This window comes from Papaver somniferum, chromosome 11 (genome assembly GCF_003573695.1).
Source record: "Papaver somniferum cultivar HN1 chromosome 11, ASM357369v1, whole genome shotgun sequence".
NCBI classification, from domain to species: Eukaryota; Viridiplantae; Streptophyta; class Magnoliopsida; order Ranunculales; family Papaveraceae; genus Papaver; species Papaver somniferum.
This window is the reverse complement of record NC_039368.1, coordinates 8,464,223-8,536,311: the sequence shown is the minus strand read 5'-3', so window position 1 is coordinate 8,536,311 and position 72,089 is coordinate 8,464,223. Positions and strand designations below refer to the sequence as shown.

At 34.8% G+C, this 72,089-nt stretch overlaps 2 protein-coding genes, 1 long non-coding RNA gene, 1 other non-coding gene and 1 pseudogene across 6 annotated transcripts; 2 read left to right on the top strand and 3 right to left on the bottom strand.

The window, feature by feature from the left end:
* Positions 1-12,963: 12,963 nt before the first annotated feature.
* LOC113320426 lies at positions 12,964-13,255 on the top strand. The gene is made up of 2 exons (XR_003346092.1): positions 12,964-13,119; positions 13,152-13,255. It is a non-coding gene; the product is annotated as an uncharacterized LOC113320426 (long non-coding RNA).
* A 3,269-nt stretch (positions 13,256-16,524) lies between these two features.
* On the bottom strand, positions 16,525-19,023 carry LOC113320851 (aluminum-activated malate transporter 2-like). The gene is made up of 6 exons (XM_026568747.1): positions 18,701-19,023; positions 18,452-18,592; positions 18,060-18,332; positions 17,868-17,968; positions 17,291-17,434; positions 16,525-17,029 (listed from the first exon to the last, which is right to left on the bottom strand). The coding sequence occupies exons 1-6, from the start codon at positions 18,987-18,989 to the stop codon at positions 16,574-16,576; spliced, it is 1,404 nt and encodes a 467-aa protein (XP_026424532.1). The 5' UTR covers positions 18,990-19,023; the 3' UTR covers positions 16,525-16,573.
* A 10,287-nt stretch (positions 19,024-29,310) lies between these two features.
* On the bottom strand, positions 29,311-29,393 carry TRNAL-UAA. The gene has a single exon. It is a non-coding gene; the product is annotated as a tRNA-Leu (tRNA).
* A 99-nt stretch (positions 29,394-29,492) lies between these two features.
* LOC113322315 (splicing factor U2af small subunit B-like) lies at positions 29,493-32,005 on the top strand. 3 transcript variants are annotated; one of them, XM_026570386.1, is made up of 5 exons: positions 29,493-29,822; positions 29,918-30,086; positions 30,217-30,343; positions 30,515-30,957; positions 31,694-32,005. In XM_026570386.1, the coding sequence occupies exons 1-4, from the start codon at positions 29,586-29,588 to the stop codon at positions 30,951-30,953; spliced, it is 972 nt and encodes a 323-aa protein (XP_026426171.1). In that variant the 5' UTR covers positions 29,493-29,585; the 3' UTR covers positions 30,954-30,957; positions 31,694-32,005. The 3 variants fall into 3 exon arrangements, with proteins under 3 accessions (XP_026426171.1, XP_026426170.1, XP_026426169.1); XM_026570385.1 differs by having other exon boundaries at positions 31,091-32,005; XM_026570384.1 differs by having other exon boundaries at positions 30,515-32,005.
* A 464-nt stretch (positions 32,006-32,469) lies between these two features.
* Positions 32,470-34,248, bottom strand: LOC113324049 (annotated as a pseudogene).
* Between the last annotated feature and the right edge of the window lie 37,841 nt (positions 34,249-72,089).

The following is a 72,089-nucleotide window of genomic DNA, read 5'->3' as shown; positions in this document are numbered from 1 at the left end:
GGAGCCATCATGCTTGTTGTTTGCTAGATTTTATAGGTTTGATTTGGTCGAGTCAGCCTTGTTTGTGATTGTGTAGAATTCCCTTGCAATTAAGAATGTCGAACTGGTATGATAGAAGCCAATACAATGATTATCGACCTGAATTTGAATATGGACATCATCCTTTCTATGACCATGTTGGGAATAGTGGTTGGGAACGCCATCCTTTGGAAGGATATGGGTCATACCATGGTGATCCCAATTACTAGCTCTTCGTCTCTAGAGGATACAATCAAACTATTGAAAAGTAGTCCTTTTTATGATCCCTCTGTTCCCATTCCTCCTTTAGAAGAGTCCCTCAGGGAGTTAGCTGAGTCGACACATAAGTTAGCTGAGATGAATAGTGTAATTATAGACGAAAGAACTACAATAATGAGTGAACTTTCTATAGAGTAATCCCTCAAGCTGATGGCTGAGACGAACGAAAGACTTTCTCGAAATAATCTTACTTTCCAATATAGTGTTTCCAATAATACCCTTAAAAATGAGGATAGTTATTTGCATAATCAAGATGACGAGGTTAGAATTGGTAACACTACTTGTTTTGATGAGGTTCGAACATTTTCATGTTATTATAATGATGATTATGATGAGGATAGTATCGATGAAGAACATGAAATATGTAGGCATAGTGATCAGGAAATGGTTACTCCAATTGAGCTTTACAATGATAATATTATTTCTAGTTCAAATCCAAATAATTTTAATAATTATTCACCTATTCAAAAGGACGAGGATTTGACTAGAGACACCCTCGTTTTAGACGATGTAGTATTTCCTGTTTACAAAGACGATAATGATTTAGAGGAACGAGTTTATTCTGAGAATAATGTTTTAGAGTCTAGCGATTTAGAAACAATAGTCTTAGACGAAGAAGATGAACTCGTAGAGCTTTTAAATATGAGTGAGGATGCATCACCTGAGTATAACCTAACAGAAGCAATTGACCATTTTCAGGATTCCAATGATCTAGAAATTAGGGAAATTGTAGTTAGTCTACCTAGAGACACACAAAACTCTAAGTTTGGGGGTGATTATCATTCTCCATGTGCTTTACCTTTAACTCTTAGAAAGTTCCCTCGTGTAGGACTTGACATTTATGCCTCAACCATATTACAAGATTATCTTCATACATGTTTTCTCGAACCTAATGATGTCCATAGAGAAGCTCAGTTGTTAGAAACCCATCCTCTGGTTGATGTGGTTAACCCAGGCTATGATACCAAGATTGACTTTGTTTTCCCACCAAAAAATTTTCTTCCAATTTTGGGAACATATGATTTTCAGATGTGTCGGATATTAAGTTTTAAGACTAAACCTAATTACTTTAGGATATTAGGGTCGACACATTTTCTTAAGAATGACCATTATTATGGTCAACTTTGTGAGTCAAATCTAATTGACTTAGAGGATCCCCAATTATTCAGGTTGTTGTTATGTGCTTCTAAGTTCTTAGTTGAGTTTTTCCAGACTCTAATACCTGAACCGGATCTTAGCTTTGAGGAAATCCAACCGATGAAAACCTTTTATTTAGACCCTTTTATAGAGCCTGAACCTGAACCACAACTAGATGTAGTTGTCTTAAGCAAGGGTATGTTCGGTATCTTCTTGGTCTGTTGCAGTTTCCTCTTCTTGTGGGTAACACTTTTTGATCCAGATGACCCACAATTATTCCGACCACTACTATATGATTCTACGTGGTGACTAATCCTTGCTTATTCTGGCTGAAGACTTTAAACTTAGCACTTCTTGGGAGGTAACCCAATATTCATGCGACACGGTAATATATTTCCTTATCTCTTTTGCTTCATTGGTAAAAGTTTCTCCTTGTTCATGCTTTTAATTTCATCTTTAGAACATTGAGGACAATGTTAGATTTAAGTTTGGGGGTATGGGAGAAAGTTCTTAGTTGCAATAAATAAGCTCCAGAGACTAGAAATTTATGCTTATTAAGGTTGGCACTAACTAATCTAAGTGGATGGAAGCATTTTGGTTGTAGAATTTGAGGAACCAATCTGATTAGATGGAAACATATAAAGAGTCTATTCATAAAAGCACATAGCTCAGGTGTTAGAAAAAGAAAACATGGTAGTTTCGCCATATCCTCGTGATGGAAACATCGAAAGAATCCTGATCACTTCTTTTTATTTTTCTTTTTACCATTGCTAGGGTGAAATAAAGTGACTGAGATAAAAAAAAAATTGAGACCATACCACCAGACCAACCGGAATAAATTCAATAAAGTCGACCACTGGTGCCCTTGTATATGCCAGTTGTGTTGACCTAGAGTTAGGTTTATCAACCACTGGTTCCCTTGTATATGCCAGTGTGTTGATACTAGTCCAGACCAGTATCTCAGTCCATTAGGATAGGTTCACCTTAGTCAACATCATCCATATTTTTCTCTACATTCATCTTCTTAATCTATCCATGTGATTGGTTGACTCCGGTTTATGATGTCCAGAAACTATCTGAGTAGAGCTCTGTCACTTTATATGAATTTTAGTATGCTTGAGTGCAAACTCGTGTACATCAATTGGAATTTCGCATCAGGGTACTTCCTCCTGTAGTCAATAAGTATGCCAACCAAGGAGATTCTTTAGTGCCTTCCAAGGTTCTGCATAGATAGCTAGGGTCTGGAGTAATGGTTTTGTGGGCACACCTCTGGTAAACCCTCCCGAGATTAACTCGGTTTTATTTATTTTTTATTAGTTTTGCTCGAGGACTAGCAAATAATAAGTTTGGGGGTATTTGATAGACGCATTCATGTGTCTAATTTGTCCTCAATGTTTCTTATTGTTGGTACTCGTTTTCGTCCTTATTATGGTGTTTTGTGTATTTTTAGGTATTTTTGGAAAATAAATATTGTTGGAAAAATCGGCTCGAAAAATCACTCGGAACACCCCCGGAGGACACTTGCTATACGGATCCCAGATTTGGCACCCCAAAACAGGCAGCTGTTATTCGCACCCCACATCTGGTTAGGGGACACCACCTTCTTCGTTTGAACTTAAAAATTGGCGGGAAAAAAAGAGCAGCTCTCTGGTGAATTTTTCGATCGAAATTTGAAGGATTTCTGGGTAGACTAAAGGGCTGAAACTTAATGGGTAGTTGTGATATGTCCTAACAAAGCTGGTATGGGTGTTTGTTTCGATCAAAATTGGCTGGAAAATCCGTGACAAGAAAACAGGTCATCCCGTGCATGAGAAGAATAATTCACGAGTTTTTGAAGATTTATGCGTGTCCTGCTCGTGTATGATGACTCTAGCAACACTCTGGACCGTGTAGAAGGAAAATAAGGAAGGTTGGACAGCTGCAGATGCTCGGATGAAGAAAAAATATCCGGAAAATATTTCTTTAACTGCCGAGTTTAATGAAGAATATTGAGAATTTTGGCGTAATTAAATGGGGCTAAGGAGTATAAATATGTTGAGGGGATCATAGAGAATCGGGGTGAGAGATTGAGAGAAGTTTAGAGCACCACAGAGTCAAAAAAATCGAATTTGCAGAGAGACCACCTGCTGCTGCTGCTGCCATTGAAGAACACTGAAGAACACGAAGAACGGACCTGCACCAGCAGTCGTTTTCCTACAGTAATAACGACTCACACCTGTGGGTCGTATATCAGGCAGACTTATTTGCTACAGCGGTTGCGACACACCAGCGACAGTCTTATTTTGTCACTGAGGGTCGTAGTTCTCTGGTTTGTAACAAATATAATTGTTACAACCCCGGTTTTATTGTATTTCTCATATTCTCATCATTTGTAAACCATTTTTGAGCATCAATGAAATTCTTTGAGAGGTTTTCCAACATGATGAGCGGCTAATTCTCTCGTAACCAAGGCAATGGATGAAGCTATTCACACATGAACAATGGGTAACTATTTCATTTTCTCTAATATTTAATTATAATTCACTCAATCACTGTTTTTGCAGAGTTCTTAAAAGTTTACATAATTTTCTTCATTAGTTGTGATTCAATTAGATAGGTTATGCTTTGGTTAGATAATCTATGCTTAAGGGATACAATTAAATTTTGAGAATATGTTTGATTATTTGTGGGTTAAGAAATAAAGGATTAAAAGGATAATCATATTTATGAAATATTTGACATCATTCATGTGTAATAGGGGATTCTAGTGTCTTGGTTACCTCTCGCCCACTTTGTTAATATTTTTATATATAATTTTATTAAATCTTTAAATTTAATCTTCACAAGTCCGAGAGTTTGAACCTCATTACTACAACAACAATCAAAAACAATATCATTTTGGCGCCGCCAACGCGAATTTTTGCTTAGGTAGAATTTTTAGGGTTTATTTTATTTCATTTGTTCTTTTTACGTTTCTTTGGGTGTGTCTTTGTATTACAGGTTTGAAGTTGGATACTAAAGACTTGGAATCAAAGCTTAAAGCTAAAAGAGAAGGAAAAAGACAAAGCAAAAAAAAAGAAAAGAAAAAAGAGCGAAAGAAGAAAAAAAAAAGAGAAAGAGAGAGAATTTTTTTTTTCAGAGACCTTCCATTTTTTGTAATTATTATTTTATTTTATTTTTTATTTCTTTTCTTTTGCACTTTATTTGGACTTGGACAATTATTTTATTTTTTTTAAACCCTAAGGAAGGGTACATTAAATATAAAACTGTTTGCAGGGAAGGACGACGATTACAATATCGTTTCGGCCCCTCGGGTTCGCACATGACATAGGAGTCGTGGTCCGAGTCGACTTCAGCGGTTCTGCGCCCGTCTGGTACGGGAGATAACTATTGCTTTCCCCATCTCAAGATAGATACATGATGGGGTGATGCCGAGTTCTTGTTAACAAGAGGTAGGATGAGCAAGATGCTCACAAACCATTCTGGCATGCCAGTCTTTCAGTTATTTTTCTTCATCCTCATGGTGATCAAGAGATGATTTTCCATAATCATTTGGAGTAGTCAAGATTGCTGCAGACGTGCAAGCATTTCTGACGTGCCCGGGCTCTCCGCACTGATAACAGGTTTTACTAGAGATTGAAACTTGAGTGGGAACTTCCTTACTCAAGATCACTGCATTGTGTTTGAAGAACTTAAAAAAAAAATCAAAAGCAAAAAAAAGAGATCTTCTTCTACAGACTTTCTTTTGTGGCATTCCTTAAACGAACTGTTTAATAATCTTTTAAGACAGCGTAGCTTCTTACTTTTAATTGGACGTTTCTTGTTTTTAACCTTTGTAGAGGATTTTATTTTTTCTTGTCGATTCTTTACGATCAATCAAGGTATTGGAAATTTTGAATGAGTCAAGAGTATCCTGTGAGACAGTAAGTGTTGAGGAAAATAAACTCTGAAGAATATTTAAGAAATTCTGGTGTACGTTATCAGAGATTGCACTCTTGTCCATATAGTCAGACTGCTTCAAACACGGACTTATTAAGTCTTAGCATGTTTGCCTGCTCAGATACCAATTGAAAATACCGGGGGTACCAAAATACACCACCAACTTTTTCTTAGGCAATCTGTATGGACAAACTCAACAAAATTCCGAGAGTTCGACCAATCAAGGAATAATATCTAGAGTTATATCTCTCTCTTTCTCTCTCGCAATCAGAACGTTTACAGAATCAAGTCCGTGAACCTAATTACAAACAGATAACTTGGATGGTACCAAAGACCAATTTTCAAGAATCAATCAAGTCGTATCAAACAAATAAGGTCGGATCTTTTATTATGATTGCTTAACGTACAACCTGTGATATTTAAATTATAAAGATAAACAATATAATGCAGAAAAATAAATAACACATACACCAGAAATTTTGTTAACGAGGAAACCGCAAATGCAGAAAAACCCCTGAACCTAGTCCAGATTTAAACACCAAACTATATTAAACAGTTACAGACACTAGCCTACTACCAATTAATTTCGGTCTGGAATGTAGTTGAGCCCGAACTCAGTCTCACACTGATTCAGGTACAGTCGCGCTCCTTACACCTCTTGAATCCCAGCAGGACTCCGCGCAATTGATTCCCTTAGCTGACGCCATACCAACTAAGAGTTTCTTCAACTCAATTGAAGACTTTAAACCAATCTGCCTCCCGCATATTAAGCTTATACAAGTGATTTCCTTTTTACGATCAAAACGTATGATCAAGGTGATGTAAATCGATAGCAATAGACAAAGTCTAGCTAACCTCAATATCCAGGCTTATGCAACCCGGAGTGAAGCCTAGATTATTATTCATCTCATAAGTATAAAACTTGTGAAATCATAAAGTTTGAGACGAAGAGAACTTTGTGATTTCTATCTATATTGTTCAAGTGATAAATCAACAATCGAACAAGATCATGTACTCGAGTTATCAAGGTAAAATATAAGTGGACCTGGCTTCACGAATCCTATGAAGTCTTTGTAGTCGCTAAACCCTAAAAGGGTTTAAGGAGAGGAAGAATCTATATACAACTAGGACACACCAAAAATTAGTGTCGGGTTTAAAGATCCTAGTTGCTTGGAATTCCCCTTTTATAGGCATTCAAAACATAGGTTTCTTTAGGTTTAAGATAAGATAGCTTTGGAACCAAGCAAACAATATTCGTTGTTAGATGAATCTTTGAATCTGATTTACATAAACAAGATATAAAGACATTATTATAAATACTTAAGACATTAACCTCGAATCACACTCATGTGATCAAATAAGTCTATGGTGTTTTTTGAGATTCAATCAAATGTTAGTTATCTCGTAGAAATAATTCTATTGCATTTGAAAATAATCGACATAGTTATAAAATGTACACGGTACAGATACCATTGCCATTCGTGAGTCAGATCAGTCATAGTACATTTACCAGTTTGTACATTGAAAAAGCGGGGGTACAACAACCACACCCAATATTTTGCTTAGCAATCTGTATGGACAAACTCTAATATAATTTCAAGAGAATCAACTAGACTCAATCTTAATAAAGTATATCAAAGAGTTATATTATCTCGATCTCTCGATTTAATCCTTGCTCAATCAAATAGAAATATGCGAGTCCGATTAAATATATGAGATAGAACTTGGATGGTAACAAAGACCAATATCCAAGTGTCAATCAATTTAAATCAACAACCAAAGGTTGGATATTCTAATTGATTGAACCTAATGCACAACCTGTGATATTTCAATTATAAAGATAAACAATATAATGCGAAAATATAAATAACACAGACGCCAGAATTTTGTTAACGAGGAAACGGCAAATGCAGAAAAACCCCGGGACCTAGTCCAGATTGAACACACATTGTATTAAGTCGCTACAGACACTAGCCTACTACCAACTAACTTTGGTATGGCTGTAGTTGAACCCCAATCAATCTCACTGATCCAAGGTACAGTTTCGCTCCTTACGTCTCTGATCCCAGCAGGGTACTACGCACTTGATTCCCTTAGATGATCTCACCCATAACTAAGAGTTGTTACGACCCAAAGTCGAAGACTTGAAATAAAAAAATCTGTACCACACATAAAAGTCTACAGTAATAGATAAATCCGTCTCCCACAGAAATACTTACAAGTTTTGTTCCGTCTTTTGATAAATTAAGGTGAATAGGAACCAATTGATAACCCGGACTTATTCCCGAAGAACAGCCTAGAATTATCAATCACCTCACAATAATATTAATCGACGCGGCGAAAGAAGATATTGTGGAATCACAAACGATGAGACGAAGATGTTTGTGACTGCTTTTATATCTTGCCTATCGGAGATATCAATCTCAAGTCAATCTCTGAGATTGTACTCGTACGATAGAAACAACAAGATCAGATCACACAACTACGAGAAAGTAGTATCGGTCTGGCTTCACAATCCCAATGAAGTATTTAAGTCGTTAACCTGGTTTTTAAGAAGAAACCATAGTTTAAAGGAGAATGGACTCTAGCTAATACAACTAGTATCACACGTAAGGTGTGTGGATTAGTTTTCCCAGTTGCTAGAGTTCTCCCTTATATAGTCTTTCAAATCAGGGTTTGCAATCAATGTTAGCTTGGTAACAAAGTATTCAATATTCACCGTTAGATGAAAACCTGATTAGATTCAAGCTAATATCTTTCAACTGTTAGATCAAAAACCTATCTTGTTACACACAAATGAAATGCACGTTTCTAGGTTTGTGTAACCGTACCCAAACATGTACATTTGTTGGTTCAACAATAGTTAACCAAATGGTTAGCCATATGAGCACTTTCATATCAACCATATTCTTCTTCACCATAACTAGTTCAAATGACTCAAATGAACTAGTTAGAGAGTTGTTCAATTGCAAGGAAATCTTATATAACTACACAAGACACAGTTGAAGCAAAAACGATTTGATTCCCTCGAATCGGTTCATGAACTTTATAGCCACGGTTTGCAAATTGCATTCATTAGTTTATATAAATATAAGTTAAAAAACAATCGTATTTAGATATAACCAACTCAAGTTCGCGGACTTAAGTTCCCGGAAGGAGTTCTCAAACTCCAGCAGATTTTCTCGGGTCGAGAACTTCCGCCAATTCGCAGACTGGGTCCGCGGACTGAGTTCACGACTCTTGTTCCGGTTCTCTTGATCAATAAAGTCCGCAAACTTCGGTTCAAGGAATAAGGACTTATACATATATGTGTTTCCACAAAAATGCTTATATCCATCATTGGTTATGTAATTTAAACTCTCATTTCAATCATTGAAACATTCTTAGAGGACGTTATATAGTTGTTATTCACAAACCATTTTTCGTCAAAGAAAATTTCAAAGTGATTGAAACATAACATGACTTTCGTCACTAGGTAAAGATGAACTTGGTTAAAGCGAAAGATTACCAACACATATTTCGAGAAATAGATAGGCGAGATAAACTCGGCTCGAAATAGAAAATGTGTATAATCAAAGTCTATATAGCAAAACGACTTTTGTCTCAAGATAGGAGATAGAGTAGATAGACTTTTGAGTGATAGATAAGTTCAAGTCTCCACATACCTTTTTTCGACGAAGTTCCACCAGTTCCTTGAGTAGTTCTTCGTCTTGTATGATGATCCGCCATGGAGTTCTTGAGCTCAACTACACTTTCTATCCTATCCCGAGACTCAGTTATAGTAGACTAGAAATCAAGACTTATAGTTTTGATCACTAACATTGACAAACATGCATAAGATAGCAACGCATGCGAGTTCGACCGAGCAATGCTCTAACATACATTATTAAGCATCACCACGTATAGGTACGCGTACCGGTATGGATACCTTAAGACTACGACCTGGTTCTGGAGTCCACATAACTATTTTAGTATGCGTACTGGTATGGATACACAAACTCAGTTCTGGAACGCATAACTTTTCTGGTATGTGTACCGGTATGGATACCAAACCGGTTCCTGAACTCAGATACTTTTGGGTTTGTATCCGATTATGCGTACCGATCCAGTTCACGAGTCAAACAGATTTTCACCTAGTGTGCATAAGATTGCATACCACAAATATGCAAGTCAATATATAGATACTCAATTACGTGTACGAGTACATGTAATACAGTTTCAGACTTATGACAGTTTTCTCAGTTTGTAAGACTGATAACACTGTCTTGTATCTGAATCTACTATATTTATATATTTCTCTTTAAATAGATTCGAAGCATTCTCGAATAACATCAATGACACATATCATTGTTCCAGACTATTTTCGAATGATAAAACTTGAATCATGATTTTGATTACGAACAATAAATTTTCCTTAACCGAAATTCATCAAGTATGAAAAAATTTTCATTAAGCTTAGTTATTATTTTTCGAGAACTAATTATCAAGATAAACTTGACTCAAAATTCTTATATGCGCATGATAGTCTAGGTAATTACGCGACACTGTCTCAAAGATAGAGAAGTGAATATAACTTGAGAAATAGGTGGTTTAGTCTTCACTTATCTTTTGTTGATGAATTTATCCAAAAGCTTTGTTGATGAATTTATCCAAAAGCTTTGTTGATCTTCGCCTTCAAACGGTAGAACGCAATGATGACTTGTTCGTCTCTCAACAACCTATATCCTAGACGGAGACTTTAACTTAAATGTAGACTAGAAATCAAGATATTAACACTTGTGATTTTGACCGAGCAATGCTCTAACACAATCACCAGATTTATAGTAGCTCCACCAATTCTTGACTAGCATCCTAATCTTACAGACTTAGTCATCATTTTAGAGTTCCAAAGAGACCAAATTGTATCAAAGGGCCTAATTAGTTTTGAAACAAAACTTATTTGATTGACTGCACAAAGTTGTGGTTGGACCAAATCCAACACCATGATTTTACTTTACGAACATGTACATTCAAATAACATGATTTAAAGTTTTTTAAACACTAAGATCTACAAAATCTAAAGTAACGACAATCAAAGTAATAACAATCTTCTGATAGGTTTTTAGGTGTCTGAATCAAGACAAATCGGCCAAAATCGGCATTGGAATCTTTGTAACAACGACTCTAGTTGATGAACTTGTGAATGGTGTTGATGTTGATCTTTTTAGTGTATTTGTTTCTTTAGTTTGAGCCGTTGATGTTCTTGTTGCAACTAGATTTGATTTGATGTTCTTGTTGCAACTAGTCCTGATTTTTTTTCCATGTTCATCCACTTGGTTATGTCTTCAACTAAGTGAAGAAAAGAAAAAATAACAACCCAAACCATAAAATCACAAAGCTAAGGTTATATAAATTTTAAACAATACTCAATAAAAACCGATTATCACTATCATTATGTAGGGAACCCAAACAATTAAGATGATGGTGGTGATGCCCAAGATAAAGATGTCATTGTTGCTCATAAAACAATTGTCGATTCCTTCTTCCCACAAGAACAGAAATCAGTCCTACATAATCATTCACACATTTAAGACACGAAACCAAAAAAAACAAACAGGACGAACAGTAACCTAAAAACCCCCATAAAGTATCTAAAATCTGGATTAAAAAAAAGCAAACAAATAAAGTATAGAGAAGAAGATTGGTGAAGATTGATCTTTTCAGATCAACTCCAGAGGAGCCAATTAATAAATCAATACAGTTTAGCTTGTAGAGTGAGTACTAATAGTACGTACAATAATTATGATTGGCCGACTGTTTAAAGAGGCCTTCTATAGGGTGACTCTTTGGATTTTGTATGTCACACTTGTTGTCCTCAAAATTAAGGTGCAGAAGAAAAAATTAATTTTTCAAAATCGTTCGATTCTCGATCGTTTTCCTTCGATCTTTTTAAATAAGAGAGCTATTAATCACTGTATTTCTCGTAAATTGAAAGAAATTTCGGGAATAATCACCTATCCTGATTGAAATTTCCATAAAAATAAAAATGTTCTTAAAATTTTTAATTTTACAAAATAGTTCAATTTTAGGTCGTTTTATTCCGAAATTCTTACATATTAGTTGATGATCAATTTAATGTATATGGATTTAAAGGAATTTACATAACTTAGATCTTACACGAATCTTTTTGGTTCCAAAACTACCCAGAAAAACGGGTCAGAAACGGGCGAAGAGGAAGAGCTCCATGGGTATGTTCGCAACATATATAAAAGTTACTCATTGTTGTGACTTATATCTCCGTTGCGAATATTTAGGGACAAAAATAAATGTTGCATATTAGTAGTAACTGTCCAAACAGTGAAACCAACAAATATGTCTTTTCGTTATTTTTGGCCTTTTCGGTCGGCCCCTACTACTGAGCAGTAATAGACTCTCTAGTCTATTACGCGAATAATACTATAGCACATCTGGATACCAAATCAGAAAACATTTTGATTCATAAGAAATTTTTTTATTTTTAAACGTGTAGAAATACAATTTCCAGATGTGCATCCAAACATGCCAGCTATAAATGTGGGATGCAAAGACAGATACATGGTCAAACAGTCTCTCAACTTGTCAAGACAGTCAAATCCGTTAGCTAATCAAGGCAAAATGAAATTTTACTAGAATTAGGATGGGTGAAGTTCTTATTTACTTATACTACTGAGGTCACAACTCGATCATACCTTATATTATCACAGTTCAATTTCCTAGAAAAGAACAAGACATACACACTTTTTTGATTTGATCACACTTCAATACTTTACGGAATCTGCTTCAACTGTTTACCTCAGACAAGTGACAATCATAAAATTCTGTTTGGGACATTGAATCGGCCCGATTTATTTATATTTTATTACGCGTGGCAATTATTTTTGGAAACGTGTCACATACACATAAATGAGGTGTCATCTCTCTCAGGTTCCACGGCCTTGTAATAAAAAGAACCAGGCTATACGGTGAGTTCCTACCACTTCGGCGAAACATGACGTGTTACGATAAACATGGGAGTCTTGCGAGCTAAGATGTTGTATACCGGCCGGGAATTGTGTGTCAAGAAAACTCTGTTGTGCTACGGTTTCTAAACCCTACGGTCAAGCTATATATATATATATATATATATATATGTGTGTGTGTAAACTCTGTCAATTTCTTTAGTCATAAGTTTTGATATATCACATTCATGAAGCGAAGAAATCAGCTTTCAGATGAATATCACAGAAAGGCAGTGAAGTCGTCAACCCATCAGGTAAAGCTGGTAGTGCATCTTGTTAAATTATGTTTAAATTCAAAACTGAGTCAGTTTTGTTGGCAATTCTTTGGAGAGTTTTTTACTCCATACCAAGCCATCTCCGGTGAGTTACAGGCGTTCACTCCGTCAATCCAAAACAAAGGATTCAGAGAATATCAGGCGGCAACTGGCAAGGGTCATGTCATAATTTCTTCAATTTTGTTTTGGTATGGCCTTGTAAAGATCTGCCAAAAGCACGTGCGAAGAAGAAGGATTTAGTCCCACATCGCTCAAAACTGAAAACTACGCTTCATATTTAGATCTCAAGATTAGAGAAATGAACGTCGAGCTTGGTCGCGCGAGCTTGTAACCCAAGTGGGGACATTAAGATGGTTGGACACTGGTCGGGTTTCACCCGGTAGGTGCTGTTGCGCACACTACGTTGACTCGCCCGCTCCAAGTTGGGAGTTGGTCACATTGTCCGGGCGTAGGCTTGGGCTGTGTTGATCACTATAGTGGAGGGCACTGCGTCAGGCTGGTTTCACAGAGCAACGAACACCTCCCGCTCTTGACAGTGGAAGGATTACGAGTCAATGTGCCCCAGTTCCAACTCAGCCTGGTGAGCCGAGTCAGTTGAACAACCACCTTTTTTATTTTATTTTTTGGTTCTTTTTGTAGTTCCACAATCAGTCTTATTTTTGCTGAATCTGCTCATATGAGTTTTTGTATACAAACTCTGCAGTGTTGTTTGTTTTGATATTAGCACATCAAGTGGTCGTGCCGGAGTGGTTATGCATTACGAGAAATCATGTCGGCTTTGCCCGCGCAGGTTCGAATCCTGCCGACCATGATCCTGTTTTTTCCCGCACACTCAGGTTCTGAAATGCTTAAATTTGTCAGGGATCCCATCCAAATGAATTTTTTGAAGCGTTATTGCTCACTACTTAAAAGTACTCACTCACAGCTTCGAAAGGACAAAGATACTCACAAAAACCCCAAGAGAGAAACTTAGTGTTCATGCAATTATCCAAGATTGAACCTAATAGACCTTTCCTTCAAAAAACAATCTACTAGACCAGCTAATCTGGTCCGCAATACAAATTGTTGCTTATCATCTATAAGATCATAAAATGGCATGCTATAAGTTGGATTCAGATTGTAATTCTACCTTAACACTAAAGTAAAGGATTCACAAGTGATATTGTTACTGCATATGTAACAAATTTCACCTCAGTTTCACATTAACTGGCTCTTACATGTTCATCTATATTTTGTCAATCCACCATAGCTGAGGTTGCATAAGCAATAATCAAACCACGAGTTGAATCATTTTCGGCAGGATGTGGTGGTTTTATGTTTCCACTGCGAAGCAATCTTCTTGTTGGTTGCTCTGGTGACATGGTATCTGCACCTTTCAACTTTGCCATGCAAGCAAGCACCTTTACTGACTCTGCAATGTTTTCTGTACATTCAATAATCTCAAGTAGTAAAGAAGTGACCGAGGCTGCTGGCATGATATCCTCTAAGATGTTAGTGTTATCCAGTGTAATGGCTTCTAAGGCTCTGTGCAGACCCTCAGCAGCAGTTTTAGCGTTCACGATATGTGTGGAAACTGTAAACGGGTATGTCATATCCTTAATTGCCGTGGACTTGATGCTAAAGGGTCTCAACCTGCAGGAACTTATGGTGGATCTGAGAGTTTGATGCAAAGGGGACGTATTACATGAACTGGAGTGGAACCAAATAGCTAAAATTATGCTTTATTTTAATATTTGTAAACTTAAATTATATTAGTTAATGTAATTGGTTCATGTAATCAGTACTAATTTATCTATAAATGAAATTATAACTTAATTTGGGACATTCGTTAACGATTAAAACTTAAAAAAATACATCAATATCTCGCTCGAGGAGTATGTGTAATTTTCATTACCCAAAGAGAGATATAAAAAATATTTAAGATTGTGTAATCATCTTCATAAGTAAAAATTAGTTTTTTTCCATCTTCGCCATTCCTCTCGATCTTGCAATGCAACATCATCATTTATCTCATCCTTAAGTCCATATGGACCAACAAGCTGAACCAAAGCTATGAATTCTCCAACTTATTTTTTTATATCATGAATCTGGGAAAACAACCAAGTCGCATTGCGGTTGTTGGGGTTACCGATATCATTGCATAAGTTATGAAAGATTCTATGTGTTAGAGCACAGCTCGGTCGAACTCGCAAGCGTTGCTATTTCAAGCTTGTTTGTAAAGAATGGGTATAGGGTAAACACTATCAGCTAATTTCATTCTCTGTCCCTTCCTATGGTGTTGATGTGATAGTGTGACTGCATGTGGAGGATGACTTTTAATTAAGTCTTAATGAGTTCTATAGTTTCAATTTAAGATTGAAGTGGGGTGTAGAAGTAAACACTCTTGATGGAACTCACCTATCTGAATGAGGAAGTGGGTCGCTTCCAATGAGAACGGAGCCGATTCTCTAAAGCATTTTGAGAAACAGGATATGTCCAGGGACATAATGGACAAAACGGCACAGACTTAGCAACACTTGGAAGATATCATGCATGGATGTTATTAGAATTACACCAAACGCTAGCAATTCAAGACATAGTTCACTGTCTAGCTAGTAGTTCCGGTAACTTCTCTCTAAGCAAGGTTCAAGACCTCATGGACACCTTTTCCTAAATGGTATTTTCCGTACTCTGATTTTTCGTTTTTTACCGAGAATTCATTCATGTGGGGGATTGTTGGAGAAAATGAGTTATTTAATAAATGATTTTTTGGTCTTGGTGTGGTTTGATCTCATGACCTAAGGGTCTAAGGATACTCACTCATTTTTGAGTGAATGAAATGGAACCTTTAGTCCCACATTGTGGAAAACTAAAGAGGTGCTCCACTATATTACCATGTTCTCATGGATATGTTGTAAAACAATGTGGGTGGATCGGGTGATGCCCATGCGCGTGTAACAAGCACCAAGTCCGCGTCTGCTTGAAATTATTTTTTGCAAGTTTTTAACTTGATAAATAATTTATTTAAGAGTTTTATTTATGGAAAAATTCCTTTTTCTTGTGGTTAATTGTTTTACAAGAAACAAAACTCGTTTTATAAGAAAAAACCTAAACCTAAGTTAATTTTCCTATAAATACAACTCGAAAATCTCTTTTCAAAACACACAAGCAGCGACCATCTCTAGGTCTACTTTTCTTCATCTTCTTGCTATTATTTTCGACCCATGCCCATGTGCGTGTACCAAGCACCAAGTCCGTGTCTGCTTGAAATTATTTTTTTGCAAGTTTTTAACTTGATAAATAATTTATTTAAGAGTTTTATTTATGGAAAAATTCCTTTTTCTTGTGGTTAATTGTTTTACAAGAAGCAAAACTCTTTTTATAAGAAAAAACCTAAACCTAACTTGATTTGCAAGTTAATTTTCCTATAAATACAACTCGAAAATCTCTTTTCAAAACACACAAGCAGCGACCATCTCTAGGTCTACTTTTCTTCATCTTCTTGCTATTATTTTCGTGCGGCGTTTTACTTCCATCCCCGTTGCTGAGTTTAAAAGTGGGTAACTTGTATTGTGCTAATACAAGTTATATCGGGCAATCTTATCCTGGACACATCTTCGCACGTTAGGGTTTAGCATTACTTTAGAGTATACCAGCGAACTAATGTGTTAAGGACAGCTTGTTGAACCTGTGATTCTGCCCTCATCAATTTGTTCGTGGTAGAGTTGTTTGATACGGTTCTTTATATTTATTGTTTGATACATCTGACGTTTCTTCTATTGTTGCAAGACTCCAACAGTTCTACGGTGGCACCATTGATTTTTCCAAATTGTTACTAGCAAATTTTCTATTGGGTTCAAGTAAAAAACAGATTGATATTGTTACTGATCTGGTAACAAATTTCACCTCAGTTTCGCGCTAACTAGCTCATACATATTCATCTATATTTTGTCACTCCACCATAGCTGAAGTTGCATAAACAGTAATTAAAGCATGAACTGAATCATTTTCCACATGATGTGGCTTTATGTTTCCTCTGCGAAGCAATCTTCTTGTTTGTTTCTCTGGCGACATTGCCACATCCGCACCTTTAAACTTTGCTAAGCAAGCAAGCTCCTTTACTGACTCTGCAATGTTTTCTGTACATTCAATAGTCTCAAGTAGTAGAGAAATGACCGAGGCTGCTGGCATGACATCCTCCAAGATGTTAGTGTTTTCCAATGTAATGGTTTCTAAGGCAGTGTGCAGATCATCAGCAGCATTTCTTGCGCTCATGATATGTGTGGAAACTATAAATGGGTATGTCATTTTCTTAACTGCCGTGGAAATCTCCTGCAAAGCTTTGCCTGATTCAAGACATATTTCCATGCATGACAGTGTAATTATCTTCTTGAACTCTGATGGTTCCTGCACACGGGTATCACAAATCTGTTAAGGAGATATACAAGGGTTGTAAATTTGGACTTGAACCTAAGTAAGGTTATAAATGAATGCCGGTCTACCCTCGGGAATTATACATTGCCTTACAGCAAATATATGACAAGGGTCCTCGAAAATTTGAAATGATGCAAGTAGTAGGCAGTAGACTCATATACACCAAAGAACCAACTATATTAACAGTACAAATCAAGATATGATTGTGAGAAATAGACATTTGCCAGAACATACTTTTATTTCAGAGGTGATGCCGTTGCTTATTGCTTCCAACCTGTATGCACATTGCCTAGTCATTGCGCCTACTTTTAAATACTGTTTCCATGGGTGGCGAAATCTGAATTTTCCATGAGGTGGCTCCCATCTAGCAAAATTTGCCTACAGAACAAAATACATCAAAAAAATTTGTTCAGAACCCAAGGTTCATTTCAGAATGTAGATATTGATTAGTGAATCGAGCAAATATCCATTTAAAAAAAATGAATATATTCGATTCTGGTAATGTTGACAAACAAAACAAAGTTCTCAATAAGAAACAAACAAAGCAACAGAGGGAATCTGAATCTGAATGCACTTTACAAAATTCATATTTAACTATGAGGTTATATTTTTGGTACAGTTTTCACATGGAAAATATTATAGTTATTTAGATTTTCGTCCATTATTAGGTGTCCGGTACGTGTAATCCATTAGATTTATTGCAGATTACGTGGTCAAACCATTTGAAAGGATGGGGATATCAAAGTTTGTTATACTTGAATGGTAAAAAAAAATGTATCCAGAGATGCACACTTAAAGAGATATTCCTCACCATTGCTTCTTCAGCTGTCTTAGAATTCAAAACACTTCTGTATCCATGAAGCCATGACATATCTGTTTCCTCCTTTGTTCCGAAATATAGTTCTCCAAATCCTGTAGAATCGTTATTGCTGATAATTAAGATAAACGAATGAACAAACTAATAAATGCATTTGTTAGCTAGTTATCAAGATAATCAACAAACCTTTTAAGAAATCAGCTTGCTTTTCTATGTTGCGAGCAATCAGTTTGTGAAAGTCAGCACCAGCCCATACAGGGAACAGAAAGATGGACATGATCACACACGTTAAACAACCCAAAAGAATAGTTAAGACCCTTTGGTGAGCGAGTTTTAAGATCTCAGCTTCTTGATAGCCAGATACTGATACTAAACAAAATGTTAGTATAAATATCAGTACCCCGTAATCATATCGTGCTTTGACCCCCGGAAAGAAACGGGCAAATGATGCTACAGCCGCTGCCAAAAACAAAAAATAGAAATCAATAAGTGAAAGAAAAAGATTATAACATACAAATTCATGAAAGCATTGGCCACACAATGACCAAAGTTTGTTTTGCTTTTTCAGGTGACTACACCTAGTAGGAAGACAAAGAACCAACGAACTGCAGGCTCCCCTTTATCTCCAGCTAGAGTTGCCAAGTGATGAACCCCAAATCCTAAGGCACCAGCAAAAAATGTTGCTAATGCTCGATTAAATCCTTTACCCAACGTAGCCCCTGAAAAAATATACATTATTGTTTTTAATTATCAAGCCAATACACTGAAACAATCATTTGCTGTTTCTCAAAACGATATTATGCTATACAGAGTTCTGTTAGACTTACCAACACTATATTCAAAGACGACTACCACTGTTATGATAGCCCACATTGTAGAGGAGCCAAAACCTCCATAGATGGGTCTAATGTAGTATAGGAGAGAAACCAGTGAGAGTGTTAATCCCACCTTGATAGAATGAACAATTCTTCTCGGGTCATCCTTTCCTAGCTTCTCTACCTTGTGTGCAAATTCAACTATACTGTCTATCAATCTCTCAGTTAATGCCTTAAGCCACCACCACCTGCGTCTCAAAAACCCACCACTCTTGCTGACAGCTGTTTCATCAATATCCATTGATTAACAAGAGTATGGCTAACGCTCTGTACAAAATAGATAGATTAATGCTCGATAGGTAGAGCGACTAGAGTTGAAAGGGATGAGAGGAATGCGAATATGGGTGATAAGAGATCTGAGAGTCATGAATTTATAGGAAGGAAATATATAAAAGTATTACTAAACAATGTTGTATTTGACACATGGTAATCTCAAAACCTTAATTTTTATAACCAAAACATATGTACCTTGTTTTAAAACGCGTGATAGTCCTGCAAATTCCCAAGATCGGTGCTCAATAGAATCGCTACAAAGTCCAAAAATGAGATTTGTCAGATTCGACAACGGCTGCAAACGAACCCATCAAGAATGAACACAACTGAGGTAGAGTGTGCAAAATATTTTACAAAAATTTATTGCAGATTGATGGAAATAGTAAGATGTAGAAATTTATTGCTTTGGGTAATCAACTGACCTACTACAAAAATTTATTGCAGATTGATCGAAATAGTAAGATGTAGAAATTATATCTAAAAGAAAACTAATCCTTAAAAGTCCTTTGTGGTGGAATTTCCTGGGCATATTTTCGAAACACGGCTGTCAGATGGATGTAACTTCCACTTGAGCAGTTGTCAAACACGCGCAATTTTAGAATGCTTGATTGTAACTTGCAAAATTTTCCAAAAGAAGGTAGTTACAAAATGCATACAACTTTTACCTAGTCTAGCTTTTAAAGTCCTTCTGCATCAGTGGTACATCTCTCTTGGCCATCCACTATAATGGCTACACATACCCCATAACCCTCAATCAAACGGCCACCAACAGAAAACCCACTGACCAGTGCGAACAACAAAGATCAAATGATGCACCCAAAAATTATTCATAACAACCAAAAGCATGTAATTATGAGTAATTAGCGCTACTATTCAGAGGGATGTAATTTGAAGTCGAAGCACTCCCAATTTAACACATACAAAACAAATTTCAAGGTAGCTAGGCCATCTTGTTTCGCCATCAACTACAGATCACATGTATATCTCATCCTAATTCAGTTTTCCAAGAATTTTTTCTCCGATTGAACCAAACAAATGCATGTTATTCAGAACAATTAAAAGTGTGGCGCCCTAAACAAATGATCGTCATTGACAGTGGTATTGATGAATGAATTCAACTGGCTTCCCCTTCTTCCATGTCGGCCACTCTACTAATTCAAGAAATCTCTTGTTGAACTGCTAATGGAGGTTGATCGCCTCGGCGCCTCACCTCTTCTCCTGGTTCATTTTTTTCTGTTCATGGGCGCCTCTCCCCATGTTCACGTTTCTAAAAAGTGTGGCGCCGAGGGGGCAACACCTGTTCTGGCTGGACCTTGGCTTAAGGTCCTCAAAATGCGCACCGTCGTACCATTTAAGAGTTTAACTGTTTAACTTTTTTTTCTTTTTTTTTTTTAAGGAAAATCTCAGGCCTAGACAAGCACCTAAGACGAATTCATTGCATTAGAGTTGTCGTTGGCAAGGAATGAAACACTCATCCTGCCATCATTGTTTTTACAAAATTTAGCTAAACTAAAAGCATCCGTATTTTGAGTACTATCGATGATATTGAGATTCAAAAGGACAAAAGATATTGGATGAAAACCAATATTTCCACAATCTTCATGACTGTTGATTCTTTCATGGTAGCTAAGATGGAATCTTCCTTGCACAACTTCATGGTATAGAAATTTGAAGCGAGATAAAACCTCCAGAGATTCAACAGATATATCTATGTTTGTATGCTGCAGTTCTTTGGCCCACTGAAAAGCTAGGTCTCCCCCTCCTATTGCTCCCCGAGTCCATCTTATCCTGGATATCCCCTGGTTCCAATTGTATGTCCTGCAAAATCTGTCATAGTTAGTGCATTGTAAAAGAGAAGATTTCCAGGGTCTTGTAGAGTACATATCTTTACGGTGTACCCATATTCTGAAGAGATATTCAGATTATAAGGGGTAATATCATGACTCATAGTTGAGGCAGTTTCCTCAGGTAAAAGTGTAAAGTTATTCATGATGTGTTCCTTCATATGATGTATTCTGTGATGATTGCACAGATGTTGCTTAATGCGCATTGAAGTAACTCCCGCATTGGGATGTATTTTTCTGAGAATCAAGTCACATCTTGCTTTCTAAATATACCAGCAGCTAGTGGCATAGATGTTACTTTCATTGCTGGGAATTCCAGTTTGGAACCAGGAATTTAGCCAGTCCATGAAAATAGTGTTATTATCAAACTGAGTGTTATGAGCACCAAGAATTTCCTGCCAAACTTGAGTAGCAGCAGGACATTTTAAGAACATATGTGTCATGGTTTCTTCTTCCCCACTATTGCAAACAGTGCATCCTGGGTTGATGTAGTGTAATATGCTAGCTGTTTTTGCATTTGTGGGGAGAATTCCATGAGCACATTTCCAGCTGAATGTGCTCACAAAAGACCATGTGGTGTGACTGGCATGGTTGGCATGCCTTGGCGCGGAGGTGCGGCTGGCATGGCATGCCATTGGCGCAGTGGTGCGGATGGCATGGTTGGCGCGGAGGTGCGGCTGGCACGACATGCCATTGGCGCAGTGGTGCGGCTGGAATGGTTGGCATGCCTTGGCGCGGTGGTGCGGCTGGCATGGTTGGCATGCTTTTGCGCGGAGATGTGGCTGGCATGGTATGCCATTGGCACAGTGGTGTGGATAGCATAGTTGGCATGCCTTGGCGCGGTGATGTGGTTGGCATGGTCTGCCATTGGCATAGTGGTCCGGCTGGCATGGTTGGCATGCCTTGGCGCGGTAGCATGAGAATTAGGGTTTGGCATAGATGATGTCAGTCAGTGTTAAGGGTTCTGCCGTGGAACATGACCCATGTAAAAAAAAAGGGTACCCCGATAATTCTTACGTAGGCATGCTGATTGATTCAATAAATGTGCTAATGGTCATAGTGACGTCATGTCAGATGTACAGTTTTATGATTTTGACCCTAAGCTAAAAACCACCATCAACAGTAAGATAAAAAGTAGTCACAAACATCTTCGTCTCATCGTTTGTGATTCCACAATATCTTGTTTCGCTACCATACGATTATGATTATTATGAGGTGATTGATATTACTAGATTGTTCTTCGGGAATATAAGTTCGGTGTATCAATTGGTTCATGTTCACCTTGATTTATCAAAAGACGGAACAAAAACTCGTAGGTATTTTTGTGGGAGACAAATTTATCTATTCAATAGAATTTTCTGTGTGGGACAGATTTGTTTATCAAGTCTTCGACTTTGGGTCGTAGAAACTCTTAGTTGTGGATGAGATCATCTAATAGAATCAAGTACGTAGAGTCCTGCTGGAAGGAACACGACTATACCTTAATAAGGGTGAGATTGGTTAGGGCTCAACTACATTCCAGTCTGAAGTTAGCTTGTAGTAGGCTAGAGGCTGTAGCGGATTAATACAATGTGATGTTCAAATATGGACTAGGTTCCGGGGTTTTCTGCATTTGCGGTTTCCTCGTTAACAAAATTTATGGTGTCTGTGTTATTTCTTTTCCGCATTATATTTGTTTTTATAATTAAAATATCAGAGGTTATGCGTAGTTCAATCAATCAGATAATCCAACCTTTGGTTGTTGATATAAATTGATTGACACTTGGACATTGGTCTTTGGTACCGTTCAAGTTGTTTCTCATAATAATCATGCTCACGGATTTCTATCTGTTTTGATTTGTTGATTACATTGAGAAACAGAGATATAACTCTTGTATGTATTTTCCTTGATTTAGTCTGTCTGTCTAGTTGATTATCTTGGAACTATATTGGAGTTAGTCCATACAGATTGCCTTAGCGAAATATTGGGTGTGATTGTTAGACCCCCCCTCATATTTATTTGCCGAAAAGAATCTAGATATCATAGGTCCCAGATATAGAAAGGAATCCTTCCTAAGTACTAGTTGCCCGTATAGAAAAACGCATGATCGGGCCTGGAAATTTTGAAGTCACACCTCAAATATTCAGTCTTGGTCCTACTAAGTCTGAATCCCTTCGATTTTAGAATTTGCCACACTCTAGTTTCTCCACCAGCACTGTAGCTAAAACATCTTTCTTAAAGTAAAATTTCCAAATACAGTTATGACTTCCTAAATGCAATGAGCAAATAATAAACATCTCCAACCTATAAATTATAAATCTTTTTCTTTGCATATGTGTCATTTAATAATTGATTACGATTATTTTTATTTTTTTTGTTGCATTAATTTTATTTTATAAATGATAAGTTGGATGGGATAACATCCGCTATATAACTGTCACTTTTTAGGGGTATACCTAGAGATGTTTTCAGGAAAAAAAATGACACGTCGACCCCACATTAATGGGTTGGAGTTGATTCTTAAAAGTGTATATGCTTCTGCCTCAACACTTTTTTTGTTTAAAACACAACAGTTGGAGAAGTTCTTATTCTTTTCTGCCTATAAATAACTGTGAATTCCAAAAAAGATATATACATGGTCAGTTCCAAATCTTTTTGATTTGGATAAAAGTCTTTCTGACTTTGGCGTTAAAGCCTTTTTTTTTGTTTTTTTTTTCTTTTTGCAAGTCTCCCCTTTTATTTACGTTTATCCTCATTCAATACAAGCCTATTAAGCGCACCAATTTAGAGAATATCCATCTAATATTTTCTCACTGACAAGAACCAATTAACTCCTGCATATTTCGCCATCTCATTAATCACCAAATAGTTTATAATTTTGTGAAATATTAGACCATTTTCCATGACCAACATAAACTAACGTAAGAACCGGAATTCACAAATATTCTTATAAGCATCCTTCCGAAAACGACTCTACCAAGCAACAGGTCGCTAAGATCCAAACAACGTGCCAATACAGAACCACATGTGATCGCGATGGGGGGATTGGTTAATCAGAAATACAAAATCCTCAAATAACCACATCATGCTAAAACAATGACTAATGTCTACACATTGATACCTTTTTTCCCCAATTAAACGTCTACTTTTTTATACTTCATCAAGTGAGATGTATGAATACAAGAGCATTTAAGATAAAATCCAAGAGTTAAAAACGAAACACGTAGATAAAATCTAAGAGTGGAAATGAATTGAACTATTATAATGGTTTTAAATGAAACACTATAAGGTATTTAAGATAAGTTTTAAAAGATTTAAAAACGAACTGAACAATTCAAGTGGTTTTAAACAACACACTACAAACTATAACAATCAAATTTTTTTTTTGTGTGTACATCAATTTTATCGATCAACAACATGTATCCATTATGACTTTTTACACTAATTATATCCAATATTTTAATTGTGGTGGTTAGAAAACTAGCCTCCTCTAAACTACTACTAACACCACACTCCTCTACCTTGGTTGTGATATTTTTGTTCATGTTTAATGCATAGTTCCAATTTATTAAAAATGTGGCGATTTCAGTTTCCACAGAAATATGTTTTGTGGATTGAAAGGTATATCTTATACAAAGAGTCGAGGAAGAAACTTTGGATTTAAATACTATGATTTAAAAACCATAATTAAACAAAAGTTATGGGAAGGTGAGAGATAAAATTTTGTATACTAAAACCATATTGAATAAATGATGCATGGATTTGCTTCACACACTTATCATAATCTTGTATCTATATATCACTCTTTCACATTTTTCAACACATGGGTATATATTTTTATTATTAAAATTGAAAGAATATTAAAAAAAATAATAAATAAGGGTCCTGTTAACCTATATACCAGGATATAGGTTAAGGAACACTAAAAAATTATATTGTTGCATTGGGTTTACAAATTTTCTTGATTATCTAATTTCTTTTGGAAATTTCTTTTTGTTATTTCCGAGATGAGTAATTTCCTATTCTAACCTTACAATTTAAAACTCATTACCTAGGTATTAAGTTTTAATATCTCTCCAAATCCTAGCCTTTCGTATTTTGAAGATCCAGATTTTTTTTTTATTTGTGGAAAGATCTCTCTAAATATTACTCCACAACATCAGGATATCATCTCCTCCAGAATCATATGTCTGGTTTCAAATAATCAAGCAACAATAATCATATTACACTGGCGAAAGAGATAATTTTCCATCACTTTTTTCGGATCCATAACCGGAGATTGTAACCATCACTAGAGATGAAAATGAAACCACTAGCGCCATGTTTTTATAAAAACATACAGAGCTTCCAATGAGGAAAAATGCCATCTCTAATAAATTTAGAAAAAAAAGGGTATCAAGATGATATAAACCCTAGTTGGGATTGTTATTCTTTCTCAATTCCAAAATCAATTTAGGTTATACAAACCAAAATCAAAATACAAAAATAATTCTCCATATCAATAATCAGTTTGAAATAACGTCTTGATATGAAATTGGTTACTGATTACGATTACATATTAAAAAATTCTTAGTAATCGTTAATTAATTTAGAGTTTAGATTGGATTGATCTTGATTTTCTACTGGCACATAACATCTAAAGAGAAGGAAAATAAGAAGAAGGGGAAGAGACTATGTCTGCATGCTAGCTAAGAGAGAGAATCAACGGAAATTTATAAAGGGGATTAAATAGCTTTTACCGAGGTAAAGTTAGTGGGAGAAAGATACGTGTCTTCTTTCATTTAATGTTTTCAAGGGTAAAAGTGGAAATATACCTCCTAAAAATAATAAAATCAGATTATTATAAAGATTTAGATAAACAAGGAAATTTGTAAAACCTATGTAAAAAAATCCTAAAATTTAGACAAATATTCAATGCTTAACCTATATACGGGTATATAAGTTAAGAAATCCCAATAAATAAATATATTTTTAACCTGAATCTATACAAGAATTCTCAATGGGATGTGCAAACGAATTTCTCATAATCATAAGAAGATAGATAGTGCTACTTTCTGATGTCCATACGATATTATCATTGTATGCAATTGAATAAGGTAAACTTGTTTTCAAATCCTCTACCAGTATTTGTTCAATTTGTTAAAGTAAATCTTGGCTAGAAGCCGATAAACTTATTCCTTCTCTTATATATATTTCACAGTCGAACCTAAAAGCATGACAAAAGAATACCATTTATGAACATCCCAAAAAAATGGGACGATTAATGAGTGATAATGGTTTTCAAGAAACAGATTCAACATAGAAGCATTTTGGAATCTTTCAATTATGTCAAAAGCTTCAGGAAAATAATCGAACTCTCCTAAAATTGATTCCACAATCTGCCCTAAACACTCGAACTCTGCCATGAAAAATGTTATATTTTTTAGGAAAATAATAACATTGCAAAAAATGAAAAACAAAGTGAAAAGAAAAGGCATAACAAATGATTTTTCTAATCTAATCCTATAATTATTTGTGTTAAAGAATATATAATAAATATATATTAAGATAATATGGATATCTTATTGAGTTTGTTATGATATTAATTATTTGAAATTATTTTGTACTAGTTATATTATTGTGTATATACAACCGGTATATAAAGATTGAGTATCCCCTTAATTTCCAAACACGAAAACTTCAACCAAAGCATGAATATCGCAAATGAGTTTCCATAAACAAGATTTTAAATCTTGCATCTTCAATCAAATCAGCATTCTCACAAATGAGTTTCTCTAATAAGTAAAATTTGTCATAGATATGACGTAGAAATTCATGATATAGAACTCATAATCACATCATATAAAAAGATCAAGAAAAGGAAAAAAAAATAGATGTTTATTTATAATTTAATAATTTTGTTGGTCCTTAAGTTCACTTTAAATGTCGAGAGAAATGGATATTTGAACTTCCCGTAGTTTCTAATTTTTAAAAATAAAAACATTCTTAGATTTTGGTTTTTGAAAAACTTTAATTAAACTCTCGGTAGAATATGTAGTTTCATATTCCAACAGACATAAAATGAAATGACCCAAACATCAGAACAATGTCTTAGCGACATTTGTTATTAACTAATTTATAAATTAGTTACTACACAGTTGTCTTTTCCACGATAACTACTACCTCCAAAGGCTAACTCATCTACCGTCGTATGGCATGTTTATTTTTTGTTTCTATTTCATACTTACATGCAAAGGAAGAATGTGGTGAATATACTTCCAAAACTAAATGGTTGAAGGATTCGATTTCTTGATTATTTCATTTGCCAGTAATATTAGTTATAGTTACCCTTTGTATTAGTACGACCACCCAATGTTTAACTGAAAAACTATTCTTGATTGGCGACAATCACTCGATACACTAGACACGCAAAATAGCATAAAAAAATATGCTTTCTTAATAAAGATACGACATATCTTTAAAACTACGTATAATTATAAGTTTCTCTTTAGGAAACCAATTAAAGAGGAAAGTGAATGAACATTTTATTCATAGGATATATTGATATCTACATTCTACCATAAAACCTTTTTTTATTACAATTTTTTTCTGAAAAAATCTTCAAACAGTTTGAAATTGGCTTTTCCAACTGATTCCACGGGTTAAATGTTCTCAAACATTGGGAGATAAATAACAGTAGAGATGTTTTCAACTTTTTTCACGTGGATATTGAAATATTCATTTTTTAGGGTTCCGATATAACAAAACATAAATCTTTAATTTCATATTTTTTGTTAAACTAGTGGCTAAAATTTAGGATTCTTCTACACTCTTAACTCAATTAATGGCTTTTGTTTTTTTGAGACGCTAGATTACATCACCGAAAGGAAAATAAGGTTATAGGGTTTCAAATCATTTTGCACCGATTCTAGGTACCAAGTTGCAATTCAATATCGAATGTATTGGTAACCGAGAAAAATATTTCTAGAGTAATTTCATCTTGGAGTTTTTTGGTAATCAGAAAGAACACACCGTCTACTGCATCAGAATTTTCTTTTCTCTCCCGTCCCATCCTCCTTCTCCGAATGGAAGTATTTATATGATTTGACAGGCTCATCTAGGAGGTCGGATAAACAAGTAAAAGCAGTATATTAACGGATTTGACAGGCTCATACGGTTGAACTAAATCCATTTAATGTGTTTATTGCGATTCTCCACTATGAGAAATACACACAACAACACAATATACGATGCACAAAAATATATATATATATATATATATAGTAGCGCCACTTAAGTTATGATGATGAGCCACAACTACAATGACAGAGATTAAGTCTCACGGTCAATGTTGTGTCGCTAATGACTAAATAGCCAACATCTACTTCTACTTCCCCCTTCAATATAAAGCTTATACCAATTTTTTCGCTTTATCATACTCTCCTGATTTCGCTTATTTTATGTTTTTCACCATGAAACCTGGTTTTGATTTTTCTAAAGAGAAAATGGAGATTAATATGGATTTATACGAGGAAGAACAAGAAAAAGATATAGATATACCGAGATAATTGATTTTTCAACGATTATCCGATCTTTCTCTTCTCTACTCGTTTGTTAGATTTAGCATTAACATTATCATATATTGTTGTACCTTTGATCTTTAATGTAAGGGTCGTGTTATAATCTTTTGAGATCAAACAAACAAACAAAATAAAGAGTCTTTCTCTTCTCTACTTGTTTGTTAGATTTAGCATTAGCACTAGCATATATTGTTGTACTTTGATCTTTAATGTAAAGGTCGTGTTATAATCTTTTGAGATCAAACAAACAAACAAAATAAAGAAAAAAAGGAATGAGAAGCCAAAAAAAAAAAAAAAGTAAAAGTGCTGGCTATGGGGTTCACCATGAAACCTGGTTTTGGTTTTTCTAAAGAGACATTGGAGATCGATATGGATTTATACGAGGAAGAGCAAGAAAAAAATATAGATATTCTGAGATAATTGATCTTTCAACGATTATCTGATCTTTCTCTTCTCTACTTGTTTATTAGATTTAGCATTAGCATATATTCTTGTACTATGATCTTTAATGTAAGGGTCGTGTTATAATCTTTTGAGATCAAATAAACAAACAAAATATAGAAAAAAGGAATCGGAAACCAAAAAAAATAATAAAAAAAGTAAAAGTGCTTCCTATGGGGTTCACCATGAAACCTGGTTTTGATTTTTGTAAAATGAAAATGGAGATTGATATGGATTTATACGGGGAAAAGCAAGAAAAAGATATAGACGTTCTGAGATAATTGATTTTTCAACGATTATCCGATCATTTCGACTTGTTTGTTAGCTTTAGCATCAACATTAGCATCTATTGTTGTACTTTCATCTTTAATGTAAGGTCGGTGTTATAATCTTTTTAGATCTAACAAACAAACAAAATAAAGAAAAAGGAATGGGAAGCCAAAAAAGAACAAAAGAAAATAAAAGTGCAGGCTATGGGGTTCGAACCCATGCGCACTTGAGTGCAGAAGATCTTAAGTCTTCCCCCTTAACCACTCGGGCAAACCAGCTGTTTGTTCTGTTCGATCCTATTCAATATATATTACGTTTCCACGCCAATTTCCAGAAGCTTCGGTCCTTCCTCTTTTTATACCCTTTTCCGAGACCAATACCCAATTTCCTCAATCTCTCTCCCTCTAAAGTTTTCGCCCAAAAAGAAAAAAAAAACCCTAATTCTGATTTTTCATCGTAGATTAGATGAGATGGCGGAACATCTGGCTGCAATCTTCGGTACAGAAAAAGACAGAGTAAATTGTCCGTTTTATTTCAAAATCGGTGCTTGTAGACATGGGGATCGTTGTTCAAGGCTTCATACCAGACCTTCTATTAGTCCAACGATTCTCCTCTCTAATATGTATCAAAGACCTGATATGATCACTCCTGGTGCTAGTATTGATCCTTCTGCTCAGGATCCTCGTCATATTCAACAACACTTTGATGTAAGATTTTTTTTTAATTTTTGGATTTTTTAGGGATTTTTTTCTTTTCTGATGAGTTGTGAATTTCTGAATGTGAGTTTTGTTTGAAATTGAAGGATTTTTATGAGGATTTGTTTGATGAGCTGAGCAAGTACGGAGAGATTGAAAGTCTTAATATCTGTGATAATCTGGCTGATCATATGGTGGGGAATGTTTATGTTCAATTTAGAGAGGAAGAACATGCTGCTAATGCGCTTAAGAATTTGACTGGAAGGTTCTATGCAGGTACCCTTTTCTGAGATTTGATTTCTTTTGTTTGTTTGATTTGTAATTTCGTGATATGGTTTTCTTTGATTTGTGATATCGTTTATGGAGATGTTGTGTATTGATTATGAGAAGGTTTTAATGTTTTCAGGGCGTCCTATTATTGTTGATTTCTCTCCTGTGACGGATTTTCGTGAAGCGACCTGTAGGCAGTATGAAGAGAATACGTGTAATCGAGGTGGATACTGCAACTTTATGCATTTGAAGAAGATTAGCAGGTCCGTCTTGTTTTAGTTTTATTGTATTGCATTTGATGTCTGTTCATTGGGATATGTTTGAAAACAATTAGGAGGTTAATTGATTTGTAGAGCTAGATTTTATAGGTTTTTGTGATTTCTTCGTTTGGAAATTTATTTTGCAATTGACGGATTTTATTTGCACAATGCCAGGGAATTGAGGAGGCAATTATTTGGTAGGTATCGTTCAAGGCATAGCCACAGTAGAAGCAGAAGCCGCAGTCCTCACAGGCATCGAAGTTATGAAGAGCGTTCATATGGTGGCCGTGGTTATGATAGAAGGTCGAGTGATCGGGGTAGTAGGAGGACTAGGAGCCGGAGCCCCGGAAGGAGAAGGGGACGAAGTAGGAGTCCTGACAGGAAGAGGAACAGGAGCCCTGTTAAGGATAGGGAAGGTAGTGCCGAGAGGAGGGCCAAAATTGAGCAGTGGAATAGGGAAAAGGAGCAAGTAGTATCTGCTAATGAGAATAGTAATACTACTACTGGTCTCACTCACAATGACGGCAATGGGCACGATGCAGAAAATGGAGAGCAATACTATGACCAGCAACAACCACAGCGAGAACATGGATTATCTGAATATAATCATTAATCTGGTAGGTAACAGTTACTTTGTTTGTTGCTCTTGTTAGAATGATGCCTCTCAGTTCTATTTGAAAATGAGGGTTTGGATTACACAATACGTACACGATGAGTAAATTCAGTTTAATACCCTTTTCCACTGTGCAGGTGGTGTGCAGGTTTTCAGTTCTAGGATGGAGAATGTGAATATTATTTCATGTTTATACTTCGTTAATTCATTTATATTGTTGATTTTCAAAGACAGGTTTTTCAGTCAGCCTCAATGGTTTGCTAAAAGTTTTTTTTTTGTTGTTGTACACCAAACCTTCCCTTTGTCGCCGGTTTAAACTTCTCCTCCTTATTTTTTCCGCCAATGCTTCTTGCAGTTATGCTAAATTTTGAACATATAATAACTTTTCTGGTCACATGGATTCTTAGGTTTTTTAACTATCCTGTCAATTCTGAACATGAATCTGGAAGGTTTTAGTTTACTGGAAACCATAGCGGCAGTATGATATTGAGTAGGGTCTCCTAAAAAGTAGCATTTGGTGAATGATCGTGTCTTTGCTCTCAAGTGTCTCTCCACATGATTGTTTTTTTACATATGTGGCCATTGCACATACATGATAAAATTTCTGAGGTTGTCTCATTTTTGGGTCTTAACAGATGTGGATCTTACATATTTTCATGAGTTGTTGCAGGTTCAGGTACCCTGCTTCTGAGGAACAACCTTAGTTATTATGTCAACTCACCGTGAGCTTTGATTTACAGGTTTTGGCTCGACGCCAGTGATGCGAGTTTACAAGATTTTAATGTTTCATGGTGAGAAAGCTGAAGTTATCTTGGCAGGTTAGGTTTTTCTATGGAGGAAGGACCAATTTTCTTGGTCATTTGTGGAAAGCCCAGAGAGGAGTTGCTCATGCTTGCTCATTATGTTTAATTCAGAAACAACTTTATTTTTTGCACTTGACCATGTAGAAGTAGTTGATACTGTTCATTTTTCTGTTTGGTAGGCTCAGTGTAGCTTTTTAGTAGACTTTTAACTAGTGCAATCCTGAGTTTCTATATGTCTGTTTCTCTGTATTTTTTTTTGGTCATTCAACTTGTTCTTAACTTAGCACAGTAATACTGCATGTTGGTCATTATATGGATAACCAAGAACTGGTATCTCAAAAGCCAGTTAGTCCCAGTACCCCAATTATTGGGTACTGAAACTGGTAGCTCAGCCAGCTTGTGCCAACAGCTGCTGGAGAACAGCACAACACTAAAATCTTAAATTAAGCTGAGAATTGGGGTTTCAGCGTTGCTTTACTGGGCGCATCACCACCCAAATTACTATTTGTAGCAATTACAAAAACAAATAATCGCAAGGAAATAGTTCAGCGACCTCACTTGAGAAGAGTTGCAATTTCACTAGTAAGCATAGAAAGCGTCGTAGCCGTAGTGGGGGTCTGTCTACTGCAAATTCCTATACGCACAACAAACCCACATGAATGCATCTTAATATTTCAATCTCGAAACATGGTTCGGGCAACACCAATGTTGGATCAACTAGGGAAAGTGCACTGTTCTCGTTCCACAGCTGCCATGCCTGAAACAATTTCTCCAAGAAATCGATTACTTCATCAGAAAAAGGAAAAACTTACAATATAATGCTGTAGAAAGAAGAAGAAACGACTGGAGATATGAATCGAACACTTACTGTCCTAAAAGTCTCAATGATAGGTCTTGATCACAGAGGCTAGAGTTCCTCTTTCCCCTCACAATCTCTAGCAGCAACACTCCGAAAACATCTGAAAACATCGGGTTTTTCCGAAAATCTTCCCTCTATGACGCACTCAGGGGACATGTATCCACTGAAATTAAGTATTTGAGACAGGTTAAAAACATGTAACTGATCGAAAGATTATCTTAAGTATCCTACTTTGGTTATGAGATCTAGCTTGACCGATATGACAGATGCCTTAAGCGAGAGTAGTACAACTTACAATGTTCCAGCAACCTTTCGAGTATTTGCTTGCAGTCGTTCATTGCCTCCAAATATCCTTGCCGTGCCAAAGTCTGAAATTTTAGGATTCAACTCCTCGTCCAACAGAATGTTGCTAGCTTTGAGATCTCTATGGACGACTCTTAGTCTGGAGTCTCTATGAAGATAAAGAATCCCTCTACCTATCCCTAGGATTATTTCGAACCGCTTTTTCCAATCAAACAACCCTCGCATTCTAGGATCTGATCCATATAGCCCATGCATAGAAATTGAGAAATTTAAGGTAACATTCATCTAACTGATAGTTTTTAGAGCATTAAGTTAATGAACCAAACCGAATAGAAATGTATCCAGGCTTTTGTTGGGCATGTATTCGTAAATCAGTATCTTCTCATCTTCATGAGTACAGCAGCCGAGAAGTCTGACAAGGTTCCTGTGCTGTAGTTTGGAGATCACCAAGACTTCGTTTTTAAATTCTTGTGAGCCATGTTCAGAGCTTGTAGAAAGCCTTTTCACAGCTATCTCTTGTACCTCCTGTCCATCACGCAGCGTTCCCTGAAGAAATTAACAGCATGTAAGTCTTACAGGCTAATATACACGACTTGATCGTATAAATTCAAAGTTTCTGCAACATATTTATCTACCTTGTACACTGAACCAAAACCACCTTGCCCAAGCTTATTGGCTTCACTAAAATCGTTTGTAGCAATAGCTAGCGTTTTAAAATCGATTACTTTTAGTTCTGCGTTTTCTTCAATTAGCATCTCAGTATCTGAAGGTTCTCTTCCATTACTATAATCGTTATCGGAATAGACTAATGATCTTCTCATGTTTCTCTTCTTCTTCTTTTTGTATCTCCTCTTTCTTTCCAATTCTACACTCTTTCTCATGCCTCTCTTCATTTTTCCTGGTGCACACAGAAATTTGCAATCCAAAATTTTGATATGTGCAAAAAAAAAATGACATCAATCGCACAGTAAAATGAACTAGTAATGTAGTATATATACCTATCAAATAGAGCAAGTAGCAATAAATGAAGCCACTCTGATCACGGATCCATCTCAAACAGGAACGAATTTGTCTTCCCATGAGAATCCAACATAAGTATGAGCTGACACTGGTTAAAAGCATTCCTATAACAACTGAAGATATGATAATTATCTCAACATCCAATTCCTTATCTGCAGTAAATTGTTTTTATGTTATAATTAATAACACTGCTAACAGTAGTTAGTTTAAAGTCAGATGTTTTCTATTAAAGATAACTGTAACCGTCACTAACCGTTATCTCTTAGCTGTCATTAGCTGTTTCACCTGTACTCTGTCTGTATAAAGACATCATTTATTGTGTGTCTGCTTCTTTAATGAATTGTTAGAGAACTCTTTTTCCATAGTTTCTCTATGGTATCAGAGAGAAAACACTAGGTTTTCTTTCTTGATCCTTCTCGTTTCCGCTAAATCAATCAAATTCTCTTACTCAGATCGTCTTTTTGATGTTCATTCTTGATTTTCTTTCGGTTCATCATTAGATTCTTCTTCTCCGGTATCATCTTTTTCATGATTTAAACTTTTACAGATTCAGAATCGTCCACAATGTCAAATACTTCTGATATTACTTCAATTCCAGTACATCAACTCGCCAATTTGATTCAATTAAAGCTCAGAGATGATAATTTCATCACCCGGAAAGCTTTGTTAATGTCGGTAATTCGAAAGTTTCAGATTCTTTCTTTTCTTGATGGTACTGTGTATGTCCTTCTCAATTCATGGTCGAGGTGCTAATCAAGTCGAAAATCCCCAATATGCTGCTTGGTGTGACACGAATCATACCATAATTTTATGGATCCAATCAACAATTTCTAAAGATGTTATACCTTATTTTGCTGGTGCTGTTTCATCACATAAACTATGGAAGAATATTGAGTCAAGATTTGCAAGAACCTCAACAACTCATACCATACAACTCAGGACTCAACTTCAAGGTATTAAGCAAGGCTCAAAATCAATATATGTGTTCTTAGATGATGTCAAGAAACTCTCTAATGAGTTAGCTGTTGATGGATCCAAAATCTCAGATGAAGATCTTGTTGTTATCATCTTAGGAGGTTTGAACCCTACATATTCCACTTTTTGCACATCCATAAGAATCCGTAATCCTCCAGTTTCAAGCATTGAGTTACACAATTTGTTGATAAGTAAAGAAGTTGTTATATCTGGCAATCAAAGCATTTTAGCACCTATCACAACTTTTTATGCCTATCACTGGTCATAGTGCTAATTACAAAGGTAAGAAACCTTTCAATCCCAAATACAAAGCTAGTACTTCAACAAATTCATACAATTCATCCAAACCTCAGTTCAATCCACCTGCACCTCCACCACCTCCATTCATATCAGTACCTATACCTCAGTCTTTCAACCCTGAGAGACTTTTATGCCAAATATGTAACAAATATGGTCACACAGCTTATGAGTGTAATTAAAGGCTCAATTTTTCCTATCAAGGCAGACAACCTCCACAAAACCTTCATGTTATGCTTGCTGCAGCTAACATTGGTGGAGAAAATCCATGGTTTGTAGACTCTGGAGCTACTCATCATATATCATCTACTACTTATGGTTTGGACAATATTGGCTTTTACTCTGGTGGCGATCACATTAGCACTGCTAATGGTCAATGTATGCAAATTAATGGAATTGCTCATTCCTCGGGATTTTTACATGGAAATAAAGTATGTTTGCCAAATATATTACATGTGCCCAATTCTACTCAAAATTTAGTATCTGTTCACAATTTTACAAATGATAACAACTGTAGTATCACATTTACCTCTGATTTCACTGTGAAGGAACTCAACTCAGGGAGGACAATTTTCCAAGGGCTGGCTAGACATGGATTATATCCCATTCATTTTTCATTCTCTCCAGATCATCATGCCTTGTCCTGCACCACCATCAACTCCACTCAACTCCATCAAAAACTTGGACATACCTCATTTCAGTCATTACAAAGAATCTGTCATTCTATTGGTTACTCATTATCTACCAAAAATCTTTTTTGTATTGAGTTTAATGTAGGTAGATCTCATAAACAACCATTCTCTGTTTCCATATCTCACTCTAGTACTCCTTTGCATTTACTTCATATGGACCTCTGGGGTCCTAGTCCAGTTCAATCTATTAGTGGATACAACTATTTATTGTAACATCATTGATAATTGTACAAAATATTGTTGGATTTATCCCATGAATAAAAAGTCTGATTTCAAACTCATTTTCAATACCTTCAAACTTATGGTTGAAAATTTCTCTAACTTGTCTATCAAATACATAAAAACTGATGGAGGAGGGAAGTTTATACACAATTAACTCACCACTTTATTATCTTCATCTAGTATATCTCATAAATTCAATTGCCCTCATACCCCTGAGCAGAATGGGGTTTCTGAATCTAAACATAGACATCTAGTTGAACTTGGTAGGACTTTTCTAATTCAATCTAATATGTCTCATGAATTCTGGGTAGAAGCTTTTCAAACTGCAAATTTTTTGATCAATAGATTGCCTACTGCTTATCTTTATTTTGTTTCTCCGTTTGAAAAGCTTTTTCATTGCAAACCAGATTATCATTTTCTTTGAGTCTTTGGTTGTGCTTGTTTTCCATGGCTCAGACCTTACACTTCCACTAAACTTGAACCTAGAAGCAAAATGTGCATTTTCATTGGATATTCTAATTCACATTAAGGCTACAGATGTCTTGACCCCATAACTGGAAGAGTTTACATATCAAGGCATGTTTCTTTTAATGAGTCTGTGTTTCCTTCTCTTCAATACAAATTATTTGTTTCAAATTCTACTCCTGCTACTATTGATCATGTTCTTTTACAGCATACTGTTGTTCATAATCACTCCACTTTACCTTCTTTTACATCCATTTCTACTACAGATTCTGTTTTTCCAGTTACTTCTTTTGATGACACCACTATTGGTGTTTCTTCTTCCAGTAAGGAATCCATTACTACCCCCACTGCTATTTCTACAACATCTGTTAATCATTCTCCTTCTGATGTTGTTCCATTATCTTCAGTAGTCTCTTCATCCAACATTCATAATATGCTCACTAGGGCCAAAAATAATGTTTGCAAACCAAAAGCTCAACTTTCCACAAAATATGTTCTTCCACTGGGCTATATTACACATGTGAATTCTTCTACTCCTCCTACCTGCTTTACTCAGGCCAAAAAACATCCTAAATGGAGAGTATCTTTTCATGATGAATATAATGCTCATGTTCTAGCTGGAACTTGGACTAAGGTTCTTCCAAACCCCTCTCAAAATCCAGTTGGTTGTAAATGGGTTTTTAAGGTTAAACAGAATGCTGATGGCTCTCTGGATAAGTTCAAAGCAAGATTAGTATCCAAAGTCTTTTATCAACAACAGTGAATAAATTATTCAGAGACATTTAGTCCAGTAGAAAAACCAACAACTATAAGATTAGTTCTTTCTCTTGTTGTTCATTTTGATTGGAAAGTAAAGCAGCTTGATGTAAGCAATGCCTTTCTTCATGGAGATTTGAAAGATGAGGTTTATATGGTTCAACCACCAGGCTTTGTGGATCCAGATCACCGTGACTATGTCTGCAAACTCAACAAGTCCATTTATAGTTTGAAGCAAGCTCCAAGAGCTTGGTATGAAAAGCTTGTTGAAGTTGTTACGTCTCTTGTTTTTCAAATGTCTTATGCAGATACATCACTGTTTGTTCACAGAGTTGGTACTCAGATAACCATTTTACTGGTTTATGTAGATGACATTCTATTGACAGGATCATCTCCTTGTTTCAACAATATGTTATCTCAGACATTCAACAACATTTATCTACAAAGGATATGGGAGAAGTTCATTACTTTCTTGGTCTAGAAGTGAAGAGAAATGATACAGGAATATTTCTTTCACAAACAAAATACATTTTTGACTTGATTCAGAAGACCAACATGCTAGTAGCAACACCTTGCTCTACCCCAGTTGTTGCTGATGTGAAAATGAGTAAAAATGATGGCATTCCTTTCTCAGATCCAACTGAATATAGATCCTTAGTGGGTGTTTTTTAGTACATTACTTAGACAATACCTGAAATTGCTTACTCTGTCAATCAGGTTTGTCAACACATGCAATCTCCTACTGACACTCACTTCATTGTTGTCAAAAGGATAGTGAGGTACTTGAAATCTACTATAGATCATGGGGTTTTTCTAAAGAAAGGGCTTGTTGCTCTTAATGCTTATTCAGATGCTACCTGGGCTGGTAACCCAGGTGACAGGCGCACTACTAGTGGATTTTGTATATTTTTTGGCACTAATCCAATAACTTGGAGCTCTAAGAAACAAGCAACTGTCTACAGATCTTTCACAGAAGCAGAATACAGGTCTTTGGCACAAACTGCAGCTGAAGTTGTATGGGTCTGTCAACTTCTCAAGGATTTACACATTTTTATGCAAATCACTCCTACAATTGGTGCTGAAAACATTGGTTCGATTTCATTGGCCACCAACCCAGTCAATCACAACAGAATGAATCATATTGCATTTGATTTTCACTTCATCAGAGAGCTTGTCAATTCTAAGACTCCGAAGCTTTACCACGTCTCTACCAGTTCACAAGTTGCAGACATCTTCACCAAAGGTTTATCTTCTGCAAGATTTGATTTTATGAGAGACAAGTTGAGTGTTCGTAAGTCTGCCCAGCTCAACTGCGGGGGGCTAATAAAACTACTGACAGTAGTTAGTTTATAGTCAGATGTTTTCTGTTAAAGATAAATGTAACTAACCGTTATCTCTTAGATGTCATTAGCTGTCTCACCTGTATTCTATCTGTATAAATACATCACTTATTGTGTGTTTGCTTCTTTAATGAATTGTTAGAGAACTCTTCTTCGATAGTTTCTCTAATAATATCTATTGTACTGAAAATCTAGTTTAGAAAACAAAGAAAGCCATGCAGGACTTACGTACCAAGTTCTGAATTAGAAACATGAATGTGAAGATTGAAACCCAACTGCTTAGATGTTTCACGTGTATCAATCAAATCTCCTGTCCACCACATACACCCAGAGTTGGGATCGTGATGGATATACGAGAATGCAATGCATGAACAGTTGTGCAAACATTTATCGTGACACTGCACGTCTCTTATACCCTGTGACAAGTGATAATAGTCAGGCACATTCCACATAATAGTGGATTAAAACAGTATGTTTAGGTCTTACTTTCTTTACCATGTGTATGATTTCAATGATATCATCAAGCCATATTTGAGTAACTGGGATGGTCCTATTCAAGTCGAGCAAAAAAAAAATTTGAATTCGAAAATTCAACCTTTCCCCTATTACTCCCCGTGATTTTAGGAATTTATCATGCTTTAATGTCGATGGAACCATGGATTGCTCCGGGCACAAATGGTTTTCCACCGGGTTCTTTACCGTTCACAATGGCAAGTGGTAAAAATAAGATGTCTGCAAAACGATAAAATCTTTCTTCCACTCTGGATTTCTACACAAGAAAATCAACAATAAGAGTTACTTTGATTCCAAAATCTTTTACAACTCACAAACCAAAAGACTTCCAATTACTCTATGCAACACAATGTATAAGTTGATCTCAAAGGTAATTGCTCTCATGCTTAAAAAGCACATGATCAACATTATACCCCTATGCAGTTTGCATATGTCCTAGGTAAAGGGCCCGCATTTATTATAAATGTCAGAGAAACAGCTGAATGCAGAGGAAGAGCTCCATGATAAATGGGTTATTCATATCTAGTTCATCTTGACATGTGGAAAAAGACATAAAATAAATCGACCCAAACATCAAAACAATGTCTTAGCGATATTTTTTCTTAACTAATTTATAAATTAGTTTCTGCACAATAGCCTTTTCCACGATAACTACTACCTCCAAATGCTATCTCATCTACCATTATATGACATGTTTGTTTTTTGTTTCCATCTCATACTTACATGCAAAGGAAGAATATGGTAAATACACTTCCAAAACTAAAATGGTCGAAGGATTCAACTTCTTGATTATTTCATGTGAATTATAGTAATGCTCTGCATTAGTACGACTACCAAATATTTAACTAAAAAACTATACTTGATTGACAACAATCACTCGATACACTAGACATGCATAACATCGTAAAAAGAATTATGCTTTCGTAGTAAAGATACGACATATACTTAAAATTACAATTATAAGTTTCCCTTTGGAAAAATCAATTACAGAAGAAACAGAATGACCATCTATTCATAGGATTGACATCTACATCATAGCATAAAACATTTTTTTAATGCAATTCATTTAACTTTTTTTAGAAAAATCATCCGACGGTTTAAAATTGGCTTTTCCAACCGATCGCCGAATAAAATGTTCTCAAAGATAGGAAGATAAATAAAGATATATATTTTTTCAACCTTTTTTCACGTGAATATTGATGTATTCATTTTTTTAAGGTTCCGATATAACAAAACATAAATCCTTAATTTCATCTTCGTCAAACTAGTGGCTAAAATTTAGGATTCTTCTACGCTCTTAACTCCATTAATGTCTTTTTTTCGTAAAAAAAACGCTCGATTCCATTGCTGAAAGGAGAATAAGGTTATAGGGTTCCGCATCATTTTGCACCAATTTCACGTACCAAGTTACAATTTAATATTGAATGCATTGGTAACTGAGAAAATGTTTTTAGAGTGATATTGTCTGGGAGTTTTTTCGTAATCGGAATGGACTCACCATATGCTACATCCGGATTTTGTTCTCTCCCATCTCATCCTATTTTTTTCCCCCTCTTCCTCTTATTCATTCCACTGTAAGGATTCACAAACTCGTTCACGCTATTAGACCGATCAAGAAAAGATTTAGCCGCTAATAACTCAATTGACTGAATATGAATTTTAATTAATAGAAATTAATCCAATAATAATATGGAGATGAAACTGGTGTCATTGGATAGATCTCCAAAAATTATGCAAAATGGACTACTCGAATGCGTTATTCGCACGCCGGACGAAGAAGAAATCATCCAAGTTGTGAGAAGGGTGGAATAGTGATTTCGTGGATAAGTGTTACCAAAACACTCGAACTTTTACTTAAGGAACCTTTTATCTCAATCAATTGAGATATTCTGTTTGGCCGCCCACATCCATTTGGACGGGTGCCTCATCGTTTCTCTTTGTCCTTATCATCACCAAATCGAGAAGAGAAATTAATTTTCTTTCTTTTTCTTATCCTTCTTATCTTCTCTGCTTTCTTTTGTTCTTCAGTCGAGTGATGGTTTGAGAAAAAAAATTAGTGCTCAGGAGATCGAGTAAAAGAGGATATGGATTATGTAGTGAATGTTGGTGGTTGTGTTGATTAGGGTATATGATTCACATTCCATGAAAAGGTAAATTAGAGAATTCAAGTTAGGCTTTTCTTTAGTAAATTAAGGTTTTCAAATTTGATTGATGTTCTGAAGATTTAGACGATGATGTATAGAAATATCGTTAGATGAGGAAATATGGGTAAACGTTTAATTGAAGTTTTGAAGTTGATTCGTGAAGAATTAGGGTTAGGGTTTTGAAATTCAACTGAATATTTGTATTGGTGATAGACAAGAAGAAATTAAAGGATGGGTATGGTGATTTAAGAGGTGAATCGAAATATAAAACTAAGAGATAAAGGAATTGGGAATTGGTTTTAGGTTTTCTGAGAATCAAAGTTGGTGATGAAGTTTGAGGGTGTTAGAGCATTGTTGGGTCGAATTCGTAAGCGTTGCTATCTCAAGATTGTTTGTCAAGTTTAGGTGATCAAAACTATAAATATTGATTTCTAGTCTATTTACAGCTATGTCTCGGATTAGGATAGAATGTGCAGTTGAGCTTTATACTTCACGACGTTCATCGATTGAAGACGAAGATCTACTGAAGAGAGATTGGAGGAACCTCATCAACAAAAGGTATGTGGAGACTAAAACTTATCTATCAATCAGAAGTCTATTCTATTCTATCTTCTAGTGAGACTAAGTCGTATAGCTATATAGACTATTATATTATACACATTTGATATTTCGAGTTGAGTTTAACTCAGTTATAAATTTCTCGAAATATTTGTTGGAAGCTTTTTGCTTTAGCTACGTTCATCACATTCTTGACAAGTTTAGTTGGAAACAATTTGTTTTTCGGAAACTAAATAATAAGTTAAAAGATGATCATGTGAAAATCTCCTTGAAACATCTTACATCATTTGTGCGATACAATCATTTGATGTCGACTCAGAATGTTTCGTATTGATCATTCAATCACTTGAAAATTACTTATAAGCTAATAGTTTTTCTGAGAAAACTATTGTCATCTTCTAAGGATGTTTCAATGATTGAAATGAGAGTTTAGGACAAACTAACCTTTGTCTGGATACAACACAATGTGCATACCAGTATGCAAATTATTGTGGTATGATTCAGGTCCGAAAAACCTTGTTTGCATACCAGTATGCTTACGGTTTTAACTGTTAAAACCCGGGAACCAAGTTTTCATACCAGTATGCGAACAGTTCTACATGAGTTACGGTCCGGGACAACAGTATGCGGTTTGTGAACTGCTGGACAAGACAAAAGTCCAAAACTTTAGTTTGCATACCCGTTTCCAAAATTAGTGGTTAAAGTTCTAAAATCGGTTAAGTATGTTTTCATACTCATAAACAAAGAAATTTATAAATTTAGGAATGCAATCTTTGCAAACCGTGGCTTAATGTTCATGAATTGATTCTCATGAATCAATCTGGTTTTGTTTTAATTGGACCAATATATATTTCTATGTGATTGATAACAATTTAGCAACTCTATGTGAAACACAATTAGATTCATTTTATTAACGTTCATGTTTGATTGATCACCATAATTGATCTAAAAGTATTAGATGAATGTGGTTAAGACAAAAGTGTTCGTATGGCTAACTTCAGTTAAGTATTATTGATCCACCTCAATATACACGTTTAGGTACGGTTACCCATATCTAAATGAAAGCATATTTCATTTGTGTGTAACAAGCTAAGACCATCTAACGGTGGAGAGACATTGCTTTGGTTTTAAGCAGACTTATCTTGAATCTTAAATCAGGTTTTCATCTAACGGTGAATATTGAATGCTTTGTTACTAATATATCTTATCTTTGATTGAAAGCAAACTCTGATTTGAAAGACTATATAAGGGAGAACTCTAGAAACTGAAAAACTTAATCCCGACACTTTCATGTGTCCTAGTTGCGACTAGAGTAGATTCTCCTTTAACCTGGGTTTTTCCAAAACCATTATAGGTTACGACTTGAAGACTTAATTTGGGATTCGTGAAGCCAGACCCAACTATTATATGTTCCAAGATTTCGGGGACGATAAAGAATTTTTCAAGAATCTTAATGTCTAGGAAACTTCTTATGAGAATTTATTCTTATGTTTAAGAAGGATAATTAGGGTTTGGAATAGCAATATTGTGATTTCACATAGCTATTGCCAACGATTTTCATCTTGCAGTGTTTCAGATTTATTTATTTAAAATCTAAGTTATCTGGAAGATGATTTTACAATATTAATCTTTATTGGTTTTATGTATTGCAAAAATATTTTATAGGATATCCGTGTTTACGTCCGTGAACTATGATTATCTCATATATGATCAAAAGTTAAGTTTATTATGTCTTTATGCAAATATTGATAAAATATAGAATGAATTTTTGAATATCCCGCAGTATTGATCTTTACCTGATCCACTTCTATGTGAAAGTATTGTATGGCTCCGTAAGTTTTCTTATGTTGAGCATTTCCGACTAAATTAATCTATAAGGTCTTTTTATGATTAATTTATTCGAGTTTTCTGGATACAAATTCATGTTTCATGTACTTTGTTAATGTCCAAAGAAATCTTTCTTTTCTTGTTATAAGTAAGGTCGCTCTTATTGTTCTTTCGGGAATGACATTTTATGGGGAAGAGTTCTTAATTGAACTTGTGCTTAATTGCCAAATCTTTGTGGGAAGTGTGGCTGTGGAATATTGTAGGAGTTATCTTGTATCTTTATAAACTCCTTGATGAATACACTAAGTTTCGAGTATGTGAAATCATCGAAACAAAGTTCATATGTTCTCTTTTAGTCATGCATTATCTGTTTGACAATTTCATTATGATCCCGCAATTTTCGTACCTTTGCCAATTTATATCGACAAAAAGAGGGAGAATTATTTGGTAGTTCACACTACAAACATATGGTTTACGGATCATTATATAATGTGGAGTGGTTTTCATTGTGAGATGGAAATTTTGACTAAGGGGGAGCGATATATATCACCGTACTATTATTTTCAAAGTTGTGATACAATTGAACTTTGATGTTGTATAATAATACTAAGACACCATATAACAATGATTGAGAACATATATTTTTCATATGTTTTCTTATTGTTATGGCTACGGATCTTCAACAACAATGATGCTGAGTTGAACACGTTCAGAATCACTGAAGTACTTGGAGTGGCGAATAATTCAAGGAATGTTGAAGAACCAAGGAAATCAAGCATGATAGATAAGAAGCTACAAAGTTTATTTATTTTTTAATCAATATGTATTGATATTTTTGTCACTAAAATTGACAAACGCGGAGATTTTTAGAGTATTGCCCGGTCAGACTCGCAGACGTTGCTATCTCAAGCTTGTGTTGTCAAGTTTAGGTGATCAAAACTATAAGTATTGATTTCTAGTCTACTTATATCTATGTCTCGGATTAGGATAGAATGTGTAGTTGACCTTTAGACTTCACGACGTTCATCGATTGAAGATGAAGATCTACTGAGGAGAGCTTGGAGGAACTTTATCAACAAAAGGTATGTGGAGACTAAAACTTATATATCACTCAGAAGTCTATTCTATTCTATATTCTAATGAGACCAAGTCGTATAGCTATATAGACTTTTATATTATACACATTTAATATTTCGAGCTGAGTTTAACTCGGTTATCTATTTCTAGAAATATGTGTTGGAATCTTTTTACTTTAGTTATGTTCATCATATTCTTGAAAAGTTTACTTGGAAACAATTTATACTTGTTGGAAACTAAATAATAAGTCAAAAGATGATCATGTGAAAATGTCCTTGAAACATCTTACATGATTTGTGTGAGACAATCATTTGATGTCGACTCGGAATATTTCGTATTGATCATTCAATCACTTGAAAATTACTTATAAGCTAATAATTTGTGTGAGACAGCTATTGTCGTCTTCTAAGGATGTTTCAATGATTGATGGGTGTTTAGAACAAATTAACCTTTGTTTGGATACAACACAGTATGTATGCAAACAATTGTGGTATGATTCAGTTCCGGAAACCTTGTTTCCATACCAGTATGCGAACGGTTTTAACTGTTAAAGTACGGGAACCAAGTTTGCATACTAGTATGCGAATGGTTCTACCTGATATACGGTCTGGGACAGCGGTATGCATACCGGTTTGTGAACTACTGGACAAGACCAAAGTTCGGAACTTTAGTTTGCGTACCCGTTTGCAAACTTAGTGGTTAAAGTTCTAAAATTGGTTAAGTATTTTTTTCATAATCATGAAAAAATACATTTATAATTTAAGGAATGCAATCTTTGCAAACTGTGGCTTCATGTTCATGAATCGATTCTCATGAATCAATCTGATTTTGTTTCAATTTAATCGTATATACTTCTATGTGATTGGGAACAATTGAGAAACTCTATGTGAAACACAATTAGATTCATTTGATTATCTTTCACGTTTGATTGATCATTATACTTGATCTAGAAGTGTTAGATGAATGTGGTTAAGACAAAATTGTTCATATGGCTAACTTCGGTTAATTAACTATTATTTAGCCAACTCAATATACACGTTTAGTTACGGTTACCCATATATAAATAAAATTATATTTCATTTATGTGTAACAAGCTAAGACCATCTAAAGATAGAGAGATATTTCTTTGGTTTTAAGCAGACTTAACTTGAATCTTAAATCAGGTTTTCATCTAACGGTGAATATTGAATGCTTTTTTACTAAGTTATCTTAGATTTGATTGAAAGCAAAACCTGATTTGGAAGACTATATAAGGGAGAACTCTAGAAACTGGAAAACCAAATCTCAACACTTTCCTATGTCCTAGTTGCGACTAGAGTCGATTCTCTTTTAACCTAGGTTTTTCCAAAACCATTATAGGTTAACGACTTGAAGAATTCATTTGGGATTCGTGAAGCCAGACCCAACTATTTTCTCTGTAGTTGCATGATCTGATATATTTGTTCTATCATATTGAGTACTATCTTCTTTAGGATTAACTCAAGATTTATCTCCAATAGGTAAGATATAAAAAGTAATCACAAAGATCTTCATCTCATTCTTTTGATTCCACAATAACTTCTTCTACTACCATATAGTTAAGTTATTGTGAGGTGATTGATATTTCTAGGCTTCTCTTCGGGAATATAAGACCGATTATTAATTGGTTCCTGTTCACCTTGATTTATCAAAAGATGGAACAAAAACTTCATAGGTACTTCTGTGGGAGACATATTTATCTATCAGAATAGACTTATTTGTGGGAGACAAATTTGTTTATAAGTCTTCGATTTTGGGTCGTAGAAACTCTTAGTTTTTGGTGAGATCATCTAAGGTAATCAAGTGCGTAGAGTCCTGTTGGGATTCAGAGACGTAAGGAAAACGATTTTACCTTAATCGGTTATGGCTCAACTGCATTCCAGTCCGAAGTTAAATTGTAGTAGGCTAGTGTTTGTAGCGGCTTAATACAGCGTGGCGTTCAAATCTGGACTAGGTTCCTGGGTTTTTCTGCATTTGCGGTTTCCTCGTTAACAAAACTTCTGGTGTATGTGTTATTTCTTTTGTGCATTATATTTATTTATATAATTGAAATATCACAGGTTGTGCGTAAGTTCAACCAATTGTGAATCCAACCTTTGATTGTTGATTAAATTTATTCACACTTGGATATTGGTTTTTGATACCGTCCAAGTTACTTCTTATATTCAATCGGGCTCGCAAATTCCTATTTGTTTGATTGTAGATTGATTTGAGAAATTGAGATACAACCCTTGGGTATATTTCCATTGATTGAGTTTGTCTGTCTGTTTAGTTGATTCTCTTGGAATTATATTGGAGTTTGTCCATGCAGATTGTGAAGCTAAATATTGGGTGTGGTTGTTATACCCCCGCTTTTTCAGAGGGGTTGATGTTTAATATTGGGACAAGCCGCTGAATCGAATTCAATTGCTTGAGTAGAACTAATCTAAGGTAGAGATATTCTTAGATAATTGGGGTAAAGCTATTATTGAATCGCGGGGACACCAAAGTACACCACCAACTTTTTCTTAGGAAAACTGTATGGATAAACTTAAATATAATTCTGAGAGTTCAACTTAATGAATTTCAATCAACGAATAATATTTAGAGTTATATCTCTTTCTCTCACAATCAGAAAGTTTGCAGAGACAAGTTCGTGAACCTAATTTGCGTGTGAGAGTACTTGGACGATTCCAAAGATCAATATCCAAGAATCAATCAAGTTGTATCCAACAAACAAGGATGGATGTATCTACTTTGATTGATTAACGTACAGACTGTGATATTTCAATTATAAAGATAAACAATATAATGGTGAAAAATAAATAACACAGACACCAGAAATTTTGTTAACGAGGAAACCGTAAATGCAGAAAAACCCATGACCAAGTCCATATTGAACACCAAACTGTATAAAGACGCTACAGACACTAGCCTACTGCCAATTAACTTCGGAATGGAATGTAGTTGAGACCGAATTAATCCCTCATAGAAATTCAGTTACAGCAGCGCTCCTTACACCTCTTGAATCACAGTAGGACTCCGCACAATTGACTTCCTTAGCTAACGTCCTTTACAGCTAAGAGCTGTTGTTAGATCATTGCTCGGTCGAACTCGCAACCGTTGTTATCTCAAGCTTGTTTTTCAAGTTTAGGTGATCAAAACTATAAGTCTTGATTTCAAGTCTACTTATAACACAGATACCAGAATATGTAGTTGATCTTTAGACTTCATGGCGTTCAACGATTGAAGACAAAAATATACTGAGAAGAGCTTGGAGGAACTTCATCAACAAAAGGTATGTGGAGACTAAAACTTATCTATCAATAAAAAGTTTAATTTATTCTATCTCATAATGAGACTAAGTCGTGTAACTATATATATTTTTATATTATACACATGTGATACTTCGAGCTGAGTTTAACTCGGTTATTTATTTCTCCAAATATGTGTTGGAAGCTTTTTGCATTATCTGCGTTCATCATATTCTTGACAAATTTAGTTGGAAACAATTTATTTATTGGAAACTAAATAATAAGTCAAAAGATGATCATCTGAAAATCTCCTTGAAACATCTTACATGATTTGTGTGAGACAATCATTTGATTTCAACTCAGAAAGTTTCGTATTGATCATTCAAGCACTTGAAAATTACTTATAATCTAATAGTTTATGTGAGACGGGTATTATCAATTTCTAAGGATGTTTCAATGATTGAAATGGGAGTTTAGAACAAATTAACCTTTGTCTGGATATAACACAGTATGCATACCAGTATGCAAACTGTTGTGGTGTGATTCAGGTCCGGAAGCCTTGTTTGCATACAAGTATGCGAACAGTTTTAACTGTTAAAGTCCGGGAACCAAGTTTTCATGCCAGTATGCGAATGGTTCTACCCGAGTTAAGGTCTGGGACAATAGTATGCATACCGGTTTGCAAACTGCTGGACAAGACCAAAATCCGGAAGCTATAGTTTGCGTACCCGTTTGAAAACTTAGTGGTTAAAGTTCTAAAATCTGTTAACTATGTTTACATACTCATGAACAAATACATTTATGAATTAAGGAATACAATCTTTGCAAACCGAGGCTTAATGTTCATGAATTGATTCTCATGAATCAATCCGATTTTGATTCAATTGATTCCTATATATTTCTGTGAAATAGTGAACAATTGAACAACTCTATGTGAAACAAAATTAGATTCATTTGATTATCTTTCATGTTTATTTAATCACCATAGTTGTTATAGAAGTGTTATATGAATGTAATTAAGACAAAAATGTTCATATGGATAACTTCAGTTAACTATTATTGAGCCAACTCAATATATACGTTTAGGTACGGTTACCCGTATCTAAATGAAAGTATATTTCATTTGCGTGTAACAAGTTAAGACCATCTACCGGTGGAGAGATATTTATTTGGTTTTAAGCAGACTTAGATTGAATCTTAAATCGGGTTTTCATCTAATGGTTAATATTGAATGCTTTGTTACTAAGTTTTGATTGAAAGCAAACCCTGATTTGAAAGACTATATAAGTGAGAAATCTAGAAACTGGAATACTTAATCTCGACACTTTTATGTGTCCTAGTTGCGACTAGAGTCGAATCTCCTTTAACTTAGGTTTTTACAAAACCATTATAGGTTAACGACTTGAAGACTTTATTTGGGATTCGTGAAGCCAGACCCAACTATTTTCTCTGTAGTTGCGTGATATGATCTTAATTACTTGTTCTATCGTATTGAGTACTATCTTCTCTAAGATTAACTCGATATTTATCTCTGATAGGTAAGATATAAAAAGTAATCACAAAGCTCTTCATATCATTCTTTGTGATTCCATAATTAATTCTTCTACTACCATAGAGTTTAGTTATTGTGAGGTGATTAATATTTCTAGGCTGTTCTTCGGGAATATAAGACCGGATTATCAATTGGTTCCTGTTCACCTTGATTTATCAAAATACAGAACAAAAACTTCATAGGTAATTTTGTGGGAGACATATTTTTCTATCAGAATAGACTTATCTGTGGGAGACATATTTTGTTTTTATAAATCTTCGACTTTGGGTCGTAGCAACTCTTAGTTGTGGGTGAGATCATCTAAGGGAATCAAGTTCGTAGAGTCCTTCTGGGATTCAGAGGCGTAAGGAACGCGACTGTACCTTAATCGGTGTGATACTTGGTTAGGGCTCAACTACATTCCAGTCCGAAGTTAACTTGTAGTAGGCTAGTGTCTGTAGAGGCTTAATACAGTGTGGTGTTCAAATCTGGACTAGGTCCCAGCGTTTTTCCGCATTTGCGGTTTCCTCGTTAACAAAACTTCTGGTGCTTGTGTTATTTGTTTTCCGCATTATATTTATTTATATAATTTAAATATCACAGGTTGCGCGTAGTTCGATCAATTGGTAAATCCAACCTCTGGTCATTGATATAAATTTATTGACACTTCTTATATCAATCGGGATCACATATTTCTATCTGTTCGATTGCAGATTGTATTGAGAAATTGGGATATAACTCTTTTCTTTATTTCTTGGTTGAGCTCGCTTTACAAGACGATGCTCTCAGAATTATATTGGAGTTAGTCCATACAGATTTCCGAACGAATTATTGGGTGTGGTTGTTATACCCCTGCTTTTTTAGTTGCTTCAACTCAATTGAAGACTTTAAATCAATCTTTCTCCCACAAATAATCATATATGTGTGATTTTCTTTTTGATCGTAGATCAAGGTGGGACTGGAAATCTATAGCAATAGACAAAGTCTAGCTAACCTCAAAATTCGTACTTATGATTCCCGAAGAGAAACCTATTTTATTATTCACCTCACAAGTATTAAACTTGTGGACTCAACAAAGTCTAAGACGAAGAGAACTTTGCGATTTCTATCTATCTTGATTGATGGAGCAAGCTCAACAATCAAACAAGATTAGGATACTCGAACTATCAATATACTATAGTTGGACCTGGCTTCACGAATCCCTATGAAATCTTTTTAGTAGCTAAACCCTAAAAGGGTTTTAGGATGACGAAGACTCTAGTTTACAACTAGGACACACAAATATAGTGTCGGGATTCAAAGATCCCAGTTTTTTGATGTTCCATTTTTATAGACTTTCAACGCACATGTTGCTTTAGGTTTAATCTAACATAGCTTTGGAACCAAGCAAACAATATCTACCGTTAGAAGAATCTTTGAAATATGATTTACATATCAAGATATACACTCTGGTTAGGATGAATCGTAACCGAACTGTGTACAAAGACAACATTCATAAATGGTTAGCCGAAACTAGCCAATTGAACTATAAGCTTAACCATTTTCATAAACACTTAAGACTTTTAAGTTTGATTCACAACCATGGGTTATAATGTGATCAATCATGTCTATAGAGTGTTCTTAGAGATTTATTCAAATGTTAATTATCTCAGAGAAATAATTTTATGTGCATATGAAAATATTCGACTGGGTAATAGTACGTGTACTTCAACCTTGTTCGTGACTGTATTTGTTATGGTACATGTACCGGGTATGTTTACTCTTAATACAAATATAAGTTCCAGAACATACATAACTTTTCTGGTTTGCGTACCGGGTATGGATGCCACACCGGCTTCAAAACCAACAGTTCTTTTTCGGTATGCATACTAGGTATGCGTACCATTCCAGGTTCACGAGTTCACAGACTCTTTGTGGTATAGATACCGTGTATATGCGTATCACTAAGTCATTGCAAAACTATAGCTACGCCGGTATGTGTACTATGTACATGTACTACGGTTCCGGACCTATAACAATTTTCTCAGTTTGTGAAACTGGTATGCATACTGTCCTGTATCCATATTTTCAGTAGTTCTATATTTCTCTCTAGATCAATTTGAAACATTCAATTCTCAAATAACATCAATGACACATATCACTGATCCAGGATATTTTCGAATGATAATCTTGAATCATAATTTATATTTGAAAAAATAAATTGTCCTTAACTGAAATTCATCAAGTATGAACAAATATTCATTAAGCTTAGTCATATATATATTTCGATAACTAATTACCAAGATAAACTTGACTCGAAATTCTTGATATGCTTACGATAGTCTAATTAGATATGCGATAATGTCTCATAGATATAAAGATGAATATAACTTGAGAAATTGGTGGTTCAGTCTTCACTTACCTTTTGTTGAAGAAGTTCTCCACAAGCTCTGGTCGATCTTCACCTTCAAACAGTAGAACGCAACGATGACTACCGTGATGTCTGTTTCTCAACTACACTTTTATCCTAATCCGAGACTTAACTAATTGTATACTAGAAGTCAAGATATAGTTTTGACAACTAAAATTGAAAACAAGCTTGGGATAGAAACACTTGTGAGTTCGATCGAGCAATGCTCTAACGGTTATGTACGGTTTTGAGTTTATATGATTGTCAATGAAACCGTAGTTGTAGTTTCGTCTTGTGATTGAGTTACAAGGTATTGGTATATGTTAAGATGATACATTAATTAACTCTTAGTACTAGATAAATTTGAGTTACACGGAAGAGAAAAAGATGGTAATATTATTGAGTCTTTGAATGAACTTAAGATTTAGACTAAGATTTATAATGTTGTAGAGAGGATGGATATTGTATTGTTGTTGACTGATTGAAGTAGTTGCATTTAACAAGATTCATGATAATGAAGTTGAGATGATAGAGGGTAATTTGTAGGTTTTCATTTGATCAAATTAGGAGTTGTTGAGTGATGCAGTGAGTATTTTAGTTGAAGCTTAGATGAGTTTAGTTTTTTGTAGTCTTGAATGATTTATATGATTTAATATGAGTTTGGATTGTATTAAAAACTGTGAATGCATGAATCATTGAGAGTGATCCGAAGGACAAGAAATAGTTATGAAGTATGATGGCAGTTCTATTAGAATTGGGTGAATGGTTATAAAGAAGATATTATTTGGACCTAGAGTTTGCAGTGGTAATGGTTGGTGAAGACAAGATCTTGGAGATGTAAATGAAACTGAAATGGCAGTGTTGTTAGACTGAATATTGTGGTAATGAAGTTGCAAGTAGAATGCGGATGGTGTTGTGTCGCAGCTTGAAGATCAAAATGCATCGCAGTCTTGCTGGTAATGCTTATGTTAATAAGCATATTCTGTGTTGCACCATCATAGTGTGACAGAAAATTTGGCTTGTGTAGCGGTCAATCCTAAAGTGTTAGTTTGTCTGACTGAAGTGTTAGTCTGGTTCAGTCAGACTTAGATTATATCTTGTCTTACTAGAGTGTCTGACTGAGTTGACCTATTTGACCTTTGCTGGGACTTAACATTTGACTTTCGACCTTGAGAGTTGACTAGAAGTTGACCGTTAGTTATGTCGTTAACTTTTACTTTTAGTTTTACCATCAATTTGGTCGTTGACCGTTAGTTAATCAATGACCTATAGACGTTTTCAGCCACTTTTTCTACCCTTTCGATAACAGATTTGGACATAAAATTATCAATAGAAAATTAATTAAGAAAGATATAAGGGAGTTCTAGAATGAATATTGAGATAGAGCAAAGGATACCGATTGGGATTCTGAAAGACCATTTATGTATCATTGTCTACTATGAGTTTGGTGAGATCTGAGTGACATATTTTTGGTTTGTTCTAGCATCACTTTTATAGATCATCCGGTGATGGTCTTTTACTGATATTGTTATTATGATCGCAATATTTGAGGAAGTGGAATTAGAATGACATTTCTTCCATGAATGCTATATGAACGATGTTATTGCTGAGTGATGGGTTTAATAGGTGTTATCTGGTTTCCGGTATTTGTTGTGTTTAATTTATTATCTTTTTCTTTTAAAACTATGAAGCATTTAGTGATTACTTGAAAGTTATTTGTTTCCACTGAGCACCCCTTTGAGATGATGTGCTCACTCGTTCCCACTAAAACTTTTAGTAATCAGAAGAATAGTGCACGTGAAGATATCCGTTTTCGTAGCTTAAAATTTTAGCAAACTGAAGATGTTTGTGTATCTTTTGTATGCGTATGTATTCTTTATTTTAAAGCTTAAATTTTTATATATAAATAGATACTATGTTTATATATGGATCCCTGCGTCATTGCGTTATGTTCCATTTAGGATTAGGAATAGGAGTAATCAGACCTGCTTTTTACATATATTTCTGGTTATTTGGGTACCATATTTCACTTCTTTAGGCTTATATTGAATCGAGAGGTAGGTTTGATTGTACATCTTTTTGAAATATCTAAGGTATCCTCCGGATAATTCAAATCGAAACAATTGGATGTCCGACTCGGGCATATATGACATGACTGATCGATAGGAATACTTCAACACCCCACCCTTGTCATATATTCCCACACATCACACTAGATAGATATCATATTCATGGAATACGATTCACTTTCAAGATGCCTTGATGGTGAAATGGTAGACATGAGAGACTCAAAATCTCGTGCTGAAGAGCGTGGAGGTTCGAGTCCTCTTCAAGGCATAATATTGAGAATTCTCATTGAATTGGCAATTCAATAAGAGATCTCGGACCGAATCGATATTGATATACCGAGTATCTATTGATACAAAGTAGTCCCGCGATCCCTACGATCCGAGTCCGATCTGTTGGAATTGGAATAAGTTCGGAAGTGGATCACTCAATTTTGGAGATCTTCTCTATCTAATAAATGGGAAGTCCACTTTGAAATCGTCCGCCCTGCACCACCCCCGAGTATATGCTTCACAGGAATCACACGTGGGTAAATTTATACAATATAAACCTCTGGTAAATGCCCGCCCATAACCCAGCAGATAAAGTACATTACGTAGTCCGTTTTAGGGATTGGCGACTTACCCATTCAGTTATTTTGGCGTTGGACGTTCCCAAAATGGGTACTATCAGGTCGGGTGAATTCGATAATAGACGTCTGTTGGCATTCCAGCCTTCCTTCCCCTTTCAGGGCAAGAAAATCTAGTACCTCTTGGTCGTGTGAATATTTGAATAGGACGAACCCCGATCTTGTGGATATCTTTTCTTTGGAAAAAATAAAACCACACGTTATTATATTCATAATCACTCGAGAGATTTTCATTTGTATAATATTAGATTGTATGGGTTTGTTTTGGGATTAGCCTAGATTGATGTTTCAATTAGGTTATAATTCGATAAGTTACGCAGGTTTAGTATTTTGGATGTCACATCCACGGCCGTTCATTCTCATAGTAGGTATGAATTTGATGGGAAAAGATTAAAATAAGGTGGTGAAACTTATCGAGGCGGTAAATAAGACCCTAAGGTCCCTAATTTAATTTAATGGGAAATATTCTTCTTATCAAGCCTAATAATACTCAACATAAATTTATGATGGGTAGTACATATTTTTCTCACTTGTTCTACCTAGTGGAATATGAATTTGTTAAGCAAGTTATTTTATGCTAATATCATTGGCCATATTGGGAATTTGGTCAGGAAACCTGCAAATAAATCAACATAGATTCAAAGCAATTCTGTGAAAATAACAAGAGGCATGATTCATAGGATTTGACGGTCTCATCTATGCGTCGGATAAACAAGTAAATGGAGCATATTAACGGTTTAGATTATCTCCAAATAATATGGACTATCCGGGTTGAACTAGCTAGATCCATTTAATGTATTTCTTGCTTTTCTCCACTATGAGAAATGCACACAACGGCGCAATATATGATGCGACACAAAAGTGTATTTGGTCGCTCCACTTAAGTTATAATGATGAGCCGCACAATATTGGGCGCCAACGACAGAGACTAAGTTGCGCGGTCAATGTTGTGTCGCTAATGACTAAACAACCAACAACTACTATGAAATAGCTACTTCCTCCCTTCAATATAAAAATTATATCAATTTCTTCGCTTAATTACACCCTCTTGATATCACTTAATTTATTTTCTCTCAAATTTGTTTATTCTATATTTTTCACCATGAAACCGAATTGTGATTCTAAGACAATTGAATGAAGACTCGAAATACCTTTATATGTAAAAGGGAAATAATATGTGGACTATATATAATTAGAAGACCAAGGTTTTGTACGAACTTGAATGAGTTTTTCTCTCTCATTTTTCCCTCCACTCTAGGTGATAATTAATCCTTTCCTCCCTCGGAAAGTTTCCGCTGAGTTTTGACGAGCTCAGACATGCTCGGAAGGACAATTCTGATCGCCTTTCTAGATTAGCTTTAATTCGTATCTTTTACTTCTTTAGTTCAAGTTTTTTCTTCTCTATGATTAGTTTTAAAAGGTTTAATTTCTTGCCCGATTTTGGTTTCTCAATACCGTTTATCGTGTCCCTCTTCATCTTCTTGTACCTTTATGGCGTTTGTTTGTAAGGTTTGATCGATGTTACTGGTGTGTTAGTGTGGATTGAAGAGTTTTTTAGGACTCTTGAAGACAAATAACTAGGGTTCGAGAAATTGGTATCAATCACAGAAGAGTGGCTAATTACTCTTTCTTCATGGAACATATATTCTCAAGGAATAAATGTTATCTAAACAGTTTGAGAGTACTCCTATCAATATTCCTTCTCTTTTTCACCAGGCTTCTTCGAGTACTCAATTTGGGTGCTTCAACGATTCTCCGATCTTTCTCTTCTCGGTTTGTTTGTTTATAGCTTTAACATCTATTGTTGTACTTTGATCTTTAATGTAAAGGACTAGTTATAATATTCTCTAATTTAATGAATGGGGTTTGAGGTTCTCTAGCAACAACAAAAAAAAAATCAAAAAAAATACCAAGAGGCAAAAGAAAACATACTACAAAGCACGTACGATCTTTGTCTAGGAATGGAAAGCAAACAAACAAAAAAGTAAAAGTAAAACAGCTGGCTATGGGGTTCGAACCAATGCGCAAAAAACAAACAAAAACAAAAGTAAAACTCCTGTCTATGGGGCTCGAACGCATGCGCAGCAAAAAAATAAATAAATAAAAGTGTTTTGGTCTTGTTTAGCTAATAGTACCAAATTCACAGTTTCCACGCCAATTTATCGAAGCTTTGACACTTCCTCTTTTTAACGCTTACATATTTATACTTCATCAAGTGAGATGTATAAATACAAAAGGATTTAATATAAAATCTATAAAATCTAAAAAAGTTGTAAATGAATGGAACTATTATAGTGGTTTCAAACGATGCACTATACAATACTTCAAATAAGTTTTAAAGAGTTAGAAACGAACATAACAATTCAAATGGTTATAAACGACATACTACAAACATAACGATCATAAAAAGTTTTCTGTGTATCCGTTGTATCGATCAGAAGTATGTATTCATTGAGGATTTATTACTAACTCTATCTAATCTTATAATTATGGTGGCTATAAAACGATCCTCCTCTAAACTACTACTAATATCACATTCTCCTACGTTGGTTGTGATATTTTGTTTTATGCTTATGCGGAGTTCCAATTTATTAAAAGTGTGACAATAATATAAGGACTAAATTTGTCCCATACTTTTTTGAAGGGGTGAGAAATGGATCTTTCAATTTCCACTAAAATATGTTTAATGTATTGAAAGATATTTCCTATACAAAAAGTTGAGAAAGAAATTTTAGATTTGATACCTTTCAACTATGAACTAAAAACCATGGTCAAAAGAAAAAGTTGCGGGAAGGTGAAAGATAAAATCTTGTTTTCAATATAATGTAAATAAAAATACCTATATAACTTTTGTGATTTAATACGCATGCATGATTCTTCATTTCATAAGTACTCACCAACGATTTTTCTATTCCCGAAAACATGAGAAATTTTACGAAACTACACGAAACTAGAGTATAAGTGTATTAACTTATCACGTATCAAGGGGTACTTACTAAAACCATAGTGAATAACTTATGCTTGGATTTGCTTCACACACTTCTCACATTCTTGTGTCCATATATTGCTTTCACATTTTTCAACACATGGGTATATATGTGTCTAAGATTTAAAAGGGGAATTTAATTCTTGTTTATGAGTTTGTCAATTTCCAATTTAGACCAGTTTCATGTACTTATGTATTTACACTAGGGATGTAATTATTTCCTCCCTGATTTGGTGTTTAATAATCATTTCTTTTCCTCCTAATTGTTTGCTTATTTTTCGTACTTTCCCAAGATTTATTCGATGATTATAAAGAGGAGACAATGATGTTAGCTTCATGGGGGAATAATGGTGACGTATTAACTTGCGACAGCAGAGCTACTCGTGATGATAAAGCCATTGGGGGTTCAATTGTATGCACAATACCGATGGAGGGTACAATTGGTCTAGCTGGATAACATGGTTAGTTAATTTGTAATTTCATTTTACTTGGTTGTAAGATCTTATGTTGTCATGTGTTAATCTGATTCTTGAATGCAGAGGAGGAGATTTTATGTTGTTATGTGTTAAACTAATTCCTGAATGCAGAGGAGGAGTTCCATGATAAATGAATTATCAATATCTAGTTCACCTTGACATGTGGAAAAATACATAAAATAAAATGATCCAAACATAAAAACAATGTCTTAGCGGTACTTTTTCTCATCTAATTTATATATTAGTTTCTACACAGTAGTCTTTTTCACGATAACTACTACTTTCAAAGGCTCATCTACCACTGCATGCCGAGTTTGTTTTTTGTTTCTACTTCATCTTAACATGTGGAAAAAGACATAAAATGAAAAAACCCAAACATCAAAATAAGGTCTTAGCAATACTTTTTCTCAACTAATTTATGGAATAGTTCATACACGGTAGCCTTTTTCACAATAGCTACTACCTTCAAAGGCTACCTCATCTACTACTATATGACATGTTTGTTTTTTGTTTCTGTTTCATATTTGGATGTGGTAAATACACTTCCAAAATTAAAGTAGTTGACCGATTCATCTTCCTAACTATTTTATTTTCCACCATTATTAGTTATTGCTATACTCCGCATTAATCCGACTACTAAATAGTTAACTACTAAAAAAATTATGTTTTTGTAGTAAAGATATGATATATACTTGAAATTATAATTATAAGTTTCCCTTTGAAAAAATAAATCCTAGAGAAAAGAGAAAGACCATCTTATTCATAGGATTGATATTTATATATATATCTATTTATTTATTATAAAACAAAGCCCTTTTAAAAAAAAAACTTCTGACTGTTTGAAATTGGCTTCTCCAACTGATCAACGGTTTAAATGTTCTCAAATATTGGGAAATAAATAATGATAAATATGGATTCAAACTTATTATGGATATTGAGTTATTCATATTTTTTGGAGTTACGATATAACAAAAAACATAAATCCTTAATTTTATCTTCTTCATTAAACTAGTGGCTAGAAGTTAGGATTATTTTATACTCTTAACTCCATTGCTAGCTTTTGTTTTTTTTTGAAACACTTGATTACATCCATTAAAGGCGAATAAGGTTATAAGTTTTCGAATAATTCTATACCAATTTTATGTACTAGGTTGCAATTCTATACCGAACGTATTGGTAACAGAAAAACAACGCTAGATTGGTTTTATATGAGCGCTTTTATCATAATAAAAAATGGACTCAACATTTGTTGCACCAGGATCTGCTTTTCTTTTCCAATACTTTTTTTCCCTCTTCCTCATATTCAACAACCCTTCATTTTTCACAATAGTTATGGACTTAGAGTGAAAAGATTAAAAGAAGCCGGTGAAAGTGCTCGAGGCGGAAAGTCAGATACTTAAGTCCCTAATTTAATTTAATGGGAAGTCTTCTCCTTTTCAAGCCTAATAATGCTCCATTAATTTTGTACAATGGGTAGTACATATTTTCCTGCCTAATTTTTCTAGTGGAATATGGATTTGTTAAGGAAGTTATCTTTTGGAAAAATTATCAGCCATATTGGTCAAGAAAACTGCAAATAAATAAACATAAATTGGATAAAATTATGTGAAAATAACAAGAGAAAGATATGTACACATGGGCATTTTATCATAGGATTTGACGGGCTCATCTGAAAAGTAGAGGGTACCTAGTACACCACCAATTTTTTAGATCCGCAACCTGTAAATCCAAAACCTAATACAATTGCAAGAAGATCTAAATTAAAGATCCTTGAACAATATGTATATTTAGTTTTCTCTTATCTCTTCCACAATCAATATGTCTAGATTAAGAAGTCCGTCAACCTGATTTTGTGGAAGATTTCTTGGGAATCTCACAAATCAATATCCAAAATCAATATAGTCATATCCAAATCAAGTGGATATGAATTCTGACAAGTATGAAACTTGTAATCAACATACGAATTCAATAAGAAAAAGTCTCGTTATTGATCACTATTAGTAAGGACTTAAACTACCTATATTGAATATGTATTACTTGTGTTATTCCTATATTATAAAGATAAAAAAATATAATGCTTTAAGGGAAAAACTCAAGACACCAAAATTTTGTTAACGAGAAAAACTGCACCTGCAGAAAAATCTTGGACCTCGTCCATTGTTAAACACACAACTGTATTAAGACGCTACATACATTAGCCTATTATCAGACTTCAGACTAGAATATAATTGAGACCAAATTGACCCTCCAAGAAATTCAGCTGCACTCGTGCTCCTTACATCTCTTGAGCCCCAAAAGCACTATGGAATTGATTCCTTTAGCGAACGTCCTTTACACCCTAAAAGTTGCTTCAATCTAAGTGAAGAATTCTGATATTTGATACCGATCATCCTCTAATAGATGAGCTTATTTGATTTCCATTTAGATCAAATCTTGGAAATATGTTTGAAATAGAAAAAGCTAGCAAAACTCACGAATCCGGAACAATAACACTCAGTTAGCTGAGAAGCCTGGATTATTAACCAACTCTCAAGAACAATCAAAACAAATCAGTTAAGAAGAGTTTAGATATAAATCTTGAGAAATCAAAAAATCTGAAATGAAGAGAACTTTGAGATTTCTATCTATCTTGTTCCTGATTGGAGATTGAAAAAAAACTCAACGATCAATAAAAATAAGATCAGGATACATGAACTGTCAGGTAAAAGATAGTCGTACTTGGATTCATGAATACCTAAGCGAAGTTTTTAAATCATAAACTTAATTATGTTTCTCAGAAGAGACCTAGGTTAATAAAGGACGATTCTAGCAAACAACTAGGACAAAAAAGTTCCAGGTATTGAATTTCTCATATGTTTCAGTCTCTTTATTTATATACTTTCATGACTATAGGTAGCTTTAAATTTAAGTTAAGATAACTTGAGATCAAGTAAACACTTTCTCAGTTTGATCAAAACATTTTCTCAGTTTAGATAAAATTACTTTTAGGAATTCAAGTTAGCATTTGAGAAGTGTGTCTTGAAATTATATATAAGAATATACACTATGGTCCAAGGTACTGGAAACGTGTACAGTGATAGCTCTTGGAAAATATAATACTTATGAGAAAAGTCGTTTTAAGTGTATATGAGAGTTATAGCAATGCCAAACATATTTGTGAAAATAGTCTATGAACATTTGCTTTGTTCGTATTAGGTAGGTATGTATAGGGTATGCATACTTATGGACCAGTTCCTGAACTCAAGATGCTGGGTACGCGTAACGAGTACGCATACCTCTAGCCATTCACGATTTCAAGCCCTTGGGGTACGCGTACTGGGTATGCATACCTCCACCCTTTACAAGAACTCAGAACCTTAGGGTACGCGTACTAGGTATGTGTACCTATACCTTGTTTCAGAACTCATATGTCTAGGGTACGTGTACTGGGGGTGCATACTTACCCAATATCCATAATCTTAGTATTTCTGAAAACTCTCTGTAAATGAATTGAAACATTCCCAATCGTCGTAGATAATAAATATTATTTCTTGAGAAAATGTTAAATGATCATCTTGAAACAAAAATATTTCTTAGACAATAAATTGTTCTCAACCCAGATTTTAAGGATCTATGAACATCCATAGCTTGAATCATGTTTCAAAATATTTATCAAAACAAGCTTGACTCAAAATTTATTCTTTGCAATATTAAATCTACTAAAATCATACGACATAGTATCGTAAAGATAAAATGATAAATTTCGTGAATAAATAGGATGGTTCAGTCTTCGCATACCTCTTTGTCGATGAAGTTCTCTAAAGGTCTTCGTTTCATCTTCATTTTTCGAGGGTTATTCAGTGATGTATGATACTCAATCACCATATTATAATCCTTTCCGAGACTTGAATTTAGTAGGCTGAAAACCAAGACACAGTTTTGTGCATCTAACATTGATAACAAGTTTGGATAATAAAACTTGTAAATTTGACCCAGCAGTGCTCCAACATCCATTTAATATGTTTTTTTACATTTCTACACTATGAGAAATGCACACAACGACACAACATATGATGTGTGACAAAATTTTATATGGTCGTGCCACTTAAGTTATATCGCTGAGATACACAAAATTGGACGCCAATAACAGAGATTAAGTCGTGCGGTCAATGTTGTGTCGCTAATAACTAAATAGCCGACAACTACTTTACAGCGGCTACTTCCTCCCTTCAATATAAAACTAGATATCACTGGGTCCTATGGCCCCGATTCAACCTCTTCAATATAATCTTTTCATTCGAAAAAAACCTCTGCAAATTTTTTTGTGCTCTAGGGTGTGCAAGCCTTGACTTTATATTCTTTTGGTTAATAAGCTATTTGTTTTTATTTTCCTATGAATGCAATTATTTTCCTATGAACGCAACAGTGTTTTGTTGATGATGAAGCCTCGATTAATTGATGTTAAGTTTAAGGCAATCCTGGTAGCATTAAAGCTTAATGAGATACAGAAGTAGGCCTGTTCTGGACCCTCGTTTTCGTTTCTAGGCCTCTTTTTTTATTTCTTACAAATCCAGGCTAGTTGAACGGGTTCCATCCAAATACGTTATCTCAGTCAATATCTCATGTTGACTGGTCAATATATCGTCAAAATCTCGGTTGCAGAGATCTCATGAACATGTGAAGATTACTAAAACGCCCTTTTATACGTTTGTAGAGATGATGACAAGTGTAAGGTCAATTATAACTGATCTAATGATTTATATATCCAGAAAAAAATCAATGGTTTATAGAACCGGCGATTAAAAATAATCGACATCGACACGTTTCACGTTTTGCATCAATTATCAAATCTAATATTTGGAAATATCTATAAGATTCGACAGTTAAGATTAAGACTATCATCATTATATTTTAACCATGATAATCTGAATTCCCCTCGTTAACAATCTCCCTGTTTCATTAGTTCTTTTTCTCTCCCTAGTTTTTCCAATCAGAGTATTCTTCTTCTTCAAAATTGATAGAAAACTTAGGGGTTCTTCTGAAATCAAGGATAATCGTACTTTGGATTAATTTTTTAGCACAAAATTAAGTTGTTTGATTAATATTTAATCGTGGTAAGGATGGCGAAATCAAAATGAAAAAGAAAATAAAGGTTAGTGACAAACCCATTTATACGTTTTTCATCGTTTGTGTGATTCTCTCTGTTTATTATTGATTATAGATGATGCAGATGTTGTTATTATGGGTTAATTTTCGGATAGTGTTTAGGCCGAAAAAACGGTGGGAAACATTGTTTGTTGCGTTGTTTTTATGGAAATGAATGAGGGAGATTGATTCTAGGATAAATGTGTTTTGAATTGATGGAATTCCAAGATGAGAAATTAGGGAAATAAAGAAAGTTTAGAATTATGTTTGCTGCCAGAAATCATCAGCAGGACGTACAGAAGGTGTTTGTGGAAATGCGGCTTAGGAAATAATGAGAAGCTCAAGTATGTATCACCAGCTGGACATACAGAAGATGTTTGTGGAAATGCTCGAGGGATCAGTTTTTCGCAGATTGATTAATGGATGTGAAGTTGTTTAACAGATCCATATACAATCACAAGATGAACTGCTGCACTGACTAGTTTAACGGATCTGAAGTTTTATTCAAACTTGGTAATGGTTTAACTGGTGTTTTGTTGTCATTGGTGACGAGATGGAGATTGATTTGGAGATGGTATTGTTGCACATAAATGACATTGTGTTTGTTGTCATTGTTAGTGATTAGGAACAATGGAGAAGATTAAATGAGTTGAGATGCAAGTGGGACTGAGATTATGCTACCAGTTTGAGGTTGAGATTGCAGTTGTGTAACTGGTTCTGGTGAAGGTGCAGGTGCACTGCTGAGAATGTAGAGACTAAAGCTGAGCAATTATTGTTAATTACAGAGAAGTGGGGTGTTGGCTTGAGTATGGTGATGTTGTTGACTTCAGATAATTAAGCAATACATAGAAGGAGTGTATACTTCAATGGTGGTACTTGAACTGATTTGGTTGCAAAAATAGATGAATGTTAGGTTGAATTTCAGGGAAATAGAGATGGTAGTAGGATGGGTCATTATGACCTTGGATTTGTTTTGATCATTGTACTAATTCTGTCTACATGCCACCACCATAATTGCATCATCATACGGTGATGAAATACGATTGTGCTGCTGCTGGTATTGAAGGTTTAGCTGAGATTTGAGTAATGGTGGAATTATATGATAAGCTGCTGTGGATTATGGAACTGTAAATGGTGACATGTACAAAACTTTTCCATGGCATGATTCTTAATTGATTCCCACGTAAGCAGTCCACAAGGCATATCTGAGTCCACATGTACACAGTTTATCTTGACTTACCCGAGTGAGATCAGTGATACATGCTTAAATTGCCGATTTAAATGACTAATAAGTATTTTTACTTCCTCTTAACGGTGATAACTTTCCATTCATCTATTTTGGTCAAAACTTGCCTAGTTCTGTAAGAAATAAAAAAGAGGCCTAGTTTTGTAAACCATAAAAAAACAGGCCTATTTTTGTAAAACGCCCAAGCTTAATTTTACACCATCCAAAAAATCGATATGTCTAGGCCCTAGCTACCAAATTTAGTTGAACGATACAAAATTTGTGATGTATACAAATTATTGTTGAATGTTAAAAATTGAGTACTGTAATTCTTCTGTACTTGTTTTGTTTTGTTCAATATTTTCAATTACCATTCTCATTATAACGTAACAAATTTCAATAACATTATTTTTTAGTCATTTAGTGATAGGGAAAATAGATGATGGCCTTGGTTCAGTCATCAAACAGATTATGAAAAAATCCAGTGTTACTTTCATCCTCATGAAAAGAAAAGGGGCTTTAATTCACCAATATGAACTCAACACTGTTAATAAGCTTAGATTGTACTTTAACTCGAACGCCTTTAATAAGTTACATAAATATTTCTATCATATTAACATGCGTATTATAGAACCTGGGTAATAATGAACTAAGCTTCGAGTCGAGAATACCTCATTGTGTCATCATCATTAGGTAATAATGAACTAGGCTTGTGATAATTATGACAATTAATTTTGTAAGATATGATGTTTTTCCCCCTTTTATTTAGAATTCCCAGTAGTTTAGGTTAGTTTGTTGATGGTCAAAGAATTGATCATTCACTCATTTGTATCCAAATTTAATGAGAAATTACAACACTCAACGTTCCAGCCTCCTACGTTAATTTTGTGTGAGTGTTTATTTTGGGCATCTACCCGCATCTTAATACGCACATAGCTACATGCATGATTTTACCTAGTTGATTGGGACATAATTCTTTAATAACGTATCTGGTGAAACTAATTCTACTTTCAATATTTTATCTCGAGTTCGATACATTCTGTTAATGAAGAGGAAATTATTGTTTCCCTCATTCCTCGAATTCTGTTAACCATGTCGTTTCACTCATTAACTGAAAATGTTTGTTCGATTTAATCATCGTTTAAGTATTACTCGCATTGCAATAATACCTCCAACATTATTCATGGATTATTTCAATTATAGTCTGTAGATAGTAATTATAAGGGAGTAAAGTTTTTGATCAAATTTTTTCCTATATCCTTCGTATTTCAACATCCCTTTTACCATAACACCTCCAACAAAACAACCCCCAGATAATCAATTTTTATGAATAACCCGCATAGATTGGACATCTCCCATAATTGATCAATTTTGAAGAAACTTATACAACCACATCACAACCATATTTTCAGCACTCTCATAATTCTTGTGTGGCAGTTTTCCATGTTCAAGTTTCTTGTATGACGTTTCGGTACATTCTTGAGCATCTTTGTGATTATGTGAACTACAATATTGAGCAGTAGATTAATGTTCATTATTTTTATAATGCACCCTGGAGCATAAATCGGGGTTACCAATTGTGATTCCATTTTATCTTTCTCATATTCATGTTCGAGTTAATGTTCCAGCAACAGTGATTCCATGTTAGCCGATATATCTCTTGATCCAAAAAAGTCAAAGCCTTGATCTTCAAGAGCCTCAGAGTAAACTTATCAAAACCCCAAACAACTGGGCATGTTTATCTTCTCACCTATAAAAAAATTAGGAAGCTAAAAATTTCTAAAAGTTTTATTAGCAGTTTTGTTGAACAATGGGCAGGCATCTACCATGCATACTTTCAATGTTTGTAAGATAGAGAAACTCTAAACATTCAGGAAAAAATGAATGGAAAACACTGTAATAAACACAGTAAGGTATGTGTAAAGACCCTCATGATCGTCAACGCTATTATACCAGTCTAGAGATGTATTAGCCGATAATAACTCGATTAGTTTAACACGAACGTTAACTAATAGAAATTAATCTAAATTTTTTTTTACGAATTTAGCACCGTTGAATAGATCTCGAAAAGTTACGTAGAATGGACTACTCGGGAGTGTCAATCGGATACCGGATGAATATTTATCAGTTTGTTTACGGTAGGTAAAATAGTAATTTCGTTGATGGACTCAATGGCAGCACTTATCCAAGATGTGCTGCCTCAGTAATTTTGGTCAGCCTTATCCCCAGACCTCGAATATAACTCTCATATTTTCCTTTCTTTTTCATTCTTATTCTTCTTTCTTCTTCTTCGTTCGTCTTTTCCGTTCTTATCTGTTTTTCTTTTCTGTTGGTGATTTGAGAGATGAGTTTGAGAATCAGTTCGAGAGAATCAATTGATAAGGGAGATGATGAGGTTGTGTATCATAAAAGAGAACAAGTAGGGATTGTTGGGGTTCCTGTTTGAAGTGATGAATCGGTGGAGAATAGAAGAAATTAGGGTTTATATATTTTTTTATTGTTCTGAATATCTAGAATATGAAATATGGAACCACGGTTGGATGAAGAACAACGGGTAAATGTTTAATTGATATTTTGAAGTGGATTCAGTGATGAATATGTAATTTAGGGTTTCGACTTTGAGGATTCAATTAGATGTGAACAAAGAAAAATTAAAGGATTCAGTTTGATTGATTTAGGGGTTTGAATTTTTATCTGGAGCTTGAATTGGAAATCAGATAATTTGGAATTATCTTAAGATTATCCTAGAACCAGTGGTGGTGTTAAAGATTTCCGGTATGGATTGAGTCATGCTGAGGAGTTTCGAGTTCTCTTTAGAGGTGTTGGTGAATCAAAATCAGGATGAGAAGCAGAATATGATTCACTTGCTTGAGTAAAGATTATCTAGAGGTAATTGTTCTTTACAATAAAGATTATTTCAATTCCAATATTGTTTTTATAAGTTTCTCAGTGATATATGAATGGAGTTTGATATGGTTTGAAGATTTAAGATTGTTGAGTATGGAATGGACAAATTAGATGTATGTCTAGGAGATGAACTGAGTGTTTCCCTGTGAAGATGTATATTGTTTGTGGCTGAAGTAATTGGGATTAAGTTAGTATATGTAGGATTTGAAGTTGAGTATGATTTTAACTAAACTGTTGCAGGTGGAGGTTTAATGAGATACAAACTTAGTATGAATGAGAGGTATGGGAACTGTGAATTTCATATGGTTGTTGTGTTTTGAATTACAGTTGTGGATGATACGTCTAGAGTGTAAGTTATGAATTGTTGATAGTAATGAAGTTGTGTTTGTTGGTGTTGGAATTGATTTGGTGGTGAACTGAATAGGGATTGAAGGTGGAGTGAGATGATGTTGTTGTATGTGTATATGTTGACTGCAGGTGTATGCATTAGTTTGGATAAATGGGTTAGGAAACTGTATAAGCTGTTAAATGGTGGTAGTGGTTTTGTGAGTCACATGACATGGAAGAAATTTATGATGCAGTATGAATATAGAATGGGTGTGGCTTAAAGCTACAACTGCAGGTAAGCTGAAGTTGTATTTGTAAATAAATTTTGAAGTTTATCTGAATTGAATTTGAGAATGTTTTTCTAGTTTATTTAAGAATGAATATATTGAAATTGAATTATATTTAAGGGTTTGGTGTTGCACAATGATTGTGCTTTAAATTTCTTTGGTCTGAGCAATGGCTCTGGCCTGTGCAGGAAATTTAGTCTAATAGTGTTAGAGCATTGCTCGGTTGAACCCACCAAGCGTTGGTATGTCAAGTTTGTTTGTCATATTTTAGTGAATAAAAAATCATGTTAAGAGTATCTTGATTATGTACTAGAGTCAACTTCGTATAGGTTAGCTTGAAAGTATTAGGATATGAGACATTACAAGTATTGCGAAGTCTTGAAGATGTGAAGAAGAAAAGAGCTAACAACGACAACAATCATCATTCCACTTGAGGTTAGTGATATTTGACTTGAACTGTTTCATTCCCTAACTATATTTCAAGTCGTGCATATTGAAAACATAACTGCGAAGCATATTTGAACTCTATATAGACATAGTATTAAGGAATACAATACGAGGTTTATTCCTTAACCATTAAACTTTGTAGATAAGACATCGCCATAATCATTTGAATGTTATTGTGATTATGTATGGGTATGAGGTGAGGATTTCATCCTAGGGAACAATGTTTACATGTGTTCTAAGGAAGTAAGTTCATAAACTTGTTTTTGGACCGAAAAGGAAATTGCCAGGTGTTATTGGTTTTTTTATTCATTGCATATATTCTGAACAACCAATATGTGTGATAGAGTATAACCGCTCACAACTTGTTGTGTTTTTGGTAGAACTATTCACAAAGGCCTGACTTATGTATTGGTATAACTTTTATTAGTAAAACCGATCTTAAGTAATCACCTGTGGTATGATCAGATTTTGTATGTCTGACCAATTAGAAGGAAAGGGGAACCGATCCTTGTAAGGGGTGCAGTACATCAAAGGTAACCGATCCTTGTATGGGGTGCAACAAGGTTAATAGCAGAAAGAGGAACCGATCCTATGGACATGCGCAACACGTTTTTAGGCAAAGGGGAACCGATCCTATGGACATGTGCAACACATATAAGTTAGATACCATATATATGTGGGGAACAGATCCTAGTACCTAGTCAACCGAATTTTTGAAAGCTAGTGTGACTATGCACAATACTCACATTGAGGCAGAACTGAAACTTGTTTTGGTAGAACCGTAAACCCATGATTGTGATTGAATGTTGGTTTGATAAATCACATAGTTCTTGTAAGTCATATGAACCAATTCTAAACTTGTTTGGAAGTGTGGCAAATCGGTTTCAAGGTTGTAAGTGTGAAAGAGAACTTACAAAGTTAATATGTCGACAAACTTTGAACACGTACTGTGAATGTTTATTTCTTTAATTGTTCAAAGATATTCCTTAACGGCTAAGGGAAGAGAATCCCAGGATCGAAACATAAGTAAGTTAAGAATATTTTAATTAAGTTTATTAATTTCATTTTGTAGGGAAATTACAGAATTAGTAATGTGCATTTACTAATTAGATTTTCCGAGAGATTTCGATCGTTATTTTTGGACAGAGCATTTCCAGGAATTATGAAAACTGAATCTGTGCTTTTATGAATATCTTGAGAATATTTTCGGTTTTTTAAATTCCTTGGTGTCCAAACTTCCTTGTCTATAAATACTCGAAGTTTGCCTTTCTATCAAACTAATCCTTCGTAACAACAGATTTACTCTTTTGTTGTTGTTACTGGTGTAGCCGCCTATTCGGAGAGGAGAGTAACCTAATTAGGAGAAATCTCTTACGGCCGCTCAGTTTAAAGTCTTTGTTGGGATTGAGAAGCTCTAGCGTGTACCGTTGGTGGGAAACTAGATAATTGCGATTTATCTTTTGTTTTCGATTGATTTGATTGACTAACGGTGGTTGAAATCTGATTGCACCTAGTTTGTTTATTCTTGAGAATCTTATCTTCTGATATAAGATTCACTCAAACTAGTTCAGAGTTTCGACAGGGATCTTTAGATTGTTGTTACTTCTAAAGATGATCTTGTGATAATCCATTGTTAACAAACTCCGTTCTGTGCTTGGTTGATCACAAGAGATTCTTGTGATTGTGTACAGGTTTTTATTGAAGATTTGAAGACAAAGAAGATATTGAAGATCTGACTTGGGTTTTATAATCTTTGATGTGCACAATAATTGTTTCGGTAAAAGATGATCAATTAATAATCAGTTTATCCTTGTGGTAGATTGGATTGATTAATTGAGTAGATCGGCATCAACACGATTCTTCGTATTAAAGGTGTTGTTGGCTTAATCTTAATCGATTACATTTAGGTGATTGAATATAAGATAGATCTAAGGACCTGACAATATGTTGAGATAAACGGAAGAGCCTTTGTCCGACTCATATCACTTGGTTAAATAGAGTTGATATCAAATAGATTTGTTGTTCCTTTAGTGTTTGGAATATGAACCAAAGGAATTTTTCCAAGTACATGACTTATTTATAAGTTGGAGGCGTGGGAATACAGAAGGAACTAGGTGAACTATAGGGTTAGTTACTTGGTTTCAACTATACAAAGTTAGTGTAATTTTGTGTTGCGGCTTAATCCTGAGAGTATTCAATTCTGGACTAGGTCCCGGGGTTTTTCTGCATTTGCGGTTTCCTCGTTAACAAAATCTTGTTGTGTCATTTAATTTTATATTACGCATTATAATTGTTTTATTATAATTAAAGTAAATTACACAAACGTTAATTCCTATTTACTTGATAAGCAATCTTATTGTGTTTGGTTAAATCTGAACCTTTGTATCAAGTAAACATACTTCATTGTTGTATTGTCTCGATCTCGTATCCATATATGATCACACGAAGTGTGAACCGATTAGTTGTATTGTCCCGAATCGGTCCATAGACAACCACTTTCGGAGAAAGGACTTATAGGTAGGAAAAGTTTTAGCTTGAGGTATATTTGGGTACCCTAGCCTTTTCAATTGGTATCAAAGCAGACAAACACACAAAAATCTAACAATCTGTGTTTGGTACGATCCAACCTATAAGAATTGAATCTAATGTCCGATTCAGTTAACATAAGACAAGATATGAGAGTAAGATCTCAAGGAAAACCAATGAAAATTGGTCTCGGAAGTCTTTTCGAAAATCAAAGAAAAAGTCTATGACTAATGATTTGATTACGAATCAGTTTACTGATCAAAAAGGGTTGAGTTTGAAACTCAAGAAACATGGTTTGGACTCATCTCCAATTCATTGTGAGAAATCTTCTGAAAAGAGATTTAATTCACTTGTTAGCCCGAGTTCTGAATTTGCTAAAATGATGGAAAGCTTTTTCAAACATATTGAAAAAAATTCAGAAAAAGGTAAATCCATTGACTGTCTAGATGATGTCCTAAAACTTATTGTTCAAATGAATGTAAGAATATGTGAAGGAAAGCGAGAAACACTTAGTCTTCAAAATAATCTGATAGATTATGAGGAAAAAATTGGCTTGATGCAATGAAGTTCATCAACAGACTACAGAGTGTGAAAATCTTACTCATTCGCTGGAATACTCACAGATAAGGAATAAGGCCTTTATTGAGAAACTTCTTACTGAAACATGTCAAGAGGTATATATGAACAAGCGTTTAAAAAAACATTTCCAACAAGGGATGAAAACCTTAAGAGAACATATAGAACGTCTTGAACAAGAGACATTAGCAAACTTTCGACTGGCAGATCTAGACAAAACGGGTTCAAGTTCAAGGAACATACCATCCTGGGCACAATATGTGATTAAGGATATTGTATCTCGCAATTCCCTTAACAAAAAGGATGGGTTCGGAACCCATGAAGAAGAACATGATTGTGTTCAAAAGGGAGAAAGATCTCTTCCTGAAGTGTATGATGAGGATTATCCTCATCCCGGTGCTTAACCGCATTGAAGTGTGCATCCTTACCTTGCCCAATCCTCGGATGTAAGGAAGCACACATACCCGGGAAACTGGTATCCAACTAATATCTCTTATTCAACATAGAGAGATTACACAATCTACCTTAAGGATTTGTT

Bases quoted from the DNA above. Each gene is read 5' to 3' on its own strand.
- LOC113320851 (XM_026568747.1), bottom strand. From the start codon at position 18,989: ATGGATATTGATGAAACAGCTGTCAGCAAGAGTGGTGGGTTTTTGAGA. The intron at 18,333-18,451 runs GTGTAGTCACCT...TGTTTTTGGCAG, and splicing joins GTTCTTTGTCTTCCTACTAG to CGGCTGTAGCATCATTTGCC. The intron at 17,435-17,867 runs GTGAGGAATATC...TTTGTTCTGTAG, and splicing joins AGACAGCTGAAGAAGCAATG to GCAAATTTTGCTAGATGGGA.
- LOC113322315 (XM_026570386.1), top strand. From the start codon at position 29,586: ATGGCGGAACATCTGGCTGCAATCTTCGGTACAGAAAAAGACAGAGTA. The intron at 29,823-29,917 runs GTAAGATTTTTT...TTGAAATTGAAG, and splicing joins ATATTCAACAACACTTTGAT to GATTTTTATGAGGATTTGTT. The intron at 30,087-30,216 runs GTACCCTTTTCT...TAATGTTTTCAG, and splicing joins GACTGGAAGGTTCTATGCAG to GGCGTCCTATTATTGTTGAT.